A 72,089-nucleotide genomic window follows, 5' to 3' on the forward strand; every position below is an offset into this window, starting at 1 on the left:
AGGAGAGGGGATGAAGCACCCTGCTTCAGTTACCATGCAGGAGAGGGGATGAAGCATCCTGCTTCAGTTACCATGCAGGGAGAGGGGATGAAGCATCCTGCTTCAGTTACCATGCAGGGAGAGGGGATGAAGCACCCTACTTCAGTTACCATGCAGGGAGAGGGGATGAAGCACCCTGCTTCAGTTACCATGCAGGAGAGAAGGGATGAAGCACCCTGCTTCAGTTACCATGCAGGGAGAGGGGATGAAGCACCCTGCTTCAGTTACCATGCAGGGAGAGGGGATGAAGCACCCTGCTTCAGTTACCATGCAGGGAGAGGGGATGAAGCACCCTGCTTCAGTTACCATGCAGGGAGAGGGGATGAAGCACCCTGCTTCAGTTACCATGCAGGGAGAGGGGATGAAGCACCCTGCTTCAGTTACCATGCAGGAAGCAGGGAGGATGAAGCACCCTGCTTCAGTTACCATGCAGGGAGAGGGAGAAGCACCCTGGGGCAGGATGAAGCACCCTGCTTCAGTTACCATGCAGGGAGAGGGATGAAGCACCCTGCTTCAGTTACCATGCAGGAGAGGGGATGAAGCACCCTGCTTCACCATGCAGGGAGAGGGGATGAAGCACCCTGCTTCAGTTACCATGCAGGGAGATGAAGGATGAAGCACCCTGCTTCAGTTACCATGCAGGGAGAGGGGATGAAGCACCCTGCTTCAGTTACCATGCAGGGAGAGGGATGAAGCACCCTGCTTCAGTTACCATGCAGGGAGGGGGGGGTGAAGCACCCTGCTTCAGTTACCATGCAGGGAGAGGGGATGAAGCACCCTACTTCAGTTACCATGCAGGGAGAGGGGATGAAGCACCCTGCTTCAGTTACCATGCAGGGAGAGGGGATGAAGCACCCTGCTTCAGTTACCATGCAGGGAGAGGGGATGAAGCACCCTGCTTCAGTTACCATGCAGGGAGAGGGGATGAAGCACCCTGCTTCAGTTACCATGCAGGGAGAGGGGATGAAGCACCCTGCTTCAGTTACCATGCAGGGAGAGGGGATGAAGCACCCTGCTTCAGTTACCATGCAGGGAGAGGGGATGAAGCACCCTGCTTCAGTTACCATGCAGGGAGAGGAGGTGAAGCACCCTGCTTCAGTTACCATGCAGGGAGAGGGGATGAAGCATCCTGCTTCAGTTACCATGCAGGGAGAGGGGATGAAGCACCCTGCTTCAGTTACCATGCAGGGAGAGGGGATGAAGCATCCTGCTTCAGTTACCATGCAGGGAGAGGGGATGAAGCACCCTGCTTCAGTTACCATGCAGGGAGAGGGGATGAAGCATCCTGCTTCAGTTACCATGCAGGGAGAGGGGATGAAGCACCCTACTTCAGTTACCATGCAGGGAGAGGGGATGAAGCACCCTACTTCAGTTACCAGGCAGGGAGAGGGGATGAAGCACCCTACTTCAGTTACCATGCAGGGAGAGGGGATGAAGCACCCTACTTCAGTTACCATGCAGGGAGAGGGGATGAAGCACCCTACTTCAGTTACCATGCAGGGAGAGGGATGAAGCACCCTGAGTTACCATGCAGGGAGAGGGGATGAAGCACCCTGCTTCAGTTACCATGCAGGGAGAGGGGATGAAGCACCCTGCTTCAGTTACCATGCAGGGAGAGAAGATGAAGCACCCTGCTTCAGTTACCATGCAGGAGAGGGGCATGAAGCATCCTGCTTCAGTTACCATGCAGGGAGAGGGTGAAGCACCCTGCTTCAGTTACCATGCAGGGAGAGGGGATGAAGCACCCTGCTTCAGTTACCATGCAGGGAGAGGGGATGAAGCACCCTGCTTCAGTTACCATGCAGGGAGAGAAGGTGAAGCACCCTGCTTCAGTTACCATGCAGGGAGAGGAGATGAAGCACCCTGCTTCAGTTACCATGCAGGGAGAGGGGATGAAGCACCCTGCTTCAGTTACCATGCAGGGAGAGGGGATGAAGCACCCTGCTTCAGTTACCATGCAGGGAGAGGGGATGAAGCACCCTGCTTCAGTTACCATGCAGGGAGAGGGGATGAAGCACCCTGCTTCAGTTACCATGCAGGGAGAGGGGATGAAGCACCCTGCTTCAGTTACCATGCAGGGAGAGAAGGTGAAGCACCCTGCTTCAGTTACCATGCAGGGAGAGGGGATGAAGCACCCTGCTTCAGTTACCATGCAGGGAGAGGGGATGAAGCACCCTGCTTCAGTTACCATGCAGGGAGAGGGGATGAAGCACCCTGCTTCAGTTACCATGCAGGGAGAGGGGATGAAGCATCCTGCTTCAGTTACCATGCAGGGAGAGGGGATGAAACATCCTGCTTCAGTTACCAAGCAGGGAGAGGGGATGAAGCACCCTGCTTCAGTTACAATGCAGGGAGAGGGGATGAAGCACCCTGCTTCAGTTACCATGCAGGGAGAGAAGGTGAAGCACCCTGCTTCAGTTACCATGCAGGGAGAGAAGGTGAAGCACCCTGCTTCAGTTACCATGCAGGGAGAGGGGATGAAGCACCCTGCTTCAGTTACCATGCAGGAGAGGGGATGAAGCACCCTGCTTCAGTTACCATGCAGGGAGAGGGGATGAAGCATCCTGCTTCAGTTACCATGCACATCCTGCTTCAGTTACCAAGCAGGGAGGGGGATGAAGCACCCTGCTTCAGTTACCATGCAGGGAGAGGGATGAAGCACCCTGCTTCAGTTACCATGCAGGGAGAGAAGGTGAAGCACCCTGCTTCAGTTACCATGCAGGGAGAGGGTGAAGCACCCTGCTTCAGTTACCATGCAGGAGAGGGATGAAGCACCCTGCTTCAGTTACCATGCAGGGAGAGGGGATGAAGCACCCTGCTTCAGTTACCATGCAGGGAGGGGATGAAGCACCCTGCTTCAGTTACCATGCAGGGAGAGGGGATGAAGCACCCTGCTTCAGTTACCATGCAGGAAGAGAAGATGAAGCACCCTGCTTCAGTTACCATGCAGGGAGAGGGGATGAAGCACCCTGCTTCAGTTACCATGCAGGGAGAGGGGATGAAGCACCCTGCTTCAGTTACCATGCAGGGAGAGAAGATGAAGCACCCTGCTTCAGTTACCATGCAGGGAGAGAAGATGAAGCACCCTGCTTCAGTTACCATGCAGGGAGAGAAGGTGAAGCACCCTGCTTCAGTTACCATGCAGGGAGAGAAGGTGAAGCACCCTGCTTCAGTTACCATGCAGGGAGAGGGGATGAAGCACCCTGCTTCAGTTACCATGCAGGGAGAGGGGATGAAGCATCCTGCTTCAGTTACCATGCAGGGAGAGGGGATGAAGCACCCTGCTTCAGTTACCATGCAGGGAGAGGGGATGAAGCACCCTGCTTCAGTTACCATGCAGGGAGAGGGGATGAAGCACCCTGCTTCAGTTACCATGCAGGGAGAGGGGATGAAGCACCCTGCTTCAGTTACCATGCAGGGAGAGGGGATGAAGCACCCTGCTTCAGTTACCATGCAGGGAGAGAAGATGAAGCACCCTGCTTCAGTTACCATGCAGGGAGAGGGGATGAAGCACCCTGCTTCAGTTACCATGCAGGGAGAGAAGGTGAAGCACCCTGCTTCAGTTACCATGCAGGGAGAGGGGATGAAGCACCCTGCTTCAGTTACCATGCAGGGAGAGAAGGTGAAGCACCCTGCTTCAGTTACCATGCAGGGAGAGGGGATGAAGCATCCTGCTTCAGTTACCATGCAGGGAGAGGGGATGAAGCACCCTGCTTCAGTTACCATGCAGGGAGAGGGGATGAAGCATCCTGCTTCAGTTACCATGCAGGGAGAGGGGATGAAGCACCCTGCTTCAGTTACCATGCAGGGAGAGGGGATGAAGCATCCTGCTTCAGTTACCATGCAGGGAGAGGGGATGAAGCACCCTGCTTCAGTTACCATGCAGGGAGAGGGGATGAAGCACCCTACTTCAGTTACCAGGCAGGGAGAGGGGATGAAGCACCCTACTTCAGTTACCAGGCAGGGAGAGGGGATGAAGCACCCTACTTCAGTTACCATGTAGGGAGAGGGGATGAAGCACCCTACTTCAGTTACCATGCAGGGAGAGGGGATGAAGCACCCTGCTTCAGTTACCATGCAGGGAGAGGGGATGAAGCACCCTGCTTCAGTTACCATGCAGGGAGAGGGGATGAAGCACCCTACTTCAGTTACCATGCAGGGAGAGAAGGTGAAGCACCCTGCTTCAGTTACCATGCAGGGAGAGGGGATGAAGCACCCTGCTTCAGTTACCATGCAGGGAGAGGGGATGAAGCACCCTACTTCAGTTACCAGGCAGGGAGAGAAGGTGAAGCACCCTGCTTCAGTTACCAGGCAGGGAGAGAAGGTGAAGCACCCTGCTTCAGTTACCAGGCAGGGAGAGGGGATTAAGCACCCTACTTCAGTTACCAGGCAGGGAGAGAAGGTGAAGCACCCTGCTTCAGTTACCAGGCAGGGAGAGAAGGTGAAGCACCCTGCTTCAGTTACCAGGCAGGGAGAGGGGATGAAGCACCCTACTTCAGTTACCAGGCAGGGAGAGAAGGTGAAGCACCCTGCTTCAGTTACCATGCAGGGAGAGGGGATGAAGCATCCTGCTTCAGTTACCATGCAGGGAGAGGGGATGAAGCACCCTACTTCAGTTACCAGGCAGGGAGAGAAGGTGAAGCACCCTGCTTCAGTTACCAGGCAGGGAGAGAAGGTGAAGCACCCTGCTTCAGTTACCAGGCAGGGAGAGGGGATGAAGCACCCTACTTCAGTTACCAGGCAGAGAGAGAAGGTGAAGCACCCTGCTTCAGTTACCATGCAGGGAGAGGGGATGAAGCACCCTACTTCAGTTACCAGGCAGGGAGAGAAGGTGAAGCACCCTGCTTCAGTTACCATGCAGGGAGAGGGGACGAAGCATCCTGCTTCAGTTACCAGGCAGGGAGAGGGGATGAAGCACCCTGCTTCAGTTACCATGCAGGGAGAGGGGATGAAGCATCCTGCTTCAGTTACCATGCAGGGAGAGGGGATGAAGCATCCTGCTTCAGTTACCAGGCAGGGAGAGGGGATGAAGCACCCTGCTTCAGTTACCATGCAGGGAGAGGGGATGAAGCACCCTACTTCAGTTACCATGCAGGGAGAGGGGACAAAGCATCCTACTTCAGTTACCATGCAGGGAGAGGGGATGAAGCACCCTGCTTCAGTTACCATGCAGGGAGAGGGGACGAAGCATCCTGCTTCAGTTACCATGCAGGGAGAGGGGACGAAGCATCCTACTTCAGTTACCATGCAGGGAGAGGGGATGAAGCACCCTGCTTCAGTTACCATGCAGGGAGAGGGGATGAAGCACCCTGCTTCAGTTACCATGCAGGGAGAGGGGACGAAGCATCCTACTTCAGTTACCATGCAGGGAGAGGGGATGAAGCACCCTGCTTCAGTTACCATGCAGGGAGAGGGGACGAAGCATCCTGCTTCAGTTACCATGCAGGGAGAGGGGATGAAGCACCCTGCTTCAGTTACCATGCAGGGAGAGGGGATGAAGCGCCCTGCTTCAGTTACCATGCAGGGAGAGGGGATGAAGCATCCTGCTTCAGTTACCATGCAGGGAGAGGGGATGAAGCATCCTGCTTCAGTTACCATGCAGGGAGAGGGGATGAAGCACCCTGCTTCAGTTACCATGCAGGGAGAGGGGACGAAGCATCCTGCTTCAGTTACCATGCAGGGAGAGGGGATGAAGCACCCTGCTTCAGTTACCATGCAGGGAGAGGGGATGAAGCATCCTGCTTCAGTTACCATGCAGGGAGAGGGGATGAAGCATCCTGCTTCAGTTACCATGCAGGGAGAGGGGATGAAGCATCCTGCTTCAGTTACCATGCAGGGAGAGGGGATGAAACATCCTGCTTCAGTTACCAGGCAGGGAGAGGGGATGAAGCAGGGCCTTTCTGTGGCTGCTGCGTTCTCTGGGTTCCTATTGTCAGACTGAGACGGAGCAAACCGGTCTGTTCAGCCACACACACTGACACACACACACGTGTACACTTACACACACACACACACACACACACAGACAGACAGACAGACAGACAGACAGACAGACAGACAGACAGACAGACAGACAGACAGACAGACAGACAGACAGACAGACAGACAGACAGTAAGAACAGTGCTCACGATGGTTTGATACAGGCAGAATTATTCCAATCTTAACTAGAGAAGAATTACATTATTGATATCAAAACTTTGATGTAACTTTTATTCATATGATATATGATATTAGGAATATAAGAGAGAACAGAGAGAGAGGGGGGAGGATAGGGTGAGAGAGAGAGAGAGAGAGAGAGAGAGAGAGGGGGAGAGAGAGAGAGGGGAGAGAGAGAGAGAGAGAGAGGGGGGAGAAAGAGAGAGAGAGAGACAGAGAGAGAGGGGGGGGGAGAGAGAGAGGGGGGGATAGGGTGAGAGAGAGACAGAGAGAGAGAGAAAGGAGGAGGGAGAATAGAAGAGAGAGAAAAGAGGAGGGAGAAAGGAGGCCTTTTAGAAAACTTTTACAGAAGTTCATTGTCTTTTTGTGTTTATATCCACACTTGCAGTGACTCACTCACTCCCTCCCTATCTCTATCTACCCTTTCCTTTTCTACCTCCCTCCCTCTCTTCCTTATTATCCTCCACACACTCTTTCAATCTCCTGCACCATTACACTCTGCCTCTCACAATCTCTCTCTTCTCTTTCTGTCCTTTTTTCTCTCAAAAGCACACTTTCTCTTTCTCCATTTCTCCTCTCCTCCCTCTGTCCAATCAACATCCTTCCTTCTGCAGAGAGTCTCATGTTTCAGCTCTTGTATGAGGCTGGAGCCTGGAGGTCTTAGCCATGGCTTCCAGGAAAGTTTACCTCCAGGACAGACTTCCCCCAATTCCCAGCAGAGGTAGAGCAGCGCCCCCCCCCCCCGTGCACATGAGACGGCCTATCAATTTACAGGGGGAGTCAGGTTTACTGTAAAACCCCTCTTCTTCTTTATTTTCCCTGAGAGGGAGGGAGGGAGGGAGGGAGGGAGGGAGGGAGGGAGGGAGGGAGGGAGGGAGGGAGGGGGAGGGAGGGAGGGAGGGAGGGAGTTCATATGGACTATTTCTTGAAAGGAAAAACATTTTTTTAAAGCCCCTAGTTGAAGTCATAATGTTATTGAATACAGCTTCTACCACTGTTTTGGCTAAAACATGTCAGGCATGAATGAGTATGACTCATTGTGCAGTATTGCTCTCAGGTGGCAGTGTCAGTCAGTCTTGATTCTTTTGGTCCCTCGACTCCCCTATACTGTAGAGTTACATCCCAAATGGAAGCCTATTGCCTATATAGTGCACTACTTTTGGAACACAAGAATAGACGTTTTATGACTCATCTGTCGCCAATGTCGTCATGGCAACACCTACGTGTTATGAATGGTGCTTGGGAGTTCAACTTGTTTATTATGAATGAAGGTGGTAATAAAGTCAAATAAATAGAAATGTGTGTCTGTAAAATGTTCCATTAAATGTGTCTTTGCCATCGGAGCATTCAATGTCAGTCTACACCTCTAGGGAATGAAGACCGGACCTGAGTCCCTCTCTCCCACCTGACATGTTCAACTGTGGCTGTCAATGGGTTTTAAAACGGTCTCCTCTGTGTTGTGCTTTGTTAGAGCATTACTGTTTCATAACAAAATAGTAATATAGTCAAAAGAAAATAGTCTATCCATAATATTATAACTTTTACAATATGGATAACAATTTTAAGTTGTTCATTTTTTACAAATGAATTTACATCTAGATGTTCCATAGAAACGGTCTGAAGTCAGTTGCTTTTGGGTTGCGGCTAAAGTCTGGCATGTAACTAGAAGCACGGTTTTGTTTACTTGGTGAGTACATGAAAATTCAACGCTTTCATTATGGTCATAATTCTAATTATCTCTCTTTCAGAGCGTGTAACAAAATTAAAGACCCATTCCTTCGTTTACGGCTATAAATATCAGACTCAGCCTTTAAGATGTGACCTGTCACAGGCCTGGTTGAGTCTCTGGGGTTTTAGGTTAGACATCTATAAAGCACTTTGTGACAACTGTTGATGTGAAAAGAGGTTTAAGCAATACATTTGATTGATTGTTGTGTTGACAGCTTATGAAGCAGGATGCTCGAGGTTGCCAGGGGGCGTTAGGGAGCATAGAGGTGAGCTGAATTTCAGACTATGCTGGCTGGGTGAGGTGTCTGAAACTGTTCATGACTGCTTGTCATAAACACGTAAAGAGTTGCGTTCAGCAACACAACTTAATGGACATGTAGGCTGGGGGTGAATAACAGTTTGGATAGGATTCAACTATTAATGATATGCTTGTGGGAAACTGCTTGTGGGAAACTGCTTGTGGGAAACTGCTTGTGGGAAACTGTGTGATATTCCATTCTTCCAGGTAAAACTAGGTTACTCGGATACTTGCTATTTTCAAAATAGAGCCAAATCCAAAATTAAATCTACACACACTTGATGGGCCCTTTCAATAGTTGTGTGGCCTCATACTCCAGCCTTCTAGCCTGTCCTGTAAGTCTCTCATACTCCAGCCTTCTAGCCTGTCCTGTAAGTCTCTCATACTCCAGCCTTCTAGCCTGTCCTGTAAGTCTCTCATACTCCAGCCTTCTAGCCTGTCCTGTAAGTCTCTCATACTCCAGCCTTCTAGCCTGTCCTGTAAGTCTCTCATACTCCAGCCTTCTAGCCTGTCCTGTAAGTCTCTCATACTCCAGCCTTCTAGCCTGTCCTGTAAGTCTCTCATACTCCAGCCTTCTAGCCTGTCCTGTAAGTCTCTCATACTCCAGCCTTCTAGCCTGTCCTGTAAGTCTCTCATACTCCAGCCTTCTAGCCTGTCCTGTAAGTCTCTCATACTCCAGCCTTCTAGCCTGTCCTGTAAGTCTCTCATACTCCAGCCTTCTAGCCTGTCCTGTAAGTCTCTCATACTCCAGCCTTCTAGCCTGTCCTGTAAGTCTCTCATACTCCAGCCTTCTAGCCTGTCCTGTAAGTCTCTCATACTCCAGCCTTCTAGCCTGTCCTGTAAGTCTCTCATACTCCAGCCTTCTAGCCTGTCCTGTAAGTCTCTCATACTCCAGCCTTCTAGCCTGTCCTGTAAGTCTCTCATACTCCAGCCTTCTAGCCTGTCCTGTAAGTCTCTCATACTCCAGCCTTCTAGCCTGTCCTGTAAGTCTCTCATACTCCAGCCTTCTAGCCTGTCCTGTAAGTCTCTCATACTCCAGCCTTCTAGCCTGTCCTGTAAGTCTCTCATACTCCAGCCTTCTAGCCTGTCCTGTAAGTCTCTCATACTCCAGCCTTCTAGCCTGTCCTGTAAGTCTCTCATACTCCAGCCTTCTAGCCTATCCTGTAAGTCTCTCATACTCCAGCCTTCTAGCCTGTCCTGTAAGTCTCTCATACTCCAGCCTTCTAGCCTCTCCTGTAAGTTTCTCAGACTCCAGCCTTCTAGCCTCTCCTGTAAGTCTCTCATGCAAAGCCAAAAAGACACGTGACTGGCGAATGAAACCACCAGAATGCATTCCCTTTTCCAGAATGGCAGTTTAGTTCCATGGTTTTCTTCATATTTATTTCTCCTTCATCCTCTCCACTGCTTTGCTTTATCTTGGCCAGGTCGCAGTTGTAAATGAGAACTTGTTCTCAACTGGCCTTCCTGGTTAAATAAAGGTGAAATAACATTTTAAAATAAATAAATAAATTGCACACTAATGAGAGGAACACCCCAGGACTTGCAGACTGACTGAATGTCAGCCATTTAAAGATAGGAAGGTGGCCCAGGCTACATTGTTCTTCACTTACATTAGAAACACATGTTTTTCATGGTCTTTGGAGAGAGAATGATAGCAGTTAGGTCTCTGCCCAACACAGAAACACAGGGATCAACACCAATCAAATACACATTTCGTTTTAGCGCTTTCTTAGCAGTAAAATAAAGGTTACTTGGCCCGAGGTTGCTTGGCTACCGTGGCGGGGAAATTCAATTGTGTCCAGTTCCATCCCGACCCCTAACCCCTAACCCCTTGACATTAGCTTAATCTGCTATCTATTGTCCGCAGGTTCCCCCTGGCAACACACTAATGAGAGGAACACACCAGGACTTGCAGACTGACTGAATGTCAGCCATTTAAAGATAGGAAGGTGGCCCAGGCTACATCGTTCTTCACTTACATTAGAAACACAAGATAAACAAAGTATTAAAGGCCCAGTGCAGTCAGAAATGTGATTTTCTTGTGTTAAGCGTGTCTTTTTGCCTTTTGCATGACATTAGAAACAAGACATTAGGAACACCTGCTCTTTCCATGACATAGACTGACCAGGTGAATCCAGGTGAAATCTATGATCCCTTATTGATGTCACTTGTTAAATACATTTCAACCAGTTTAGATGAAGGGGAGGAGACGGGTTAAAGAAGGATTTTTAAGCCGTGAGACATTTGAGACATGGATTGTGTGTATGTGTGCAATTCAGTAGGTGAATGAGCAAGACAAAAGATTTAAGGTCCTTTGAACGGGGTATGGTAGTAGGTGCCAGGCGCACCGGTTTGATTGTGTCAACTGTAGTGCAGCTGGCTTTTTCACGCTCAACAGTTTCCCCTGTGTATCAAGAATGGTCCACCACCCAAAGGACATCCAACCAACTTGACACAACTGTGGGAAGCATTGGAGTCAACATGGGCCGGCATCCCTGTGGAATGCTTTAGACACCTTGTAGAGTCCATGCCCTGATGAATGGAGTCTGTTCTGAGGGCAAAAGGGGGTGCAACTCAATATTAGGAAGGTGTTCTTAATGTTTTGTACACTCAGTGTATATTTACACAGTGGTGTAAAGTACGTAAGTGAAAATACTTTGAAGTACTACTAAAATACTTCTTTGTGGTGTCTGTACTTTACTATTTATATTTTTGACTACTTTTACTTTTACTTCACCACATTCTTTTAGAAAAGATTGTACTTTTTACTCCATACATTTTCCTTGACAGCCAAAAGTACCTGTTACATTTTGAATGCTTAGCAGGACAGGATAAGTCCAATTCACGCACTTATCAACCAAACATCCTTGGTCATCACTACTGCCTCTGTTCTGGGGAAACCGATATGCTAAACCGATATGCTTTGTTTGTAAATGATGCCTGAGTGTTGCAGTGTGCCCCTGGCTCTCTGTAAATAAATAAAAAACTAGAAAATGGTGCCTTTTGGTTTGCTTAATATAATGAATTTTAAATGACACATTTACTTTTGATATATTTTAAATCAAATACTTTTAGACTTTTACTCAAGTAGAATTTTACTGGGTGACTTTTACTTTTGTCATTTTCCATTAAGGTATCTTTACTTTTACTCAAGTTTGACAGTTGGTTACTTTTTCCACTGCTTTATTTACACAATATGAGGTTGGAATAATACTGTGAAATAGTGAAACTGAAGACAATGCCCTTTTAGTGTACGTTTCAGCCCGTTGTGGTGGGATGGACTTTTGGCCTGCCTGGTGACACACCAGACAGTAAATGAGTTAATAGACCAATAAGAAAGAGAGTTCCAAACATCTCTGCCAATAGCAACTAGTTTACAGTTGTCCCCTCCCCACTCAGACCACTCCCAGATTATTGCTTGAGAAATGGCTCTTTGCTAAGAAGCTATTTTTGGTTTCTTTTTGACCATTTGAAAACAAGCACAGGTAAGGTACTTGATTGTTAAAACCAGAAATGATTTGAGATTGAGATGAAATCTGCGTTGAACCTTTAAAGCTGAACCTTTATCAATCCTCAGATGTTTTTTCATGGTCTTTGGAGAGAGAATGATAGCAGTTAGGTCTCTGCCCAACACAGAAACACAGGAGTCAACACCAATCAAATACACATTTCGTTTTAGCGCTTTCTTAGCAGTAAAATAAAGGTTACTTGGTCACCATGGGGGGGAAATTCCATTGTGTCCAGTTCGATCGTAACCCCTGACCCCTTGACCTTAGCTTCATCTGCTATCTATTGTTTGCAGGTTTCCCCTGGCAACTTTCAAAGTCCAAAGAATGACTGTGGCTTTTTAATGTTTTTTTTTTGTCCAACTGTCAGAGTAAGTTAATAGCTGTGTCAGTGTTGTTGTTACTGCTCATGTTGCCCTATTCAGTCAGCGTGTGGGAATGTCACAATTCATTGCATCAAGGTGATGTTACCCTGAAAGTCCTCAGTGCTTGTGCCAAATTCGAACACAGAGATAGGCAAGTGCTTTCCAAGTAGTGGCATGTTTGCTCAAAATCAATTGGTGTCGGTGTTGTTGGAGCTAAGACGCCCACACTGGAGATGCTGCAGGGTCATGGTACTACATTTCTATTCAAGTCTATGTTGATACTGACGTTTGTGTTTGAATCTGTTACCATGACATATTAACCAGAATTCTCTGCTTTGAGGAATCATTTGAAGCAAGTGTAAACAGGATTAGTTATTATTTCATTAAGATTCTCTGATCAAACCTGGTTTAAGTATTGAACTAGGCAAAGAACCCTACGGAAGGGAGTTTACTGCTTTCGAAGAAAGAAAAGAACAATGAGATATCTTATCATTGACCTACATTGTGATGTCTGCCAAGACTACTGGCGCTGCCTGCCATAGCAAATCGATGAATGATGTCATAGGAAATGGACAGATTTGGCTTCAATACTTTATTTATTCAAACACAGCCCGATGTTACAAAATATTAAGTGCCGCATGTCATTCAGAGACAGTCGCTCTTTAACAATGGTCAGTATTAAACTTTCCAAATTGCTTCAGGAAAAAGATTATAAATACAAAATCAATTCTGTACAGTTACAAAAAAATAATACTCAATTTAAACAAAAAACTAAATTGTTGTATTCAAATTGTCTAAAAAAATATACACCTTTCTCACTCTTTCACACACACACACACACACACACAATATTCAAGTTTGTTAGGACAGGACAATTGACTTAAACCCACATTGTGGGAAGAGGCAGAAAATGCACCAAAATACAATTCACAAAAACAAACAAAAAAGAGTCCTCAAATGTGTCCAAATCCTTTAAACTCCTAGACTAGTGTTCATTAGAGCACACAATGGAAAACGTTTTAAAAAACACTTTGCAATGGGAAACAACAATCAGTGTTAGTTCCTCCGCGTTTCAGTACGTTTTGTTCCGTTTGGTGCCTAATGAACACAACTCAGTCTAAAGAGACCCAACTTTGACCTTGGGGTACCATTCTGGCTCTTTTCTCCAAGGGTTTAAACTACCACACACGTGGGGCTAAGCCTTCATTAACTAAAGAAAACAGAGAAAAGATATAACGTCCTCTTTGTTCCCTAGTGTGGGTTTGACAACACACAAACCACCATTGAATCAAAGACTTCATCTAGTTTCAGAAGAAGGGGGATATGACGATTGCCCTCTATTTAATCTTAATGACTGACTAAATCAAAACACACATTAAAAACCAGATGTTGTCGTATATTATTACCCTTACTGGATCATTTCCTTGGAAATATATAATCATTCAATACTACAAAGTCTCTTACATTTTTAAAAAACTAAAAAAACACTATCAAATGTATCTTGATAGAGAAGCTTCAGGATGTGAAATCTAGCTGCCGATTCGCAAGCAAAGCACAATACTGTAGTCAGTCACATATAGAATAGAATAGGGACATATAGAATAGGGATTGGGTGGGTAATATCCGTCACTAAAAAGACCCAGGAAGCATTCCAAATAGCACGTTATTCCCTATGGGCATCTGGTCAAAAAACATTTGGGCCGCGACGACCTGTGTCTTTGGCTATGTGTCCAGAACAGCTTCTAACTAACCTCTACGATGTGATGTGGACACATCCTGCCACAGGACACAGAAGATTACACTACCTGACCGTCCAGAAAGCTTGAGGCTGGAGGCTGCAGGTCCCCAATATAAACAAATGCCTTGGGTATACCCAATAACTACATTACCCATACTCCTACACCTTGTTGAAACACCATATTATGTTAGCACCAGAGACTCGCATGTTTGGTACCTGGGTCGTGTTCAACAGGGCACAACGTTTTGAAATGTTTTGCAACGGACAAAGACAATCTATGTTCTTATTGGACACGTTCAGGTAGTGCCTCCCTGTTTTTTACTCCGAGTTCTATACATTTTCTTCCTTATGAACATGACCCTGGTTTAGCTTCACATACAATGATTCAACCCTGTAAAGCTGGCGAGTTTAAGCTGACAATACAATGTTGCCCCCTAGTGGCCAAAGAGTGGTACTATAAACATTTTGTCTGGAAAAGACATTCCTGAGAGTTAATATAACACCCCCTACCCAAAATGCCCAAGTAGTTTTTTTGCGGGTTCTTTTGCTCATCAGATATGCATACAAAATGTGCTGTGTCTATATTTTTACACAACACACATTACAATTTAAATGTGACGGATACGAACTGTCCGCTGTACAAATACACAAACCAAAAACGTTGGGAGCTTTATAAACTGGACACACACAAACACACACACCAGTGTCAATCCAGGCCCTACTCTGAATTACAAACCACAAAGGTATAAAAATATATGTACAATTGACACAAAGAGACCCATTTTTTTCGGACAAATCATTAACGTGGATTAGATATGGCTAAAGCAAAGAGTTGATGGCTTTCATGGTGTAACATTTCCTCCCTACCCCATACCCCTACAGAGGACACTACTCCTTCATGAATAGGGCCTGGAGTTTACCCTGACCACTTATATCCTATTACAACTGGGGCCTGGAGGTTTTCTTGGTTAGGTCAATTACTATTTGTATTCATTCTATTTATTGATTCTGTTTGTATGGTCACAACTAAGCTATAACTAGATAAACAAGTTTCTCCAGGTCACGCGATGTGGGAAGAACTCCTTGCCCTATTCGTGCAGATAGTCTACCCTCTCCCATCCCTCCTCTCCTTCCCTCTCTTCCTGAATCCCAAATCAACTGCTAGACCCTAAACCATAAGCACCTTCGACAGGGTTGCTTGCCAGTGCCACTTTACACCTATCCAACCCTCTCAGATCTACTCAAGTGATTAGAATGTAGGGCTTGATTTAGGATTCAAAGTCTCTCTACGTCTCTCAGCTTCGCAGCAGGTCTCCCAGGTCGTAGGTGTCGAAGAAGTCGGACACGCCCTCGCTGTCCTCCAGCCCCCATAGGTAGTCGTCGTGGTCGAGGGCCGGTGAGAAGCTGACGAAGGGGGCGTTGGGGTCAGGGGCAAACCCGGGTCCCGAGAGCTGGTCCTCTGTCATCTGGAGCATGCTGGGGGGAAGACCCAGGAGACCTTCTACGTCAAGGAGGGTAGTGCTGCTGCTGGTGGAGGAGTTGGGGACCACCGGTGTTGGTCTGGAGAGTTCAGCTAGGAGAGAGAGAACGAGAGAGAGAAGAGAACGAGAGAGAAAGAGAGGAGAAACAGAGAGAGACCGAGAGAGAAAAAGAGAGAGGAGAGACAGAGAGAGAGAGGAACAGAGAGAGAGATTAGGTCAGTAAACCACATAATGTGGACCTCAGCTTTATCAATCACAAGCCCCCCCAGTTCAGCTTACCCTCCATGGGCTCCTGCTTGACTTCCTGTTTGATGGTGGTGTACTGTGGTGGTGCCATGGCTGGGGAGGTGGTGGCCGTGTGACCCAGGGGGTGATGAGAGCACTCTTTCCTGGGGGTGGTGGTGTTCTTGACGGGGCTGGCATCCTCCAGGCCCTCCTCGGGACAGAGGTACACCTCGATGGGGCCGTTCTTACTCTTCAGGTAGATCTGTTGGGAGCCCTGAGGGTACGGGACAACGGGAAGCTCATGTTAATACAATGTTGTTACTCATTTAATCACAGTAGGAAAGCAACGTAATGTAAAGTGTTGCCTGCAACTGCATTATATACAGTGAGGCCAATGCAACATATGTGAAAATACATTTAGTTAAAGTCATCATAAAAACATTACACAGAGGCTAGGTCATTCACAGACTGAATCCACAAATACAGCTGTGGACGTGCAACAAATAATGCAGTAATGCAGTAATGCAGTAATGCAGTAATGCAGTAATTGCAAAAAATGGGTCCTTCCTCAAGACAAGACGTGGGCCGTAATGTAAGTAGTTGTACGAGAGGAAACCACATGAAACGGTTTGGTAAGACTGTTAGACACATCCCCCTACACCAGCCCCCCCCCCAAAAAAAAGCTTTGATGATATGAATCAGCTGTGTAATGTCAGGGCAAAACATGTACCCAAGTTTGGGAAACGCTGACCCAAACCATACAGCCTTTATTTAGACCAAGTAAATCACTGAAAACAAATGATCTTCTTACAATAACGACCTGGAACTATATATCAATCCAGTATAATGTGTCGGGAACTACGTCAGTCTGATTTGTAATACTTTACTCCTTGTCTTTTTAAAATGTCTTAAACGAAAGCAGAAATAGGCTAGCCGATCCGCTCCGGTGTTAATGACACGTTAACAGCCAGCTCCGTGTATCTATGACCGTTGACCACTTGTCACGCCCTGGTCGTAGTATTTTGTGTTTTTCTTCATGTATTTGGTCAGGCCAGGGTGTGACATGGGTTTTTGTATGTGGTGTGTAGATAGTGGGATTGTAACTTAGTGGGGTGTTCTAGGAGAGTCTATGGCTGTCTGAAGTGGTTCTCAATCAGAGGCAGGTGTTTATCGTTGTCTCTGATTGGGAACCATATTTAGGCAGCCATATTCTTTGGTTGTATTGTGGGTGATTGTCCTGATGTCCTTGTGCTGTGTGAGTTGACACAAGTATAGGCTGTTTTTGTTTTGTAGTGTTTGAATAAACATGGATCGCAATCGACACGCTGCAGTTTGGTCCGACTCCTTTTAATTTTACCTTTATTTAACTAGGCAAGTTATTTTCAATGACTACCTAGGAACAGCGGGTTAACTGCCTAGTCAGGGGCAGAACGACAGATTTGTACCTTGTCAGCTCGGGGATTTGAACTTGCAACCTTTCGGTTACTAGTCCAACGCTCTAACCACTAGGCTACCCTGCCGCCCCTTCACCATATGAAAACCGTGACACCACTCACCCCTGAGGACTCTGGGACCTCCAACTTGGTTTCTGACGGGGCCTTGACAGCGATGACCGTCTGGTCCTGCAGACGGGCTATCGACCTGATGTCCTGGTAGGTAACGTAGCCTAGCCGCTGGTTGTCTCTGTGTTCGGTCAGCTCCTTGATCTGGGCACTACTGGACGTGATCAGGTCATCCAAGGCCTTCTCAGCCCTCTCCAGCTCACCCAGCTCCCGCCGCAGGGCACGTGACTTCTCCCCGCTGCTGGCCGAGCCCTCGAACACACCGCCCACCCTGGCAGGCAACGGACACATATTTTACATGATCAGCCACCTGGAGTTGCTAGATAATGTACGTGTTTGAGATGGCCTACATTGCAGTGGGATATGTTCCTGATTCCGTGCCATGCTTTGCTCAAACTACTGATTGACTCAAACAAGCTGAATAGGATCTGTACGTCAGAGTACAGATTATGGTCAGGTATGATTTGAACCTATTACCATATTGTTAACCCCCCCCCAATTAGACCCAGCGATGAGAAGCTACTTGTTCTAGGGATACTTTGCTAAGTATACTTGTCCACTTCTCCTTAGTGTGCTACTCACAACCACTGGATGTTGTTCTTGGACTTCTTGCGGATCAGCTGCACGCCCTCCAGCACATTGGTGATGTCATAGATGCGTCTCTTCTGCACCTCGAGGACCTCGGTGGCCCAGTTGAGGTCCAGCACGCCGTCAGGTGACTCGCTCAGCAGGCCAACAAACTTCTTGGTCAGCAAACCCAGCGAGGTGTCGTAGCGCGTCCGCTCACCAGGAGACTTGGGCGCTGAGGGTCATAGGTCATAGAAGTGAGACGTGTTGGGGAATGCAGGAGCAGGGCGGTTATGATATGCCTATATATTTTTTTAATCTACGTACAGTATAGGTCAAAAGTTTGGACACCTACTCAATCAAATGTTGTTCTTTATTTTTTACTATTTTCTACATTGTAGAATAGTGAAGACATCAAAACTATGAAATAACAGTTATGGAATCATGTAGTAACCAAAAAAGTGTTAAACAAATCTAAATATATTTGAGATTCTTCAAAGTAGTCACACTTTGCATTGATGGTAACTTGTTTGGTTACTACATTATTCCATATGTGTTATTTCATAGTTTTGATGTTTTCACTATTATTCTACAATGTAGAAAATATTAAAAATAAAGAACATTTGAATGAGTAGATGTGTCCAAACCTTTGACTGGTACTGTAATACACATGTACGATCATATCTGTATATGGGGATGTTGACTGGGAAAGATGGATGGATGGATGGATGGATTGATGGGCTGATGGATTGATGGGCTAATGGATGGATGGGTGGATTGATGGATGGATTGATAGGTGGATGGATTGATGGATTGATAGGTGGATGGATTGATGGGCTAATGGATGGATGGGTGGATTGATGGATGGATTGATGGGCGGATGGATGGATGGATGGATGGGCGGATTGATGGGTGGATTGATGGGCGGATGGATGGGTGGATTGATGGGTGGATTGATGGGCTAATGGATGGATGAGTGGGTTGATGGGTGGGTTGATGGGTGGATTGATGGATGGATTGATGGGCTAATGGATGGATGAGTGGATTGATGGGTGGGTTGATGGGTGGATGGATGGGCGGATGGATGGGTGGATTGATGGGTGGATTGATGGATGGATTGATGGATGGATTGATGGGCTAATGGATGGATGAGTGGATTGGTGGGTGGGTTGATGGGCGGATGGATGGGCGGATGGATGGGCGGATGGATGGGCGGATGGATGGGTGGATTGATGGGTGGATTGATGGATGGATTGATGGGCTAATGGATGGATGAGTGGATTGATGGGTGGGTTGATGGATGGGTGGATGGATGGATGGAATGATGGGCTAATGGATGGATGGGTGGATTGATGGGTGGGTTGATGGATGGGTGGATGGATTGATGGATTGATGGGCGGATGGATTGATGGGCGGATGGATTGATGGGCTAATGGATGGATGGGTGGATTGATGGATGGATTGATGGATTGATAGGTGGATGGATTGATGGGCTAATGGATGGATTGATGGGCGGATGGATGGATTGATGGGCGGATGGATGGATTGATGGGCGGATGGATGGATTGATGGGCGGATGGATGGATTGATGGGCGGATTGATGGACGGATTGATGGATTGATGGGCGGATGGATGGATTGATGGGCGGATGGATGGATTGATGGGCAGATGGATTGATGGGCAGATGGATGGATGGATAGATTGATAGGTGGATGGATTGATGGGCTGATAGGTGGATGGATTGATAGGTGGATGGATTGATGGGCGGATGGATGGATGGATTGATAGGTGGATGGATTGATGGGCGGATGGATGGATGGATTGATAGGTGGATGGATGGGTGGGTGGATTGATGGGCGGATGGATTGATGGATTGATGGGCGGATGGATGGATTGATGGGCGGATGGATGGATGGATTGATAGGTGGATGGATTGATGGGCGGATGGATGGATGGATTGATAGGTGCATGGATTGATGGGCGGATGGATGGATGGATTGATAGGTGGATGGATTGATGGGCTAATGGATTGATGGGCGGATGGATGGATGGATGGATTGATGTTGTGTCGCTTTATGCAAACCATCCCTTATTTGAGAATGAAGAAACATTAAAGTAGGGGGCAGGGCTTATGAAGAAACATTAAAGTAGGGGGCAGGGCTTATGAAGAAATGTTAAAAGTAGGAGGCAGGGCTTATGAAGAAACATTAAAGTAGGAGGCAGTGCTTAAGAAGAAACGTTAAAGTAGGAGGCAGTGCTTAAGAAGAAACGTTAAAGTAGGGGGCAGGGCTTAAGAAGAAACGTTAAAGTAGGGGGTAGGGCTTAAGAAGAAACGTTAAAGTAGGGGGCAGGGCTTAAGAAGAAATGTTAAAGTAGGGGGCAGGGCTTAAGAAGAAACGTTAAAGTAGGGGGCAGGGCTTAAGAAGAAACGTTAAAGTAGGAGGCAGTGCTTATGAAGAAACGTTAAAGTAGGGGGCAGGGCTTAAGAAGAAATGTTAAAGTAGGGGGCAGGGCTTAAGAAGAAACGTTAAAGTAGGGGGCAGGGCTTAAGAAGAAACGTTAAAGTAGGGGGCAGGGCTTAAGAAGAAACGTTAAAGTAGGGGGCAGGGCTTAAGAAGAAATGTTAAAGTAGGAGGCAGGGCTTGAGAAGAAATGTTAAAAGTAGGGGGCAGGGCTTAAGAAGAAACGTTAAAGTAGGGGGCAGGGCTTAAGAAGAAACGTTAAAGTAGGAGGCAGGGCTTGAGAAGAAACGTTAAAGTAGGGGGCAGGGCTTAAGAAGAAACATTAAAGTAGGGGCCATTGCTTCTCATTGATGCAGATACTTACTTTTGGGACTTGGATGACTGGCTGCGGCTGTGCTCCCCTTCCCTTTAGGGGTCCTGAAGTCAGGGAGGTAGAGCGGGTCCTCCAGATCCAGCTTTCTCTTGGCCTATGGGGGGGGGGTATAAAGAAGTGGGACAAAGGGGTTAAAGACAGCTTCAGACAGAGTATGTGTCCCAATAATATCTAATTTCTCCTGCAGTGTACACTCGTTCACTACTTCCCGCACATTTCAAATCCTTGTATGACACAGGCATAGGCTAGAGAGTTTTCTTAACCCAATCATTTCCTTTCAAAGAAAAGTGAACAAGAGCATGGACAAAGACCCTCACATTGTCAGACTTCTAAATGCCCTCACATTGTCAGACTTCTAAATGCCCTCACATTGTCAGACTTCTAAATGCCCTCTCATTGTCAGACTTCTAAAGACCCTCACATTGTCAGACTTCTAAATGCCCTCACATTGTCAGACTTCTAAATGCCCTCACATTGTCAGACTTCTAAAGACCCTCACATTGTCAGACTTCTAAAGACCCTCACATTGTCAGACTTCTAAAGACCCTCACATTGTCAGACTTCTAAAGACCCTCACATTGTCAGACTTCTAAATGCCCTCACATTGTCAGACTTCTAAAGGCCCTCACATTGTCAGACTTCTAAATGCCCTCACATTGTCAGACTTCTAAAGACCCTCACATTGTCAGACTTCTAAAGACCCTCACATTGTCAGACTTCTAAAGACCCTCACATTGTCAGACTTCTAAATGCCCTCACATTGTCAGACTTCTAAAGACCCTCACATTGTCAGACTTCTAAATGCCCTCACATTGTCAGACTTCTAAAGACCCTCACATTGTCAGACTTCTAAATGCGTCCACAGGCTTCCCATACAAAACAGTTCGGAACAGGTTGTGAATATATTATGACAACTTTTCGTTTTTTGGTGGGCTGTCCGGGTCAAACAACACATTTTCTAGAGGGAAACCGAAGTCGGCAGCCGAGGTCTACGCCCCCTCGTCGGAGATTGGTCAACAGTAGGGATTTTTGAATTATGTAAACGCCTGTTGTCATTCAACGACAGACGACTCCTCCTCATGCACATTTTTTCACTTGAGAAATACTGCACCAAACATCCTAGTCAGATGCAAAATTACCTCACTAAGATCTCCTCTGCTAAAATGTCAAAGTTAATGACGGATTTCTTGAAGTAGCTTTTTTAAGGAAGTGTATACTGGCTACGGTGTCTCAAAATGGACAAAAAGTACTATTGCTGCTTTTTCCCCCCTCATTTTTCAAGCGAAGGTCTTTTAAGACAGTATGTAGCACACTTGGTCCAGGAGCCAGCAGAACTAACGCATGCTGACGCCTTCAGGGAGGGTGTGTGTGTGTGTGTGTGTGTGTGTGTGTGTGTGTGTGTGTGTGTGTGTGTGTGTGTGTGTGTGTGTGTGTGTGTGTGTGTGTGTGTGTGTGTGTGTGTGTGACTGCTAGCCAAACACCAGGAAATCCCTGAACTCACCAACCCCATCCCCCCACTTCCTCCTCCTCTCACCCATGACCGCATCACTCCTTCTTTAGCCCTCTTCTTTCTCCAGTAAACACACAGGCAGCCTGACCAATACACACACACACACCTACTAGGAGGTCCACTGCTACCACACACACAGTTATTTTTTTATTTCACCTTTATTTAACCAGGTAGGCCAGTTGAGAACAAGTTCTCATTTACAACTACAACCTGGCCAAGATAAAGCAAAGCAGTGCGACACAAAAATCAACAGAGTTACACATGGAGTAAACAAACGTACAGTCAATAACACAATAGGGAAAAAATGAAAGTCTATATACAGTGTGTGAAAACGGTGTGAGGAGGAAAGGCAATAAATAGGCCATAGGAGCGAATAATTACAATTTAGCAGATTAACACTGGAGTGATAAATAGCAGATGATGATGTGCAAGTAGAAATACTGGTGTGCAAAAGAGCAGAAAAGTAAATTAAAACAATATGGGGATGAGGTAGGTAGATTTGATGGGCTATTTACAGATGGGCTGTGTACAGCAGCAGCGATCGGTTAGCTGCTCAGATAGCTGATGTTTAAAGTTAGTGAGGGAAATATAAGTCTCCAACGTCAGTGATTTTTGCAATTCGTTCCAGTCATGGGTATGGACACACACATACTGCTATGGACACACACACATTGCTATGGACACACACACATTGCTATGGACACACACACACTGCTATGGACACACACACACTGCTATGGACACACACACACTGCTCTGGACACACACACACTGCTCTGGACACACACACATTGCTCTGGACACACACACTGCTATGGACACACACACACTGCTATGGACACACACACACTGCTCTGGACACACACACATTGCTCTGGACACACACACTGCTATGGACACACACACACTGCTATGGACACACACACATTGCTATGGACACACACACATTGCTATGGACACACACACACACTGCTATGGACACACACACACACTGTTATGGACACACACACACTGCTATGGACACACACACACTGCTATGGACACACACTCTGGTATGGACACACACACACACACACACACACACACACACTGCTATGGACACAAATACACACTGCTATGGACACAAATACACACTGCTATGGACACACACACACACACTGCTATGGACACACACACACACTCGGTTATGGACACACACACACACTCGGTTATGGACACACACACACACTCGGTTATGGACACACACACACACACTCGGTTATGGACACACACACACACTCGGTTATGGACACACACACACACACACTCGGTTATGGACACACACACACACACACTCGGTTATGGACACACACACACACTTGGTTATGGACACAAACACACACTCGGTTATGGACACAAACACACACTCGGTTATGGACACAAACACACACTCGGTTATGGACACAAACACACACTCAGTTATGGACACACTCAGTTATGGACACACTCGGTTATGGACACACACCTGGTTATGGACACACACACCTGGTTATGGACACACACACGGTTATGGACACACACACGGTTATGGACACACACTCGGTTATGGACAAACACTTGGTTATGGACACACACACACTTGGTTATGGACACACACACACTTGGTTATGGACACACACACACTTGGTTATGGACACACACACACTTGGTTATGGACACACACTTGGTTATGGACACACACTATGTTATGGACACACACTTGGTTATGGACACACACTCGGTTATGCACACACACTTGGTTATGCACACACACTTGGTTATGCACACACACTCGGTTATGAACACACACACACTCGGTTATGAACACACACGCACTCGGTTATGAACACACACACACTCGGTTATGAACACACACACACTCGGTTATGAACACACACACACTCGGTTATGAACACACACCTGGTTATGGACACACACTCGGTTATGGACACACACTCGGTTATGGACACACACACGGTTATGGACACACACGGTTATGGACACACACTCGGTTATGGACACACACCTGGTTATGGACACACACCTGGTTATGGACACACACCTGGTTATGGACACACACTCGGTTATGGACACACACTCGGTTATGGACACACCTGGTTATGGACACACACTCGGTTATGGACACACACTCGGTTATGCACACACACTCGGTTATGCACACACACTCGGTTATGCACACACACTCGGTTATGAACACACACACACTCGGTTATGAACACACACACACTCGGTTATGAACACACACACTCTCGGTTATGGACACACACCTGGTTATGGACACACACTCGGTTATGGACACACACTCGGTTATGGACACACACCTGGTTATGGACACACCTGGTTATGGACACACTCGGTTATGGACACACACCTGGTTATGGACACACACTCGGTTATGGACACACTCGGTTATGGACACACACACACTCAGTTATGAACACACACCTGGTTATGGACACACACTCGGTTATGGACACACACTCGGTTATGGACACACACTCGGTTATGGACACACACCTGGTTATGGACACACACCTGGTTATGGACACACTCTGTTATGGACACACTCTGTTATGGACACACACTCGGTTATGGACACACTCGGTTATGGACACACTCGGTTATGGACACACTCTGTTATGGACACACTCGGTTATGGACACACACTCGGTTATGGACACACACTCGGTTATGGACACACACCTGGTTATGGACACACTCGGTTATGGACACACACTCGGTTATGGACACACACTCTGTTATGGACACACACTGTTATGGACACACACTCTGTTATGGACACACACTCGGTTATGGACACACTCGGTTATGGACACACACTCGGTTATGGACACACACTCGGTTATGGACACACACTCGGTTATGGACACACACTCGGTTATGGACACACACACGGTTATGGACACACACGGTTATGGACACACACTCGGTTATGGACACACACCTGGTTATGGACACACACCTGGTTATGGACACACACCTGGTTATGGACACACACCTGGTTATGGACACACACTCGGTTATGGACACACACTCGGTTATGGACACACCTGGTTATGGACACACACTCGGTTATGGACACACACTCGGTTATGCACACACACTCGGTTATGCACACACACTCGGTTATGCACACACACTCGGTTATGAACACACACACACTCGGTTATGAACACACACACACTCGGTTATGAACACACACACACTCGGTTATGAACACACACACTCTCGGTTATGGACACACACTCGGTTATGGACACACACTCGGTTATGGACACACACCTGGTTATGGACACACCTGGTTATGGACACACTCGGTTATGGACACACACCTGGTTATGGACACACACTCGGTTATGGACACACTCGGTTATGGACACACACACACTCGGTTATGAACACACACCTGGTTATGGACACACACTCGGTTATGGACACACACTCGGTTATGGACACACACCTGGTTATGGACACACACCTGGTTATGGACACACTCTGTTATGGACACACTCTGTTATGGACACACACTCGGTTATGGACACACACGGTTATGGACACACTCGGTTATGGACACACTCTGTTATGGACACACTCTGTTATGGACACACACTCGGTTATGGACACACACTCGGTTATGGACACACACCTGGTTATGGACACACTCGGTTATGGACACACACTCGGTTATGGACACACACTCTGTTATGGACACACACTCTGTTATGGACACACACTCGGTTATGGACACACACTCGGTTATGGACACACACTCGGTTATGGACACACACTCGGTTATGGACACACACTCGGTTATGGACACACTCGGTTATGGACACACTCGGTTATGGACACACTCGGTTATGGACACACTCGGTTATGGACACACACATACCCAATTTGACAACACATTTGTTAATCACAACTAGACCTGTGCATTGTCCCCAAACTGCATGATGCCCCTCGACCAACACACACCACCTCTTAAAAAAAAGAAAAGAATACTCTACACACTCCTGACTAAACTAGCTAACGAGGCATAGGATTTCATCCAGATGGTCATGCTGTATGTAATTAGTAACTCCCGCTTGGAGGCACATACACACCTCCCCCAAACCCTCTTTATCCCTCTCCCATTTTCTCAATCTCTCCCCACTTCATCTTCTACCCCTCTCACAGATAGGGGCGGCAGGGTAGCCTAATGGTTAGAGCGGTGGACTAGTAACCAGAAGGTTGCAAGTTCAAACCCCCGAGCTGACAAGGTTCTGCCCCTGAAAAGGCAGTTAACCCACTGTTCCTAGGCTGTCATTGAAGTCTTAACTGACTTGCCTGGTTAAACACAACACCATATTGCATCAATGATGTGCTCAATCACCCCCATATTACATTAATGATGTACTCCATCACCCCCAACACACAACACCCCCCATAATGCAGCAATGGTTTGCTCCAACCTCCCCAACACACAACACCCCCATAATGCAGCAACCTCCCCAACACACACTAAAATTAGTTCAGTGGCAGTGGGGGACGCCTGCCCTGGGAGCACCACAGGTACTGGAGGGAGACGGAAAGGGAGGGAGACAGAAAGAGTAGGGGTTTTACCCCCCCCCCAGCTGTGTTCTCTCTCACACACACATGTCTTCAAGCCACAAATCACTATTTGTGATGACCTGGCGCTGCATTAAACCCTGTGTATGACTACCCAGTGACGTCATTACAGTACAACTAGATACACAGAGGTGTAGTTACTCATTTGTAGTTTACTTGAGTTCTCATTTGTAGTTTTCTTAACTAGTAATGTGTAGTTTTTTTAAGTACTCATTTGTAGTTTTAACTTTCAACTATGGTCTTTGTTGCACTGGTTCTCTTTTCTCACCATGTTGTAACCATGGCTACAAACTGACAAGGGAGATTCTGGAAAAGCAGCTACGGTGTTCCCATACTGCAGGCCATACATAGGAGGCTGTAGGTCCAGAGGTTTCCTGTCATTACACAGGGTCGGGAAAAACTCCTGGCCCTAAGTAAACCATACTGTACTGATCCTAGATCAGCACTCCTAGTCCGAGATGCTTTGTGAATTTGGGCCCTGAGAGGAGGCTGGAGAATGTGAACAGCTCGTGGATTTGGACAGAAACATGGCACGGGGGAAGAAAGGTGTCATTGTCGCTCTGTCCTCCACCACATGTCCCATCCGTCTGTTAGTGACATCTGTGGCAGCCGCACACAGCAGGCGGCAGGGAGGCCACAAGAGAACCTGCCTAATCCTTATAGCACACGTGCACACACACACACAAGTTCACTTTGGGAGCACTAACTCCGACCTACTACAGTCTATTTACTGTCCTTGTCACCTTCACCATGACAACCAATAACTGTGTTTTAGTTACAGCAACTTGGTAGTGAAGCAAACATTTGTAGTCTACCAGTGCTACTTATGCTAACAATACATTTGTAGTCTACCAGTGCTACTTATGCTAACAATACATTTGTAGTCTACCAGTGCTACTTATGGTAACAATACATTTGTAGTCTACCAGTGCTACTTATGCTAACAATACATTTGTAGTCTACCAGTGCTACTTATGGTAACAATACATTTGTAGTCTACCAGTGCTACTTATGCTAACAATACATTTGTAGTCTACCAGTGCTACTTATGCTAACAATACATTTGTAGTCTACCAGTGCTACTTATGCTAACAATACATTTGTAGTCTACCAGTGCTACTTATGCTAACAATACATTTGTAGTCTACCAGTGCTACTTATGCTAACAATACATTTGTAGTCTACCAGTGCTACTTATGCTAACAATACATTTGTAGTCTACCAGTGCTACTTATGCTAACAATACATTTGTAATTATATCGGCTAATGTCTGTTTTGTGGACTGGTTTGTTCCTTTCCAAATGGTTCAACCTGCATTAAGGTATGACTTCTCATTTTGACCGATCTAGAGGAAGGAAATGGATAAAGAGGCCCTGAGGGGGAATTGAGGAAAGATGGCAACTATCACGCTAATATATATGCCATTTAGCTGACGCTTTTATCCAAAGCGACTTACAGTCGTCATGTGTGCATACATTCTAAGTATGGGTGGTCCCGGGAATCGAACCCACTACCCTGGCGTTACAAGCGCCATGCTCTACCAACTGAGCCACAGAAGGACCACCACGCTAAAGGGCCAGTGCAGTCAAAAACTAGATTTTCCTGTGTTTTATACATATTTTCACACTATGAGGTTGGAATAATACTGTCAAATTGTGAAAATTATGATAATGCCCTTTTAGTGTAATAGCTGTTGGGAAAAAACACATACAATTTCATCCTGTTTTGTTGGGATGGAGTTTTGGCCTGCTTTATGGGTAAATTAGTTCATAGACCAATAAGAAAGTGAGTTCCAAACATCTCTGCCAATAACAGCTAGTTTTCAGTTTTCCCCTCTCCACTCAGACCACTCCCAGACAGCCCTATCAAAATTCTTGTTTGAGAAATGGCTCTTTGCTAAGAAGCCATTTTTGTAAATTTGACAATTTGTTATTAAAAACAATCACAGTAAGGTACTTAATATTCATATTAAGATCATAATGGCTGCATTGGACCTCACAGATTAAAATGTGACAACTTTCACATCTAGTCTAAATGTAGTTGTCAAATACAGAAACTACAAACGTGATTACATGACGTGTGGTGGTTAAAATGGCAGCTCTGTGGCCCTCCTCCTTTAACATTTTACCTCAGTTTTGCCCAGCAACTTTGCGAAGTCACAGCTGAGGCCTGTGAGTTTGTGTTTGTAGTGAGGTTTTGGATGGAGAGTCAGTGCTTTGCAAACAGTTTGACGAGAGAAAATACAAGGCCTTATGTGTCCGCTAACTTATTACCACGGGGGGGAAGAAGAAAAAAATCACTCAACCACCAAATATTAACAACACACAGTCAAGTACAGAGAGCTACAGAACCGAATGAGACACACACACTAACAGTAGCTAAAAGAATGTAGAGCTCAAACACAGTGAGTTCACAGCAAACTACGCAATTGTCAACACATTAGCAAGCCATTGCTGGGGCATTTAAATACACAGAGTCCCTCCTTCACAATCCCTTCTTTATCTACATGACACACACAGTAAGTTATAGTGTTTCAACCCACATTCATTATTGCCCTACAGCGACTAGGCTACACCCTAAATATGCACAAGTTCAGCTCTCTTTCCACCCACCCATGACCCAACCCTCCCCTTCAACTCCCGCCATTTTACCAGATATGACTGGAAGTTTTTCAGAGACATTTCACAAAATATGGGCCACATGAAGCAAAGGCTTTCAATAGTCTTGCTAGCTAGGCTAGCTACAGTCGCTCTCTTCAAACACCAGGGTTGTATTCATTTGTCAACAAACAGAAGGAAACTGACTACTATCACTATTGCTGCTACTACTACTACACCTACTACTACTACGATCACCATCACTACTACTACTACTATCACCATCACTACTACTACTACTATCACCATCACTACTACTACTACTACTATCACCATCACTACTACTACTACTACTATCACCATCACTACTACTACTACTATCACCATCACTACTACTACTACTATCACCATCACTACTACTACTACTATCACCATCACTACTACTACTACTACTATCACCATCACTACTACTACTACTATCACCATCACTACTACTACTACTATCACCATCACTACTACTACTACTACGATCACCATCACTACTACTACTACTACGATCACCATCACTACTACTACTACTACGATCACCATCACTACTACTACTACTATCACCATCACTACTACTACTACTACTATCACCATCACTACTACTACTACTACTATCACCATCACTACTACTACTATCACCATCACTACTACTACTACTACTATCACCATCACTACTACTACTACTATCATCATCACTACTACTATCACCATCACTACTACTACTACTATCACCATCACTACTACTACTACTACTACTATCACCATCACTACTACTACCACCATCACTACTACTATCACCATCACTACTACTACTATCACCATCACTACTACTACTACTATCACCATCACTACTACTACCACCATCACTACAACTACTATCACCATTACTACTACTACTATCACCATCATTACTATGACTACTACTACTACAACTATCTACTACTATCCTCATCACTGCTACTACTACTATCACCATTAGTACTATCTACTACTATCACCATCACTACTACTACTACCACCATCATTACTACTATCACCACTACTACAACTACTACTATCACCATCACTACAACTACTACTATCACCATCACTACTACTATCACCATCACTACTCCTATCCCCATCACTACTCCTATCCCCATCACTACTCCTATCACCATCACTACTACTATCACCATCACTACTACTATCACCATCACTACTCCTACTACTACCACCATCATTACTACTATCACCACTACTACAACTACTACTATCACCATCACTACAACTACTACTATCACCATCACTACTCCTATCCCCATCACTACTCCTACTACTACCACCATCATTACTACTATCACCACTACTACAACTACTACTATCACCATCACTACAACTACTACTATCACCATCACTACTACTATCACCATCACTACTACTATCACCATCACTACTACTATCCCCATCACTACTCCTATCCCCATCACTACTCCTATCCCCATCACTACTCCTATCCCCATCACTACTCCTATCACCATCACTACTCCTATCACCATCACTACTACTATCCCCAATCACCATCACTACTACTATCACCATCACTACTCCTACTACTACCACCATCATTACTACTATCACCACTACTACAACTACTACTATCACCATCACTACAACTACTACTATCACCATCACTACTCCTATCCCCATCACTACTCCTACTACTACCACCATCATTACTACTATCACCACTACTACAACTACTACTACCACCATCATTACTACTATCACCACTACTACAACTACTACTATCACCATCACTACAACTACTACTATCACCATCACTACAACTACTACTATCACCATCACTACAACTACTACTATCACCATCACTACTACTACTACCACCATCACTACTACTACTACCACCATCACTACTACTACCACCATCACTACTACTACCACCATCACTACTACTATCACCATCACTACTACTATCACCATCACTACTACTATCACCATCACTACTACTATCACCATCACTACTACTATCACCATCACTACTACTATCACCATCACTACTACTATCACCATCACTACTCCTATCCCCATCACTACTCCTATCACCATCACTACTACTATCACCATCACTACTACTATCACCATCACTACTACTATCACCATCACTACTCCTATCACCATCACTACTCCTATCACCATCACTACTCCTATCACCATCACTACTCCTATCACCATCACTACTCCTATCACCATCACTACTCCTATCACCATCACTACTCCTATCACCATCACTACTCCTATCACCATCACTACTCCTATCCCCATCACCACTCCTATCCCCATCACTACTACTATCACCATCACCACTACTACTACTACTACTACTACTATCACAATCACTACTACTACTACTACTGTCAACATCACCACTACTGCAAAACAATATTTTTGGTTTCCATTGTGAAGCTTTTGCTACGCGTTTCCCTAATGAATATGACCCAGTTCAATTACGTAGAGCCAGTCTTCCCAGGTAGGGACAAGTCTCAATATGTCTGACAAAAAAAAGAACAAAAAGATTCATTCAAAACCTAGCATATTCCTATCTACACAACACTACAGCCATGGGACTGGGAGTCGGAGGCACAACAACAATGAAAAGGTTGAAATGCATTGCTGATGACATTGTCACGGTGCTGATGGGAAAAGGGAGATGAGGAGGGACAGGGGGGTCCAGTCGGGGTGGACTTTGAAATGCTAAACAAACCCTATTGAGGGTGAGCATGCGAGCTCGTGGATTCGGGGTGGGGCCTAGGGAAGGCCGAAAAGAGAAAGGGGGGGAAGAGAGAGCCTTTGGCTGGAGTGTAAACAAGGTACAAAGTGCGCAATCTCACACCCCCCGGGACACCCTGAGCCCTAGCCCCGGAATAGGGGCTCACCATGGCGGGGTCCCAGAGATGGTGAGGGCGTAGGCAATGACGACATGAGGTAGTGACGTGTGTGTGTGGGGGGGGGTCAGGGGTTAGCTAGCATGTCACGGAAACCTACGTACCTAGGCCTGCATTGTGGAGAACACCATCACACATTACAAATAACACACAGTTTAATTCATTATCATAATAACACATTTCAGAGACATGGTGAAAATATTATCTTCTAGAACCCCTAAAGGGGGTACAATGACTAGCCTAAGCCTCAATCCATATATAAACGCATATGTCTACTCAAACCTCCATCATGATGTGTTACATCCCCACCTATTGTGAACTTCAATCTTTGTCAACCTGTAACCCTTGACCTTCCTGTCCTGTTTTTTTTTTTCAACTGAGGAGTAAAACTTCTGTCAAACATTTCCAAGTAAGTAGTAGTATCTCCTTCACAGGAAACGCAGTGACAACGTCGCAGCTCGCTCCTCACAAATCACTCAAACATCCTAGCAACCCCTATAAATATTACACTCTGGGGACATATCGTCTCAGGTTATCTATAATAGTACGCCACGTGACCACACCTGCGTCCTAAAAGTAGTGCACTTCAAACTTGGCAGATGCAAGTGCAAATGGGTTGCATCCCAAATGGCACCATATACCATGTCCCTCTATACCCCCTATCCTTCTATCCTCCTGCCCTGCTACTCGTAAACACTTTGGGCAGCGCTGCTGTGAACAAGACATTTCCTTCTCCCTGTCCTCTCAACAATATGCCAAATATATTCTCCTTGGCTGGGAGTAGGAGTAGAATTGGGTGGGAGTAGAATTAAACCTCAAACATGGGTCACACACAGACACGTCATGCTGCATACTTCAAACTTGGCAGAGGCAAGTGCAAATGGTTTGTATCCCAAATGGCACCCTATATACCATGTAATCCTACTCCCACCCAAGGAGAATATATTTGGCGTGTGTTTACAAGTAGCAGGGCAGGAGGAAGTTCTCCTCCAACACTTCATCTGACACTCGGTGAGCACCAGACATTGAAAATATATATTTTCAAAGGTTTTAGCTCATAGGCCTATGACTCTGCAGTTTCCAGGGCAAATATAACCTCTCTGAACACTGCTTTCCAGACAATATCAGGGACTTATTTGCCTGCCAAAGGCCTATTTGCCTGGACACATACACATCCTGAATGCTGTGTGTGTTAATCAGCAACATGTCATTATCTCTCTCAAGACTACTACGACTACCCATTACTACTACTACTACTACTACTACCACCATTACTACTACTACTACCCATTACTACTACTACTACTACTACTACTACTACTACCACCATTACTACTACTACTACCCATTACTACTACTACTACTACTACCACCATTACTACTACTACATTTACATTTAAGTAATTTAGCAGACTACTACTACTACTACTACTACTACCATCACCATTACTACTACTACTACTACCATCACCATTACTACTACTACTACTACCATCACCATCACCATTACTACTACTACTACTACTACTACCACCATTACTACTACTACTACTATTACTACTACTACTACTACTACTACCATTACTACTACTGCTGCTACTGCTTGCTACTACTGCTGCTGCTGCTGCTGCTGCTGCTGCCATTACTGCTGCTGCTGCTGCTGCCATTACTGCTGCTGCTGCTGCTGCTGCTGCTGCCATTACTACTACTACTACTGCTACTACTACTACTGCCATTACTACTACTACTACCATTACTACTACTACTACCATTACTACTACTACTACCATTACTACTACTACTACCATTACTACTACTACCATTACTACTACTACCATTACTACTACTACTACTACTACCACCATTACTACTACTACTACCACCATTACTACTACTACTACCACCATTACTACTACTACCATCACCATTACTACTACTACCATCACCATTACTACTACTACCATCACCATTACTATTACTACTACTACCATCACCATTACTATTACTACCATCACCATTACTATTACTACTACTACCCATTACTACTACTACGACTACCCATTACTACTACTACGACTACCCATTACTACTACTACGACTACCCATTACTACTACTACGACTACCCATTACTACTACTACGACTACCCATTACTACTACTACGACTACCCATTACTACTACTACGACTACCCATTACTACTACTACGACTACCCATTACTACTACGACTACTACCTACTACTACTACTACTACTACTACTACTACTACTACTACTACTACCACTACTACTACCACCATTACTACCATCACCATTACTACTACTACTACTATTACTACTACTACCATCACCATTACTACTACTACTACTATTACTACTACTACCATCACCATTACTACTACTACTACTACTACTACCACCATTACTACCACTACCATCACCATTACTACTACTACTACTACCACCATTACTACCACTACCATCACCATTACTACTACTACTACTACCACCATTACTACCACTACCATCACCATTACTACTACTACCCATTACTACTACTAATATTACTACTACTACCCATTACTACTACTACCACCATTACTACTACTACCACCATTACTACTACTACTACCATCACCATTACTACTACTACTACTATTACTACCATCACCATTACTACTACTATTACTACCATTACTACTACTACCACCATTACTACTACTACCATCACCATTACTACTACTACTACTACCACCATTACTACTACTACCACCATTACTACTACTACTACTACTACCACCATTACTACTACTACTACTACCACCATTACTACTACTACCATCACCATTACTACTACTCCCACACCATTACTACTACCACCATTAATACTACCACCATTACTACTACTACCATCACCACTACTACTACTACTATTACTACTACTACCATCACCATTACTACTACTATTACTACTACTACCATCACCATTACTACTACTATTACTACTACTACCATCACCATTACTACTACTATCACTACTACTACCATCACCATTACTACTACTATTACTACTACTACTACTACTACTACTACTACTACTACTACTACTACTACCACCATTACTACTACTACTACTACTACCACCATTACTACTACTACTACTACTACCACCATTACTACTACTACTACTACTACCACCATTACTACTACTACTACTACTACCACCATTACTACTACTACTACTACTACCACCATTACTACTACTACTACTACTACCACCATTACTACTACTACTACTACTACCACCATTACTACTACTACTACTACTACCACCATTACTACTACTACTACCACCATTACTACTACTACTACCACCATTACTACTACTACTACCACCATTACTACTACTACTACCACCATTACTACTACTACCACCACCATTACTACTACTACCACCACCATTACTACTACTACTACTACTACCACCACCATTACTACTACTACTACCACCACCATTACTACTACTACTACTACCACCACCATTACTACTACTACTACTACCACCACCATTACTACTACTACTACTACCACCACCATTACTACTACTACTACTACTACTACCACCATTACTACTACTACTACTACTACTACCACCATTACTACTACTACTACTACTACTACCACCATTACTACTACTACTACTACTACTACCACCATTACTACTACTACTACTACTACTACCACCATTACTACTACTACTACTACTACTACCACCATTACTACTACTACTACTACTACTACCACCATTACTACTACTACTACTACTACTACCACCACTACTACTACTACTACTACTACTACCACCATTACTACTACTACTACTACTACTACCACCATTACTACTACTACTACTACTACTACCACCATTACTACTACTACTACTACTACTACCACCATTACTACTACTACTACTACTACCACCATTACTACTACTACTACTACTACCACCATTACTACTACTACTACTACTACCACCATTACTACTACTACTACTACTACTACCACCATTACTACTACTACTACTACTACCACCATTACTACTACTACTACCACTACCACCATTACTACTACTACTACTACCACCACCATTACTACTACTACTACTACCATCACCATTACTACTACTACTACTACCATCACCATTACTACTACTACTACTACCATCACCATTACTACTACTACTACTACCATCACCATTACTACTACTACTACTACCATCACCATTACTACTACTACTACTACCATCACCATTACTACTACTACTACTACCATCACCATTACTACTACTACTACTACTACTACTACTACTACTACTATGTGTGTGCGTGGATGTGTTTCACTATTCTTGTGGGGACCAGAATGTGAGTGTGTGTGTGTGACTTCAGGGCTTCCTCTCTTGAACATAAAAAATGATGTCAACTCCCAAGAAAAGTAAATGGTTGTCCAGCTGTGAGGTAAGGTAGGCAGGAGCAATTCAGACAAGGTGACGTTATGGTTTGGTTAGTCAAGGTGAGGTTATGGCTTGGTTAGTGACAGCTGGGGGCTATGGCTAAACAAGGTGTTAAGCTAGATAGCATTTTGGGCAAATTACTGGTATTGCTTGGATGGGCATTAGTAAATATGTTCCCCGTCCAGGTGGAGCATTTTCTTAATTTATTTAACAATAAATTTACATTTAGAATGAGACATCTCCCTCTCCAAATAGGGGTGAAATTAGCAACAGGCATTGTTGAATTCAGTGATACCCTCAGCACTGGCAAACCCCCCACTGATGCCCCCGCCCCAAACACTCTCAACACCCCCAACCCTCTGTGTTTAATACAGCTGGGCTGCGGGAGAAATGTCACCGACTCCAGCTCGTTTCTCAAGCTGGGCAACAAAATGACAACTCCTTTCAATGACACGAAGTGCACACTGCTTCAGTGACGTTGTCTGATCCTTGTCCAAAACGTTTTAAATGTCAAGCACTGCACAACTCCTATAAATATATGCATGCCATTGGAACTTGGAAATATTGTGCCCATATAATATGACACATTGTTAGTAACGTTAATTATCAAGTGGATGGCGAACTGTTATGTCGATTGGTGGTAGTTGCATCATCCTTTGTTTATGAAGTCTTACCGGGAGACGGCCGGAGGATGATCTGATGGGTTTAGCTTCGGGTCCATGGGGGGTTGCATACAGGCAGTTCGCCCTTTGTTCGGCCGCTGTCGTGTTGCATATTTGGGTAAAGTATCCAGCCGGTACCGAGTTCATCGGTGGACTGGGTAACCCGGTGCTGAAGAACTCGGTCTTCACTCCGGACAAAACTTTATTCTGCGAACACGACAGTCCCCCTACAGCACCTCGACTAGACGCAGGAGAAACGCCTTTGGGCATCCGCATCATTTTAGTAAATTAAAAAATAACGACTGTTTAAAATAAATATGTTTAGCCAGCAAAGCACGACGATTCCAGTAATCTGTATTCAGGACAGTGAATGAGAGGAGTTGAGGTCTTTCCGATACGAACTGGAAACGTTATTTCTCAATTTGTAGCTAGCTTGATTAAAAGTCCCAAAAAGTTCATAAAAAGGTTATTTACTTAATAATGTTCAAAATTCACAAGTGAAATATGCACCAGAGGTATCCTTTGCTTGAATATTTTCAATGAAACGAATCTTTGCAACCGATATTATCCTTTGTCCAGTAGAGGAAACGTAAACTTTGCCTAATTATGTTGATAGTAAATAAATAAACAACAAGTAGTCCCGATATTTGCAAGTATAGTATGAGCAAACTTTTATGTTTACGTCTCGAGATACTGATTCCTCCAGAAAAGACCAAGTTTAGAAGGATTCTTCAGATTTTCAGGAGGGGAGATATTGCTACTATCGGTTTCACTGTCCAGCTAAAAAGCTTAATTTTATATAAAAGGGACTTGGAGCTCGAAAGAACTGCTTTTTTAGCGCCAAATTACGTCCCGCGAAATTTGGATCTCCCGCGGTTAGAGCTCGTCTTTGATTGGTCCAGAGCACATTGCGATTGTTACATTCCGTATATATTATGTACATCTAGCATAAAACAGTTGGCGCGGGGCGTGCCCAGCCTTAAAGGAACAGCGTGTCCCTTTGTGGTAATTTTGAAGGCAAAGTTACCAATTTCGAAACTTAAATTTGAACAATAACATGTTTTTATAACACTTACTGATAAGCACCACTATAGGTAGGGTAGAGCACAATCCTTTAGGCCTAGTTAACCATCGTGCTTAGACCCCCACTACTCTCATATCTCATTGTCAGAAACTAATTAGAATCAAACCAGCTTTTTAAACAGGGTATTTCAAATCCTCAATCCAACAATCACAAAGTGAAGTTGAATGCGAATCTGATGTGCAAAATAAGTTTAATCGGATGACATACGCAGCTCACAAAGAGAGACATAACCATTCCTAGAACACCCCCCCCCCCATCCCTCATTGACCTGCACAATCTTCCAAATATGACACAAATGCCCCTGTACATTTCACATGAAGTCCTATTGGTAGGCTGGTTCTAGATCTGGTGGTGCTGTTTCACCAACACCTTACGTAGAATGTATGCACACATGACTGTAAGTCGCTTTGGATAAAAGCGTCAGCTAAATGGCATTTATTATTATTATTATTATTATCTATTGTCATGACAACAGCAATAGTATTTTGCCATAGAGCACTAGGATTAGGTCCGGTGCCTTCCATCTACTGTACAGTCAAGATGGCCACAATAAAACAATACAGTGAGCAAAATGAGCCCTGAGCTCTGGCCTTGGAGATGTGGTGATGTGTATGTTTAGCTTATTACGTATACATTCGTCTTAGGTCTCTCTTTATGTAGTGTTGTGTTGTCTCTCTTGTCGTGATGTGTCTTCTATCCTATATTTTTATTTAATGTATTTTTAATCCCAGGCCCCCATACCCGAAGGAGGCCTTTTTTTCCTTTTGGTAGGCCATCATTGTAAATAAGAATTTGTTCTTTTAACTGACTTGCCTATTTAAATAAAGGTTAAAAAAAATAAAAAATAACATTCAGCTTGCTGCAGTTGGCAGACACCCTGCAGTGGCTTTCCCATGCATGTGGCGAGACTAGAAGCCATAGGCTATATGATCAACTGGAGCAGAACCACCATTATTCAAGATAAGAAGACAAAAACAACAATTGTCCTTTTCCTACCAGCCACCGACTGCTGATAACATCTTTATTGAGGAAAAATGTACTTTAATACGACTATGATGCGGTTGTCTCATCTAGCTGTCTTACTGTAATATGAATACACTAACTGTAAGTCGTTCTGGATAAGAGTGTCTGCTAAATTACTATAATATAATGTAAATGTAACAATTATATTATACACATCTGTAGGTCTTGGTGTATGTGTTGTATTGAAATGTTACCCAGGGAGAGGTGTGTGTGTGTGTGTGTGTCAGCAAACATGGTTGTTTGCTCAGTGAAGGTCTGTTTTAATCTGTTTCTGTGGTTGCACCTATTTGCTTTTGCCCTATCCCGCTTGCTAGATTGAATCCCAGAGCTGACGAGGTAAATATCTGTCGTTCTGCTCCTGAACAAGGCAGTTAACCCACAGTATGTTTATCTCATTCTCTAGCAGTATGTACGTCTGACAACACTCATATGTAGAGACACTGGAGGTCTTGAAGTTATGGAAATCTATGGCATTTACTGACATATCATGCAAATATCCCCATATTGTGGGAAGATGAGGCATTTTATCTACACAGCAATAGCTCAAAGCCCTGCAACAATAAAGAGTGATACTATTTACAGAACTGTGTGTCTTACGCAAATTCAACAACTGTCCTTGTAAACAAACAGGAATAAACGAGTAAGATATGAGAGATTCATAGGACAGGACAATTTTTCTAAGATGGTATAAACTATACATAATGAATGTATTTGTTCCCTGGGAGATTTGTATTTTGTAAGAAACATTTGTAACCCTTTAAACTTTGTTTAGTTTTGGTTGCTGCTTAGTTTGTGACACATTTGTTACCTGTTAACATACATGTGTTACCTGTTACACATTTTTCAGTCACATTTGGTTGCTGCTTAGTTTTTAAAATCAAATGTATATAGGCTGTTTCTTCTCATTTAACAGATCACAAATGTGTGTTAACAGGTTACAAATGTATGTCAACAGATTACAAATGTGTGTTAACAGGTTACAAATGTATGTCAACAGATTACAAATGTGTGTTAACAGGTTACAAATGTATGTCAACAGATTACAAATGTGTGTTAACAGGATACAAATGTATGTCAACAGATTACAAATGTGTGTTAACGAGGAATAAGGTACGGACCTCCAAGAGGAGAAAGGAAACGAAGAGGTCAAAAAGGAGAAGAGCTGATTCTCTGGGTGAACGACAAGGTTAAAGACCGATACCAGAAGAAGACTGAGCGCATCTATTACAATGAGGAGCACAAAGAAGACAGACTGGTGTACAAGGAGGCTTATGAGATAACCCGAGTGGAGAACGAGAGACAGAAGCTGGAGAAACGCTAGGCAGATTAGCAAATTTAGGCATGACATACCAGCAACAACCACTGACCAAATTGTGAAAGACAAGCATTGTAATTGTGAATTCTGTAAAGTGACTATGGAAGAGGTGAAAGAATGATTGTTGTCCATTTATTTGAAATAAGATAAATAGTTACTTTTGCCTTGTTCACGTTCATAACCTGTTTTTGCTAACATTGCACTACTTGTATTATGTCATTTCTAAACACTGTTTAGCATGGCAAATATCTGTTAAGGAGTGGAACGATACCAGGCTAATCCTGACTGTGATGCATACGGTAAAGTACTGTATTTTTTTGTGCCTAAATGCTGTAATATCATAATGAATATGTTTTATAGCTAGAAAATAGTCCTGTACTAATACAATGGGGCATATAGCTAGATTTAAATTAGCCTACTCTAATCTGACATTTACAGGAGCACACTCTGTTGCTTGTAATTCACTGTAAATGTACAATGAAATACTCCCTGAAATCTAAATGTAATAAAAATAGTACATTTTTGCATAAAATATGTTTTTCAAATTCATCACAAAGAACGTTGGCGTGACCTTGGACAACCCCCTGTTGTTCTCTGCAAACATCAAAGCAGTGACTCCCTCCTGCAGGTTCATGCTCTACAATATCAGTAGAGTACGACTCTACATCACACAGGAAGGGGTCCTGATCCAGACCTGAAGCTAGGACAGCAGAGTCTCTGCACATCTTTTGAAAATGTGTAAGAGGTGCGTGACTGGCTGCAGGGAAGTCAGGCGCAGGAGAGCAGAACTGGGTCATAACCGGAGCAGTTTAATAAGCAAAACCAACGGCACCCAGAACAACAAAATCTGGGTACAAAATAACCCGTCGCGAACCAGTCAGATGCACAAACACTTTACAACAAACAATTTCACACTCAGACATGTGGGGGGAACAGAGGGGTAAATACACGACAAGTAAGGAGGGAATGTAAACCAGTTGTGTGGGAAGACAAAACAAATGGAAAATGAAAGATGGATCGGCGATGGCTAGAAGACCGGTGATGTCGAACGCCGCCCGAACAAGGAGAGGAACCGACTTCGGTGGAAGTCGTGACAAAATGTCTGAAACGCTACCTCTTTGAAGAGTATCTTAAATAACTCTCACTCCGCGTCTGACACCCTCCCCCCCCCAAAAAAAACTAACAAACAGTTGTCTATATACACTTTTGTTTTTCCACCACTAGCACAGACTCTGCCGATAAATACTTTGTTAAGGGAAAGTGTACTTTATAAGATTGTGATGTATTGTGTTGATGTGATGTGTTGTCTCACCTAGCAATCTTAAGATGAATGCACTAATTAATTGTAAGTCGAGAATCTGTTCAATTACTCAAATGTAAATGTATAAATGCAAAGAGGAAATTAACAACAAATTAGCAACAGTTAATATCATAATTAACATAATTATCAACAGCTAACAGTTATGTAAACAAATAAGAAATTATAGTGTGGAGAAAAAGTGAGAGAGCAAGAAATGATTCAGGTGAACCCTAATGAAAAAGTGAACAAAAGTATGAACAAAGTTAACATTAGAGAGACAGAGTGAGAGAGTCATTCACTGAGTTGTCAGCTACACAAAATTACCAAAAGTATGTGGACACCTGCTGTTGAAACATCTCATTCCAAAATCATGTGCATGGAGTTGGTCCACCCTTTGCTGCTTTAATAGCCTCCACTCTTCAGTGTGGGTTGCTGTGATGTCACAGTGAACTGTTCAGTTAAAGATGGCTGGATGTTGTCTGTCTGTGACAGCGGTCAGTGTACACTGTCACAACAGTCTCCGTCACTAACCGGTGGTAACATGACCATCTCCGTATTGACTGGAAGGATCCAATGCTCCAGCAGCAACCACGTCAGCACACAGACCATCTCTCAACCCATGGAGGACTGTAAGTACCATTTAGCCTCCACTTTCACTGTGTACCTCTATCACTGTTTAATAACCTAATAATAATATCATGTGAATTCAAGTTAGGTCAAAGTTTTGACATCATTATTGTGATTCTTCTCTAGTTAAGATTGGAATAATTCTGCCTGAAACTATCATTGTATGAACACTGTTCTTTGTGTGTGTGTGTGTGTGTGTGTGTGTGTGTGTGTGTGTGAACTCAGGTACTGGTAATGTGAAAGCCTCAGTGTTACCAGTTGGCACCATTGTGGGTTGTGTTACTGGTATATTACTCCTAGTTGCTGAGTTACTTGGTGTTGGGTACATCAAACATACCAGAAGACAGAAAATCCCTAAAGAACAAAGTCCACTAGAAGAGGTCCCTGCTCTGTCATTCATTAATCTATGCATTAAACAAGACAATAGTTTTAAATAACAATCATTTAAATGTTGTAATGTTTCATATCCAAACAGGTCATTGTTCCAAGAGTTTACAACTCAGTGAAGACCTCACCAGGGAGAGAAGAACCTCAGCATCTCCTTACCAGAACCACACCCCTCTCCTGTCCAGAACCACAGCACTCTCCTGACCAGAACCACAGCACTCTCCTGTCCAGAACCACATCACTCTCCTGTCCAGAACCACAGCACTCTCCTGTCCAGAACCACAGCACTATCCTGTCCAGAACCACATCACTCTCCAGAGATACAGACAGTCTACTTCACTGAGAGGAACCAGCACCAGCAGAACATCTCCAAGTTGAAACAGGAAGTGCTTCTCCAGACATTAGACCAAAATAACAGAAAATAACTGCCTCTGCACTGCATCATCTCATTGAGTCACTGAGTTACATCAGTTCTTGACCTTGTACAGAAACCACGGGACATTGCACCACCTAGTGGACATCAATAATACCAGCAGAGTAAACCTCATGGCTTCATTCATCAACATGTCTAGATTCATCAACATGTTGGGAAGTTGTTTTAGACCAAGATATTTATATGTTCTAGTATGTGTTATTACAATACCACAAAGCCCACGTTTTTCCAGATTTGTCCAATCCTAAATGAACCCCTGGCTCAGGTTTACACCACATTGATTGTAGGATCAGATAGGTGTACCAGTCAGCAGTAACATGGTATTAGTTCCACCTACCCATCAATGTTGTGTATATGAGAGGGCAGACTTGACCTCATTAGGCCACCGTAGATGGATTCTTTAACACATTTTATCTGTCAAGACATCAAAGTCATACGTCTTTTTTAAAGAATTTGTTCCTAACTGACCTGCCAAGTTAAATAAAGGTTCAATAAAACAAATAGATATATCAGTCATCTTTTTAACTGGGACACAAGTATTTATAATCTCTGTACCAATAACCTGATACTTTTTACTCTGCCTTGTCCTTCGTCTGAGTTTGGAAGACACTGGTAGCTACACTACATGACCAAAAGTATGTGGACACTGTTCAAATATCTCATTCCAAAATCATGTGCATTAACATGGAGTTGGTCCTCCCTTTGCTGCTTTAACAGCCTTCTCTCGTCTGGGAAGACTTTCCACTAGATGTTGGAACATTGCTGCAGGGACTTGCTCCCATTCAGCCACAAGAGCATTAGTGAGGTCAGGCACTGTTGAGCGATTAGGCCTGGCTCGCAGTCGATTAGGTCTGGCTCGCAGGTGTTCGATGGGATTGAGGTCAAGGTTCTCTGCAGGCCAGTCAAGTTCTTCCACACCTATCTCGACAAACCATTTCTGTATGGACCTCGCTTTGTTGATGGGGGCATTTTCATGCTGAAACAGGAAAGGGCCTTCCCCAGACTATTGCCATAAAGTTGGAAACACAGAATTGTCTAGAATGTAATTGTATGATGTAGCATTACGATTTCCCTTCACTGGAACTAAGGGGCCCAGACTGAACCATTCAAAACAGCCCCAGACAATCATTCCTCCTCCACCAAACTTTACAGTTGGCACTATGCATTGGGGCAGGTAGCGTTCACTTTGCAACCGCCAAACCTAGATTCGTCTGTCAGACTGCCAGATGGTGAAGCGTGAATCCTCACTCCAGGGAACGCTTTTCCAGAGTCCAATGGAGGCGAGCTTTACACCACCGACCCTTGGCATTGCTCATGGTGATTTTAGGCTTGGGTGCGGCTGCTCGGCCATGGAAACCTATTTCATGAAGGTCCCAACCAACAGTTCTTGTGTTTACGTTTCTTCCAGAGACAGTTTGGAACTTGGTAGGGTGTGTTGCAAATTTTACTGCTTCTGTGGACAGTTGTCTTTTATACAGGTAACAAGCTGAGATTTGGAGCACTCCCTTTAAGAGTGTGCTCCTAATCTCAGCTCATTATCTGAATAAAAGACACCTGGGAGCCAGAAATCTTTCTTATTGAGAAGGGGTCAAATACTTATTTCCCTCATTAAAATGCAAATCAATTTATAACAATTTTGACATGTGTTTTTCTGGATTTTTGTTGTTATTCTGTTGTTGTTATTTACTCCTGAGGTGCTGACCTGTTGCACCCTCTACAACCATGGGATTATTATTATTTGACCCTGCTGGTCATCTATGAACATTTGAATATCTTGGTCATGTTCTGTTATAATCTCCACCCGGCACAGCCAGAAGAGGACTGGCCACCCCTCAAAGCCTGGTTCCTCTCTAGGTTTCTTCCTAGATTCTGGCTTTCCTAGGAAGTTTTTCCTAGCCATCATGCTTCTACACCTGCATTGCTTGCTGTTTGGGGTTTTAGGCTGGGTTTCTGTACAGCACTTTGTGACGTCAGCTGATGTAAGAAGAGCTTTATAAATACATTTGATTGATTGATTGATCTAGTGGTTAAATCAGACATTTAAAGATTTATATTGATTCATTTTTTTCATATTCCTAGTCAACAGGTACATTGAAACAGCAAGGTGTGTTTACATCATTCACACTTCTTACAGGTTCCTTCAAGGCTGCACATTCAACAGGACATCAGGTCAACAGGACATCAGGTCATCAGGTCAACAGGACATCAGGACATCAGGTCAACAGGTCATCAGGTCAACAGGACATCAGGTCAACAGGACATCAGATCAACAGGTCATCAGGTCAACAGGACATCAGGTCAACAGGTCATCAGGTCAACAGGACATCAGGTCAACAGGACATCAGGTCAACAGGACATCAGGTCAACAGGTCATCAGGTCATCAGGTCAACAGGACATCAGGTCAACAGGTCATCAGGTCAACAGGACATCAGGTCATCAGGTCAACAGGTCATCAAAAGGAGAAAAATCAAGATGGCCAAGATACAAAAAAGCAAAAGTGCAGGTTGATACCTCATGAGGTATAACTGCCGTACCCCATCACACCCCAAAATATAAGCTGCTTTACTTCATTGTAGTAAACAATGTAATTGCAAAGAAAAACTGGTTAAATGTCTTATGGCTTGAATCCCGTTAACGGGATCGATATGACAACAGCCAGTGAAAGTGCAGGGCGCCAAATTCAAAACAACAGAAATACCATAATTAAAATTCCTCAAACATACAAGTATTTTACACCATTTTAAAGATAGATTTGCTGTAAATCCAGCCACGGTGTCGGATTTCAAAAAGGCTTTACGATGAAAGCACACCAAACGATTATGTTAGGTCAGCACCTAGTCACAGAAAACACAGCCATTTTTTTCCAGCCAACGAGAGGAGTCACAAAAAGTGGTCCTTCTGTAGCTCAGTTGGTAGAGCATGGCGCTTGTAACGCCAGGGTAGTGGGTTCGATCCCCGGGACCACCCATACGTAGAATGTAAGTCGCTTTGGATAAAAGCGTCTGCTAAATGGCATATATTATTATTATATATTAAAATTAATCGCTAACCTTTGATGATCTTCATCAGATGACACTCATAGGACTTCATGTTACACTATACATGTATGTTTTGTTCGATAAAGTTCATATTTATATCAAAACAATTTCAGTATACATTGGCGTTTTATGTTCAGTAGTTCCAAAACATCCGGTGATTTTGCTGAGAGCCACGTCAATTTCCAGAAATACTCATCACAAATGTTGATGAAAATACAAGTGTTATGCATGAAACTTTAGATAAACTTCTCCTTAATGCAACCGCTGTGTCAAATTTCGAAAAAGCTTTACTGAAAAAGCACACCATGCAATAATTTGAGTACAGCACTCAGATAACAAAACAAGCCATACAGATATCCGCCATGTTGTGGAGTCAATAGAAGTCAGAAATAACATTATAAATATTCACTTACCTTTGACGATCTTCATCAGAATGCACTCCCAGTATTTGATTTGTTCGATATTTATGTCCAAATACCTCCTTTTTGATCGCACGTTTATCCCAGTAATCCAAATTCATGAGGTGCGAGCAGATGAAAAGTAAAAAAGTTCCGTTACAGTTCTTAGAAACATGTCAAACGAAGTATGGAATCATTCTTTAGGATGTTTTTATCATAAATCTTCAATAATGTTCCAACCGGAGAATTCCTTTGTCTGTAGAAATGCAATGGAACGCAAGCTACCTCTCACGTGAACGTGCGTGGTCAACTCATGCCACTCTGGCAGACCTCGGCAGGTTTTTGCCGCCGTTCTGTTATACTCACAGACATCATTCAAACAGTTTTAGAAACTTCTGAGTGTTTTCTATCCAATCTACTAATAATATGCATATATTAGCTTCTGGGACTGAGTAGCAGGTAGTTTACTCTGGGCACCTTATTCATCCGAGCTACTCAATACTGCCCCCAGCCATAAGAAGTTTTAAACATGGTTAAAACTATCATTTTGATATCATGGATGGTCAGTCCTTGCATCCATAGCTCAGCCTATACATTTGAGAGTGGTTACATTTCTCCAGCCCTGTCCCTCAACTGTTTACGATACAATTAATGTGTCAAAGAATCCATCTACGGTGGCCTGACTAGGTCAAGTCTACCCTCTCATATTCACAACATTGATGGGTAGGTGGAACTAATACCATGTTACTGCTGACTGGTACACCTATCTGATCCTACAATCAATGTGGTGTAAACCTGAGCCAGGGGTTCATTTAGGATTGGACAAATCTGGAAAAATCTGGGCTTTGTGGTATAGTAATAACACATACTAGCACATATACAGATTTTGGTATAAAACAACTTCACAACATGTTGATGAATGAAGCCATGTGGTTTACTCTGCTGCTATTGTTTATGTCCACTAGGTGGTACAATGTCCCATGGATTATGTACAAGGTCTAGAACTGATGTAACTCAGTGATTGTATGATGTGACCTTCCACAGACCCCTCGGTCAAATTTGATTAATCTGTTGATGTTAATAATATTATTATTTTTCGAACCGGCAACGGACCCCAGTTTGGGAGACCCACCTTTCTGTTCTTCTCTCATGTCTGGTGATGCACTTCCTGTTTCAACTTGGAGGTGTTCTGCTGGTGCTGGTTCTTCTCAGTGAAGTAGACAGTCTGTATCTCTGGAGAGTGATGTGGTTCTTAATACATTTGCATACATTTCTAAAAACCTGTTCTCACTTTGTCATTATGAGGTATTGTTTGTCGATTATTGACGAAAAAAATAATTTCATCCATTTTAGAATAAGGCTGTAACGTAACAAAATGTAGAATAAGTAAAAAAAACAAAAACAATTATCAACACAGCAGGAAGTTTTCTCCTCATCAAAGAGCTCAACATACTTACATTACACACACATGTGCACTGCTGTGGAATGATCGGTGGGCCTGATAATGTTTAAACCACAGAGCCTGGATAGATCAGAGATAATACACTCTGGACACATGAGTTCCCTGCTGGGTAAACATGTTATCTAGCAGAGCTATCAGAGCCTACATTCAAATAAAACACAAGTTGCATTAAACTGAGACATAGCGATATGATGTTGCCACGACCAGCAGAATGAACCACAGAATTTGTAGATAAGCGCAGAGCAAGTTCATGTGTAGGGTGTGCTTCACATCAAAACATGCAGAGTTTAGTCTCATGCTTCAATGATCTTAGTTGTTGTTGAAGTCGACCCGACACGGCTCTCCCTTTAAGCAAATATACACTGCAGATAATACTAAATTAAATGTTTTTTTTATTTTTTATCCTATGATATTACAGTCTGTCATATAAGATGCTGGTCAATTGGGTGTTGCTGTCCTGGTTTCTGCACATTTCTGTAGTGTTTGTACCTCAGAAGGGCCCAGTGGATCATCAACGATGACCTGCTAAAGATGAGACATTACAACATTCAAATCATCATTTAATAAAGCTAACAATCCTAACTAATACATTCATTTCACAGGAAGTACCTGAGTTGAGTCATCTTCTTTTGAGGATATCCATCTCTTGATCTTGTTAATGGCCATTATGGTGACTGCCAATCCAACACAGACAATCACTGATCGAACAATATTGGCCGCAATGGTCCTGACTGATAATGCTGAAGCTTTGGCGTCCTTCTCACCAATACCTGAGATCAGTGGTGGAAAAAGTCCCAATTGTCACACATTAATAAAACTAAAGATACCTTAATAGAAAATGACAAAAGTAAAAGTGAAAGTCACCCAGAAAAATACTACTTGTGTTGAAGTTTAAAAGTGTTTGTTTTTAAATATACTTAACTATCATGGTAAATGTAATTGCTAAAATATACTTATTAAGTATCAAAAGTAAAAGTACTTTCAACATTTAAGCAAACCAGCCAGGGGTATCACTCCAACACTCAGACATAATTTACAAATGAAGCATGTGTGTTTAGTGAGTCCACCAGATCAGAGGCAGTAAGGATGATCAGGGATGTTCTCTGTTTAGTGAGTTCTCCAGATCATAGGCAGTAGGGATGATCAGGGATGTTCTCTGTTTAGTGAGTCCACCAGATCATAGGCAGTAAGGATGATCAGGGATGTTCTCTTCATAAGTGTGTGAATGGACCATTTTCCTGTCCTGCTCTGCTTTCAAAATGTAACCAGTAGTTTTGGGTGTCAGGAAAATGTATGGAGTAAATAGTACATCATTTTTTTTAGGACTGTAGTGAAGTAAAAGTCAAAATTATCAAACATATAAATAGTAAAGTATAGTACATACATTTTTTTAGGACTGTAGTGAAGTAAAAGTAAAAATTATCAAACATATAGTAAAGTATAGTACAGATACCCCAAAAAAACGACTTAAGTAGTACTTTAAAGTATTTTTACTTAAGTACTTTACACCACTGCCAAGGGACACACAATCTGGGTTACCTTCTCAGAGTCAAAAAGACAAGACATCACCAATACAATACTACACCAATATATTTGGTCTAATGTGATTATCATTGTTTAAAATAATCAACATTACTCTACGGCAGGTAAATGTAATTTATAAAGAAAAATGTAACCTTTATTTTACTAGTCAAGTCAGTTTTTAATTTTCACCTAAAATGACATACCCAAATCGAACTGCCTGTAGCTCAGGACCTGAAGCAGGGACATGCATATTCTTGATAAAATTTGAAAGGAAACACTTTGAAGTTTGTGGAAATGTGAAACTAATGTAGGAGAATATAACACATTAGATATGGTAAAATATATAATAATACAATTTAATACAATTTATAATACTTTTTTTTTAAAACTAATTTTATATTTTATTTTTTGTTCCTTCTTTGAAATGCAAGAGAACGGCCGTTATATCACTTAGGTGTCTAGTCGCAGTTTTGATGTTGGCCACTAGATAGCAGCATTGTATGTGCAATGAACCATTGCATTACTGTTCAAAGTGTTGTATCAAGTCTGCCCAAATGTGTCCAATTGGTCAAGTGTTACATTTTCAAGTAATAACAAATATACATTTACACACTCCCAGGAATGTCATAAATGAAGGATAATTAGTTTCCCTACAGACACTAACCTTCACACATCTAGATGGGCGGGTTCAAACTGTAGAACCCAGTTCCTACATTTGATTATAAAAATGTATCAAACAAAACTATGGTACATTTTATCTGGCACCCTCAGGATGACAAATCAGAGCAAGATTACTAAATGTAAGTACATTATTTGCCTCCAGAGGTGAATGTATCAAACCAGTTGCCGTGATAAAAGTGTTTTGTTGTTGTGCCTTCTCTTCAAACAATAGCCTGGTATGTAGCTACTGTAAATGAACAGTGCAGTTAAATTAACAATAATTTAACCTTTCTGCCCATATAAGACATGTCTATGTCCTGGGAAATGTTCTCTTGTTACTTACAACGTCATGCTAATCACGTTAGCTCAAGTGTCCAGCGGGGACACACCGATACCATAGAGGTTAAGAACAAATTCTTATTTACAATGACGGCCTAACCCCCGGCCAAACCCGGACGATGCTGGGCCAATAGTGCGCCACCCTATGGAACTCCCAATCACGGCCGGATGTGATACACATGTATCATATCGTTCAAACAAAAGTCCTTGCAGCCAAGATTACAATAAATAATTCCAAGTAGATGTTTGTGGTTCTAATTCCAAAAAATATATCCACAGGGAAAAGCACACAAAGGATATCAGAGTTATATGCTTAGGATTTTCATTTATTTAGTTTATCAACATCCAACGTTTTGACTAGGATTTTTTGTTGTTGTTGAAAGTAGTAATTAAGTTATTCATCAAAAAAATACCTAGTCAAGACATTGGGTGTTTATGACCTGGCTCTAAAATAAATTAAAATACTAAGCATATAACTTTGACATCCTGTGGATATATTTTTACAATGTATGATATCGCATCATTTAGTATTAAACAATGACAGAGGTATTACAGAACAACTGTACAATATCAACATGAGGTTCAGCTTCAAACCTCACGGGTAGATCCTTAAATGAACGCTAGAATGGTACTTACAGTCCTCCATGGGTTGATAGATGGTCTGTGTGCTGACGTGGTTGCTGCTGGAGCATTGGATAGTCCCGTTCCCATTGGAGATGATGATGATGTTGACCTCACACAGAGACATTAACTGTTGTGACAGTGTACACTGTCCCCAGCCACAGACAGACAACATCCAGCCATCTTTAACTGAACAGTTCACTGTGACATCACAGAGTCCCACACTTGTGTTGAAGAGAGATGTGACATCCATGACTGGTTTGGGAACATGATCTATAAGAACCAATGGAGTTGGGAAAGAGATACCTACATTGATGAGTGGTCTAGAGACTACAGTTGTATTAAAGAAACAAAAAGAAAACTACCAGCACAAAACTCACCCAGCACCTTTAGTCTGTAGGTGGTAGCTGAATATGTCCAGTCTCTCTGGTTAATTGCACTTATTATGTACATTCTACTGTCTGTGTTCAACAGATTCTTTATACACAGAGAATGGTTCACAGAGTTATAATCCACCTTTTCCTTGTATTTAGGAGAGATCTCTTTATCATCAACTATTATATCACTGTCCGTCTTCCATTTAAGTCCCTTGAGAATCTCAGGTTCTGCAACAGCCAGACATATTGAACCCCCCTTCAACCCATACTGGTCCACTGAAGGTTCCCCTCTGATTCCTAAAGAGAAAGGAACAGGTTCACATTTAAACCAAACTTTCAATGTTTTAAAGTACAGTATCTCATCCATGGTTTGTGTTCAGATCACACATGTTGAAAGTATCTCAAAGTATCTCATCTATGCCAATCTATGGCTTGTGTTACAGAAGGATGAATAATTAGACCTACAACAGGATCCCCAGTAGCTACCTCCAAGTCCAAGAGGTATACCTCCTTTAACTCTAGAATTCATTACATGTCAAACTTATGAAGAGTTTAGATACCTGTGATGATTTCCAGCCAACAGATGTGTAGCAGAAACAGAGTTTTCATTTCAAAATATTGATGGATTAAGTTTGACTTCCTGTCTATGTCGAAACGATGAGACCGTGTGGTGGTAAACTACAAGTAGTATGCCTTTCAGGAAGTAAATAGGTGCTCTCTCAGTCAAAGTAGGACATAGACCGTGGCTTACTAAACTCCCCTTCCCGCTCAAAGCATTTTCTATAGAAGAGCTTGTGGTTTCTCAGAAACAAGGTGGTTTGTGCTGTGGAGGTTTGGTGGAAGGAAGACCTTAGTGATGTGTTATCTGCAGATACACTGTACTGAGCATTGTTCAATATGTTAACATCTGAAATAGTGTAGTTAGTTAGAATTATGTTGAATAATTAAATGTATTTATCAATATGACTCCATTATTCTGTTACTAAATGTAATAGGCCCTATGTGTCTCTGCCGGAACATCACACACACATTATGTCATCTAATTATCACATTCTGTCATCTAATTATCACATTCTGTCATCTAATTATCACATTCTGTCATCTAATTATCACATTCTGTCATCTAATTATCACATTCTGTCATCTAATTATCACATCCTGTCATCTAATTAACACATTCTGTAATCTAATTATCACATTCGTACATTTCAGTTTGAAGACAGGAGAGGATAAGCAGCCAGCTCAACAGACAGATTCGACCCCAGTCACTCTAAAAGGGAATTCCATTCCACATACAACACAGCAACACATGTCAAACTGTTCATCTCTTCATGACCTATTGATATAATCCATGCATGACAATGAAAAACTCCTACAATTACATTCACAATATCAGGCCCAGTTTGAATCATTTTCAACCTTGAGGGCGGCGAGAAATTGGAGTCGTCTCAGTGTGAGGGGTGGAGTCTCCGCCAATGTAATAATGGGAGGGTGAAAGTTTGTATGAATGAGCTGTTTGGCAGCTTGGGAAAGCACTATGCCCATGTTCCCATAGAAACTGTTTCACCATTAGTATCAGATGTGTACGGTGCTGGTTACCTCCCTCTCTCTCCCTCGTTCTTCCGTTTATACATTATCCCAGAAACCCTAGACCCACTCCAATTTGCATACCGCCCTAACAGATCCACAGATATTGCAATCTCTATTGAACTCTACACTGCCCTTTCCCTCCAGAACAGAAGAAACACCTATGTGAGAATGCTGTTCATTGACTACAGCTCAGCGTTCAACACCATGGTGCCCTTCAAAGCTCATCACTAAGCTAAGGATCCTGGGACTAAACACCTCCCTCTGCAACTGGATCCTGGACTTCCTGATGGGCTGCCCCCAGGTGGTGAGGATAGGTAACAACACATCTGCCATGCTGATCCTCAACACGGGGCCCCTCATGGGTACGTGCTCAGGCCCCTCCTGTACTCCCTGTTCATTCATGACTGCACGGCCAGGCACGACTCCAACACCATCATTAATTCTTCTGGTGAAACTGGAGGGCACGCAATTAAAGTAAATAATCATACAAATTATGGATATTAAACATTTATGTACATACAAGAGTCTTATATCAGTTGAAAGTGTAAATTCTTGTTAATCTAACTGCACTGTCCGATTTACAGTAGCCATTACAGCGAAAGCATGCCATGTGATTGTTTGAGGACGGCGCCCCACATCAAAATATTTTTCCACCGGCACAGGTTTCATAAATTCACAAATAGCGATTAAATATTAACTTAATTTAAACCAATTTCCTCTGATTTGTCATCCAAAGGGTCCCAGCTATAACATGTAGTGTCGATTTGTTAGATAAAATCCTACTTTATATCCCAAAAAGTCTGTTAGATGGCACCATTGATTTGAGTAATCCACTTGTTCAACATGCAGAAAAAGCAATGCAAAAATCTACCGCTAACTTTGTTAAAACAAGTCAAAATATGTTTCTATTGACTCCTCAGATTCCCTAAAATGTAATCAAACTATAATATTTCATACAGAAAGAAGTATGTTCAATAGGAAATCGATATTAGCAGGTGCGTCTTGTCTTCATCGCGCTCACATACACAAATTTCCAATAGTGGGTCCTAGTAGTAAAACTCATTATTCTTACTCGTTTTGGAAGAAACAAGCCTGAAACCTTGAACATAGAGTGCTGACACCCTGTGGAAGCCATAGGTATTGCATATTGGGAGCTAGATTTTATTATTTACCTATACTTTCCATTGTAAGAGCATGGGCTCTCAAAAAATAAAATCTGTTTGGTTTTTCTTTGGATTTTCTCCAACCATATTTATTGTGTTGTAGTCTCATACATGATTTTACCATTTCTACAAATTCAAAGTGTTTTATTTCCAATGGTACCAATGATATGCATATCCTGGCTTCAGGGCCTGAGCAAAAGGCAGTTTACTATCGGCATGTCAGTCAGGCGGAAATTGAGAAAAAAGGCCCCTAGCCTGAAAAAGTTTGCCGATGACACAACAGTGGTAGGCCTGATCACCGACAACAACGACACAGCCTATAGGGAGGAGGTCGGAGACCTGGCCGGGTGGTGCCAGGACAACAACCTCTCCCTCAACGTGATCAAGACAAAGGAAATGATTGTGGACCACAGGAAAAGGAGGACTGAGCATGCCCCCATTCTCCTTGACGGGGCTGTAGTGGAGCAAGTTGAGAGCTTCAAGTTCCTTGATGTTCACATCACCAACAATCTATCATGGTCCAAGCACACCAAGACAGTCGTGAAGATGGCACGACAAAACGTATTGCCCCTCAGGAGACTGAAAAGATTTGGCATGGATGGGTCCTCATATCCTCATCTATGCATAGTCCCTTTAATAACATATCACCTCAATTACCACGACTAACCGGTGCCCCCGCACATTGACTCTGTACCGGTACCCCATGTATATAGCCTCCACATTGACTCTGTACCAGTACCCCCTGTATATAGCCTCCACATTGACTCTGTACCGGTACCCCCTGTATATAGCCTCCACATTGACTCTGTACCGGTACCCCCTGTATATAGCCTCCACATTGACTCTGTACCGGTACTCCCTGTATATAGCCTCCACATTGACTCTGTACCGGTACCCCCTGTATATAGCCTCCACATTGACTCTGTACCGGTACTCCTGTATATAGCCTCCACATTGACTCTGTACCGGTACCCCCTGTATATAGCCTCCACATTGACTCTGTACCGGTACCCCCTATATATAGCCTCCACATTGACTCTGTACCGGTACCCCCCTGTATATAGCCTCCACATTGACTCTGTACCGGTACCCCCTGTATATAGCCTCCACATTGACTCTGTACCGGTACCCCCTGTATATAGCCTCCACATTGACTCAGTACCGGTACCCCCTGTATATAGCCTCCACATTGACTCTGTACCGGTACCCCCTGTATATAGCCTCCACATTGACTCTGTACCGGTACCCCCTGTATATAGCCTCCACATTGACTCTGTACCGGTACCCCCTGTATATAGCCTCCACATTGACTCTGTGCCAAACCCCCTGTATATAGCCTCCACATTGACTCTGTACCGGTACCCCCTGTATATAGCCTCCACATTGACTCTGTACCGGAACCCCCCTGTATATAGCCTCCACATTGACTCTGTACCGGTACCCCCTGTATATAGCCTCCACATTGACTCTGTACCGGTACCCCCTGTATATAGCCTCCACATTGACTCTGTACCGGTACCCCCCTGTATATGGCCTCCACATTGACTCTGTACCGGTACCCCCTGTATATAGCCTCCACATTGACTCTGTACCGGTACCCCCTGCATATAGCCTCCACATTGACTCTGTACCGGTACCCCCTGTATATAGCCTCCACATTGACTCTGTACCGGTACCCCCTGTATATAGCCTCCACATTGACTCTGTACTGGTACCCCCTGTATATAGCCTCCACATTGACTCCGTACCGGTACCCCCTGTATATAGCCTCCACATTGACTCTGTACAGGTACCCCCTGTATATAGCCTCCACATTGACCCTGTACCGGTACCCCCTGCATATAGCCTCCACATTGACTCTGTACCGGTACCCCCTGTATATAGCCTCCACATTGACTCTGTACCGGTACCCCCTGTATATAGCCTCCACATTGACTCTGTACTGGTACCCCCTGTATATAGCCTCCACATTGACTCTGTACAGGTACCCCCTGTATATAGCCTCCACATTGACTCCGTACCGGTACCCCCTGTATATAGCCTCCACATTGACTCTGTACTGGTACCCCCTGTATATAGCCTCCACATTGACTCTGTACCGGTACCCCCTGTATATAGCCTCCACATTGACTCTGTACCGGTACCCCCCTGTATATAGCCTCCACATTGACTCTGTACCGGTACCCCCCTGTATATGGCCTCCACATTGACTCTGTACCAGTACCCCCTGTATATAGCCTCCACATTGACTCTGTACCGGTACCCCCCTGTATATGGCCTCACTATTGTTATTTTACTGCTGCTCTTGTCACGCCTGATCACGCTCTTCCCCCCAGCACTCGAGAGCGCCAAGCTGCCCATCATTGCGCCAAGCTCCCCATCATTGCACCACCATCATTACGCAAACCTGCCTTCCCCCATGTCACACGCATCAGAGATCATTGGACTCACCTGGACTCAATCACCTCTGTCTTTACCTCCCCTATATCTGTCTGGTTCCCCGCTCTGTTCCCTGCTTCAGCATTAATTGTCATTTGTCATTGTTTACCCGCGTGCTGACGCTGTTCCTGTTTTGGGACCTGTCTTTGTCATTTTTTTTTATTTTAAATCATTTTTTACCCCCCAATTTTCGTGGTGTCCAATTGTTTAGTAGCTACTATCTTGTCTCATCGCTACAACTCCCGTACGGGCTCGGGAGAGACGAAGGTTGAAAACTGGCAACTCCTAAATAACATTCACTATAAAAGGTACTTTCTCTTTCATTCATTTATAAATACATTATAACTGCAAAAAAAAGGAATTAAAATGTTATTGTAATATTCAATGTTTTATCTCTAAGCAGATCATTGTCAAAGTGCTTACAACTCCAGAACCATATTGTCCACCTGAGACACTTCCTGTCTTTGTAACTGAGAGGAAACCAGCAGATCGTTGTGTTGTGATTTATTGTGTCGAATTATTGTGTTATATTTTGTTGTGTTGTTTTTGTTGTTGTTGTTGTATTGTGTTATATTCTGTTGTGTTGTTTTGTGTTATATTTTGTTGTGTTGTTTTGTGTTATATTTTGTTGTGTTGTTTTGTGTTATATTTTGTTGTGTTGTATTTTGTTGTGTTGTATTCTGTTGTGTTGTTTTGTGTTATATTTTGTTGTGTTGTTTTGTGTTATATTTTGTTGTGTTGTATTTTGTTGTGTTGTATTCTGTTGTGTTGTTTTGTGTTATATTTTGTTGTGTTGTATTGTATTTTGTTGTTGTTGTTTTGTGTTATATTTTGTTGTGTTATATTTTGTTGTGTTGTTTTGTGTTATATTTTGTTGTGTTGTTTTGTGTTATATTTTGTTGTGTTGTTTTGTGTTATATTTTGTTGTGTTGTATTGTGTTATATTTTGTTGTGTTGTATTGTGTTATATTTTGTTGTGTTGTTTTGTGTTATATTTTGTTGTGTTGTTTTGAGTTATATTTTGTTGTGTTATATTTTGTTGTGTTGTTTTGTGTTATATTTTGTTGTGTTGTATTGTGTTATATTTTGTTGTTGTTGTATTGAGTTATATTTTGTTGTGTTGTATTGTGTTATATTTTGTTGTGTTGTATTTTGTTATATTTTGTTGTTGTTGTATTGAGTTATATTTTGTTGTGTTGTATTGAGTTATATTTTGTTGTGTTGTATTTTGTTATATTTTGTTGTTGTTGTATTGAGTTATATTTTGTTGTTGTTGTATTGAGTTATATTTTGTTGTGTTGTATTGAGTTATATTTTGTTGTGTTGTATTTTGTTGTGTTGTTGTTGTTGTTCTGTTGTTGTTGCTGTTGTTGAATTGTATTTTGTTATGTTGTGTTGTTTTGTATTTTGTTGTGTTATATTGGTGTTGTATTGTGTTGTTGTTGTATTGTTGTGTTGTTGTGTTGTATTTTGTTGTGTTATATTTTGTTGTGTTATATTTTGTTGTGTTATATTTTGTTGTGTTGTGTTTTGTATGATCGATGGCTGTTTCCTCTTGGCCAGGATTCCCTTGAAAAAGAGAGTCTTATCTCAATGGGAGTCACCTGAATAAATACTTGAAAATGCTAATGTTATTGACAACTGCCTTCTGTTTGTTTAGCCTACTTAAAACAACGCTGTAATCACGTCGAGTAGGCTTGTGCTTCTAGGTCTACTGCAATGGTGCAGTTTGTTATAAGACTTAATTGATTCACTTGAAAGAAATAGCAGTTGAATTACCAGAAATCAAATACCTTTTATCAGTTCAGACAATCGAAACATCAGCTGTGTAGTTTTGAGGAGAACACACCCAGGCTTCCATGAGATCATGTCAAATCTAGATAAGTATTAGGGTTAAAGTTCAGATACTGAACCAAAAACTCAACACTAGTCCAAACATTAACCCTCCCCAGGTATCACACTGACTGATGCAATACATTCTCTTCCACTGAATTTCTCTCAGTGAAAATAGATCATTCACTTGGCAATAAAGTAATTCCAATTAATTTACTGTCTATTTCTTTTAATTTCTTTTATTCATGTATTTCTTTATTCTGCATACGGTAGCTTTGACTTCTCCATTTGTGGGGTAAAATTTTAGAAGCAATTTATTTTACACTCAATTCCTGAAAAAGATTGAATATGGCTATTAGTGGCGCTTTCGTAAATATAGAGGAAGGGTGACTCTGTTACCCAAATCGAGTTACCCTCTACTGCGTGTACTGTGGTGCTCCTGGTCCTCAGACCTCTTCATGCTAGTATAACAACAATACAATGAATGTCGATATATCATTTTGTGGATCCTTAAATTTGTTACGTTTTTTTGCATATCCCTACTTCCCCTGAGACACTCTCAGAGAGTTGGGTCATGGCTAGGGTAGTGACAACATCATCTATCATTTCTAATTACCAGGTCTGTCTTGAGGACAAAATATTTGAAGAGTAAAAATTACACGAAGAAGAACAAAAACAAAGAAGAAGAAGAAAATCCCCAAATCCCAGACTTCAGCTTTAGTTCAACAATATCCTGAAAAAAAGGAACAACTTACTCTATTAAAAGGAAACTTGACAGACATCTATTTTATTGTCTTTGGCAAACTCAGGAGTTACAGACGACCAACTCTAGTGCATACCAGAAGTGTGCTTACAGAATCATTCCAGGCAGGGCATACGAGATATGAAGATGCTCTGACTTCAATCACTGCCCTCACTCCAGGACTGCATAAATCACTGAAGATGGAGACTTATATTTCCCTCACTAACTTTAAACAACAGCTATCTGAGCAGCTAACCGATCGCTGCTGCTGTACATAGTCCATCTGTAAATAGCCCATCAAATCTACCTACCTCATCCCCATATTGTTTTTATTTACTTTTCTGCTCTTTTGCACACCAGTATTCCTACTTGCACATCGTCATCTGCACATCTATCATTCCAAATGTTAATTTGCTAAATGTTAATTACTTCGCTACTGTGGCCTATTTATGGCCTTACCTCCTCACGCTGTTTTCATACACTATATATATTTTTTTCTATTGTGTTATTGACTGTACGTTTGTTTATTCCATGTGTAACTCTGTGTTGTTGTTTTTGGCACACTGCTTTGCTTTATCTTGGCCAGGTCACAGTTGTAAATGAGAACTTGTTCTCAACTAGTTTACCTGGTTAAATAAAGGTTAAATTAAAAAAATAGAGCCTGGACTTTGGGCCTGGACCTTGTAGTCTCCCTGTTTAAATCCCCCTTCAGAGACTGGTGACCTGCCTGTCTACTCCACAGGCCAGGACTGAGTAAGGCCTGTTTCCTCTCTCTACACAGCCTGACCCACCTCCTGGACAAACTAGTGGCGCCTCTCCTGGTCTTCTAGTCTCTTCAAGTGACAATAAAACACTCTAGATGGCATATAGTCCTTTGCCTCTTCACAGACTAACACACTAACATGCTTGACCATTACTTTGTTGAGTGATGTCAGGTTGTTTTCCATCAAGGCAAATGACCAACTATCCTGGAACAGGTGTGAAAACACATCATTGGTGATAAACTGAGGGACGAGACCATCCAGTGCATCCTCTCTTTCAAGGCCATCTTTTTTACCTGGCCTCCTGCTGCATGAAGGTACCTGGCCTCCTGCTGCAGAATGTACATGGCCTCCTGCTGATGAAGGTGTCTGTCCTCCTGCTTCATGAAGGTATCTGGCCTCCTGCTGTAGAATGTACTTGTCCTCCTGCTGCAGAATGTACTTGGCCTCCTGCTGTAGAATGTACCTGTCCTCCGGGTGAAGAAGGTACCTGTCCTCCTGCTGCAGAATGACTTGGCCTCCTTCTGCAGAATGCACCTGGCCTCCTGCTGCAGAATGTACCTGTCCTCCTGCTGAAGAAGGTATCTGTCCTCCTGCTGAAGAAGTTACCTGTCATCCTGCTGCAGAATGTACCTGTCCTCCTGCTGAAGAAGTTACCTGGCCTCCTGCTGAAGAAGTTACCTGTCCTCCTGCTGAAGAAGTTACCTGTCCTCCTGCTGCAGAATGTACCTGTCCTCCAGCTGAAGAAGTTACCTGTCCTCCTGCTGCAGAATGTACCTGTCCTCCTGCTGGAGAATGTACCTGTCCTCCTGCTGAAGAAGTTACCTGTCCTCCTGCTGCAGAATGTACCTGTCCTCCTGCTGCAGAATGTACCTGTCCTCCTGCTGAAGAAGTTACCTGTCCTCCTGCTGAAGACATTACCTGTCCTCCTGCTGAAGAAGTTACCTGTCCTCCTGCTGAAGAAGTTACCTGTCCTCCTGCTGCAGAATGTACCTGTCCTCCTGCTGCAGAAGTTACCTGTCCTCCTGCTGCAGAATGTACCTGTCCTCATGCTGCAGAATGTACCTGTCCTCATGCTGCAGAAGTTACCTGTCCTCCTGCTGCAGAAGTTACCTGTCCTCCTGCTGCATAATGTACCTGTCCTCATGCTGCAGAATGTACCTGTCCTCATGCTACAGAATGTACCTGTCTCTGGCCTGCAGAGATAAGTGGATAATACTGTAACCTCTAACCCAGTGGGTACTACTATAACCGCTAACCCAGTGGATACTACTGTAACCTCTAACCCAGTGGATAATACTGTAACCTCTAACCCAGTGGATACTACTGTAACCGCTAACCCAGTGGATACTACTATAACCGCTAACCCAGTGGATACTACTGTAACCTCTAACCCAGTGGATACTACTGTAACAGCTAACCCAGTGGTAACTACTGTAACCTCTAACCCAGTGGTTACTACTGTAACCTCTAACCCAGTGGATACTACTGTAACCTCTAACCCAGTGGATACTACTGTAACCTCTAACCCAGTGGATAATACTGTAACCTCTAACCCAGTGGATACTACTATAACCTCTAACCCAGTGGATAATACTGTAACCTCTAACCCAGTGGATACTACTGTAACCTCTAACCCAGTGGATACTACTATAACCGCTAACCCAGTGGATACTACTGTAACCTCTAACCCAGTGGATAATACTGTAACCTCTAACCCAGTGGATACTACTATAACCGCTAACCCAGTGGATACTACTGTAACCTCTAACCCAGCGGATACTACTATAACCGCTAACCCAGTGGATACTACTGTAACAGCTAACCCAGTGGATACTACTGTAACCACTAACCCAGTGGATACTACTGTAACAGCTAACCCAGTGGATACTACTGTAACCACTAACCCAGTGGATACTACTGTAACCTCTAACCCAGTGGATACTACTGTAACCTCTAACCCAGTGGATACTACTGTAACCTCTAACCCAGTGGATACTACTGTAACCTCTAACCCAGTGGATACTACTGTAACCGCTAACCCAGTAGATACTACTGTAACAGCTAACCCAGTGGATACTACTATAACCGCTAACCCAGTGGATACTACTGTAAACTCTAACCCAGTGGGTACTACTGTAACCTCTAACCCAGTGGATACTACTGTAACCTCTAACCCAGTGGATACTACTGTAACCTCTAACCCAGTGGATACTACTGTAACCTCTAACCCAGTGGATAATACTGTAACCTCTAACCCAGTGGATACTACTGTAACCTCTAACCCAGTGGATAATACTGTAACCTCTAACCCAGTGGATACTACTGTAACCTCTAACCCAGTGGATACTACTGTAACCTCTAACCCAGTGGATACTACTGTAACCGCTAACCCAGTGGATACTACTGTAACCTCTAACCCAGTGGATAATACTGTAACAGCTAACCCAGTGGTTACTACTGTAACCTCTAACCCAGTGGATACTACTATAACCGCTAACCCAGTGGATACTACTGTAACCTCTAACCCAGTGGATACTACTGTAACCTCTAACCCAGTGGATACTACTGTAACCTCTAACCCAGTGGATACTACTGTAACCTCTAACCCAGTAGATACTACTGTAACCGCTAACCCAGTGGTTACTACTGTAACCTCTAACCCAGTGGATACTACTGTAACAGCTAACCCAGTGGTTACTACTGTAACCTCTAACCCAGTGGATACTACTGTAACAGCTAACCCAGTGGATACTACTGTAACCTCTAACCCAGTGGATACTACTGTAACCTCTAACCCAGTGGATACTACTGTAACCTCTAACCCAGTGGATACTACTGTAACAGCTGACCCAGTGGTTACTACTGTAACAGCTAACCCAGTGGATACTACTGTAACCTCTAACCCAGTAGATACTACTGTAACAGCTAACCCAGTGGATACTACTGTAACAGCTAACCCAGTGGATACTACTGTAACAGCTAACCCAGTGGATACTACTGTAACAGCTAACCCAGTGGATACTACTGTAACCTCTAACCCAGTGGATACTACTATAACCGCTAACCCAGTGGATACTACTGTAACCTCTAACCCAGTGGATACTACTGTAACCTCTAACCCAGTGGATACTACTATAACCTCTAACCCAGTGGGTACTACTATAACCTCTAACCCAGTGGATAATACTGTAACCTCTAACCCAGTGGATACTACTATAACCGCTAACCCAGTGGATACTACTGTAACAGCTAACCCAGTGAATACTACTGTAACCTCTAACCCAGTGGATACTACTGTAACCTCTAACCCAGTGGATACTACTGTAACAGCTAACCCAGTGGATACTACTGTAACCTCTAACCCAGTGGATACTACTGTAACCTCTAACCCAGTGGATACTACTGTAACAGCTGACCCAGTGGATACTACTGTAACCTCTAACCCAGTGGATACTACTGTAACCTCTAACCCAGTGGATACTACTGTAACCTCTAACCCAGTGGGTACTACTGTAACCTCTAACCCAGTGGATACTACTGTAACCGCTAACCCAGTAGATACTACTGTAACCGCTAACCCAGAAGATACTACTGTAACCTCTAACCCAGTGGATACTACTGTAACCTCTAACCCAGTGGATACTACTGTAACAGCTGACCCAGTGGATACTACTGTAACCTCTAACCCAGTGGATACTACTGTAACCTCTAACCCAGTGGATACTACTGTAACCTCTAACCCAGTGGGTACTACTGTAACCTCTAACCCAGTGGATACTACTGTAACCGCTAACCCAGTAGATACTACTGTAACCGCTAACCCAGAAGATACTACTGTAACCTCTAACCCAGTGGATACTACTGTAACCTCTAACCCAGTGGATACTACTGTAACCTCTAACCCAGTAGATACTACTGTAACCTCTAACCCAGTAGATACTACTGTAACCTCTAACCCAGTGGATACTACTGTAACCTCTAACCCAGTGGATACTACTGTAACCGCTAACCCAGAAGATACTACTGTAACCTCTAACCCAGTGGATACTACTGTAACCTCTAACCCAGTGGATACTACTGTAACAGCTAACCCAGTGGATACTACTGTAACCTCTAACCCAGTGGATACTACTGTAACCGCTAACCCAGTAGATACTACTGTAACCGCTAACCCAGTGGATACTACTGTAACCTCTAACCCAGTGGATACTACTGTAACCGCTAACCCAGTGGTTACAAACTCCAATTACTGGAGGGCCGTGTGTCTGCTGATTTTAGTTATTTCCTTTAAATTTGTGTCCAATAAAGACCAAGACAACCAGGTGAGGGGAGCTCCTAACTAATCAATGACCCTGAAGTGATCAATAAGTACAAGGTGGGAGCGAGAACTCCCAGAAATACTGCCCTCTTGGAATTGAGTTTGGGACCTCTGCACAAACCTTTGGGTGGTTCCTGCTAGATATAGCAAGACATATCCATCCCTTGTTCCCTGATTATTATAAACTAAATCACCAATTTGAAATGTACTTTAATCAATGTACTCTACTAAAATAGTCTTGCAATAACATGCATTGTGCATGGTCTTTGAAAAGTGCAGTAATGTGACGTCAACCACTAGGTGTCAGTACCTATTCACAACTGAAGTCAACTACTTTAAGAGGGGCCCAGTGCTTTCAGATCAGTGGTCCATTTTATTTTTTTTATTTTTTTCATCAGTTCATCAGTTCAATTGTACACTTTTGCCACAAAATGTAAATAGTTCAAATATAATTTTTATGATATTATGTATATTCCATTATTTTGTTTTATAATGAGATAACTGCCAAACAATGGTGGGTTGGTTACTTCCCTACCTCTAGGTATAAAGAGGTTCAAAGGTCAAGAAGGAGTTAATTTGCTGGCAGGAATTTATTTTGACAGGTCCTCTCTCAGGTTCTATAGTATCCGAACAGAATTAGGTCAACACCCGCTAACTGTCAAAATCCAGAAAAAACCTGTTCAATTCTACAACCACCTAATAGGAAGCGATTCCCAAACCTTCCATAACAAAGCCATCATCTACAGAGAGATGAACCTGGAGAAGAGTCTCCTTAGCAAGCTGGTCCTGGGGCTCTGTTCACAAACACAAACCCCACAGAGCCACAGGACAACAACACAATTCGACACAACCAACTCATGAGAAAACAAAAAGATCATTAGATAATTACTGGACACATTGGAAAGAATTAATAAAAAACTGTGCAAACTAGAATGCTATTTGGAAAGTCAGTTAAGAACAAATTCTTGTTTACAATGACGGCCTAGGAACAGTGGGTTAACTGCTCTGTTCAGGGGCAGCTAAGGGATTCAATCTAGCAACCTTTCAGTTCCTGGCCCAATGCTCTAACAACTTGGCTACCTGCCGCCACTGTCTCAAGAGAAGACAGGCTATGTGCACACTGCCCACAAAATGAGGTGGAAACTGAGCTGCACTTCCTAACCTTCTGCCCATTGTATGACCATATTATAGAGACATATTTCCCTCAGATTACACAGATCCACAAATAATTTGAAAACAAATTCAGTTTTGATAAACTCCCATATCTACTGGGTGAAATACCACAGTGTGCCATCACAGCAGTAATATGTGTGACCTGTTGCCACAAGAAAATGGCAACCAGTGAAGAACAAACACCATTGTAAATACAACCCATATTTCTTTATTTTCCCTTTTTTTAAACTTTAAATATTTGCACATTGTTACAACATATATATAGACATAATATGTTTGGCTTTTTGCAACTTCTGTGAGTGTAATGTTTCCTGTGAAAATGTTTTGTTTATTATCTAGTTCACTTGCTTTGGCAATGTTAACATGTGTTCCCATGCCAATAAAGCCCCTTGAATTGAAAACCACTAGGTGGCAGCATTGTCCATTTTTTGGGGGAACAAGTTCGGTGCATCAAGAGTGCATGGTGTCTGGATGCCGTGTTTCCGTACCATACTGTATATATAGATTGCTAGATTGACTACCTAGAAGTAATAATTTACCTATATCACAAATAAATAAAAAAACATGGGATATATTAGTCTCCAGAAATGCCAAGCATTTAAGATCTGACATCGAGATTCATTGTGACAAAGCTATTGACTGTGGCGGGATGGGTGAATATGATTAGGCTACAAACACAGCTATAGGCAGTCTAACCTGTTGTGATGTATTAAGTTGGGCTGATTAGATATAATAAGAGTATATTATATCATACAAGTAGTGTAATTTGTAACTAGGTGTCAACTCCTCCGAAAAGAATCATTATTACCACAGAGATTGCTGCTTATGTTACGGCTCACGGAAAAAACTGAAAGAGAGATACAGGAAACAGCCCGTCACCTCAATCTTCTATTGAATACAGGTACATCCTGTCATATCAAGGTATGTAATTCAATCATAAGAGATCTTCAAGCAAATCATCCACCATACTTAGCTATATAAATATTATGCATCTCGACCGTCACCCTATTCCCTATATCGAGCACTACTATGGCCACATGTAGTGCACTATAACGGGAATAGGTTGCCATTTGGGATGCACAATCCCTAAAGTTAAACTAACAAAGAAAGAAAAGCTACAGTACTTCACAGAACGTTCACAACATTTCGTCATTTTATTACATAAGAACGTACATATAACCCAGACTTTGATTTTAAAAAAGAAAAAAGTTTATAAAACTCAGCAATTATTTGACATTGTCCGTAGAAATAAACAATCCCTACAAACATTTACAATCAACTCTATTACAGAGTTGTGATTATATCCAAGGACCCCCGCACAAGACCAAACTCATTTAACCCATCTCCTTCAGAGTTCACAGTGATCAAATTAGATCTTTACACAATTTGACCAAGTTCTGAAAGCCTTCAAATTATAAGATAACAGAGGATATGAAGAGAGAATTAAGTGATAGAGTATAAGGACTGGCTAGGAGAAGAGGGAAGGGAGGACGGATTGGGAGAGGGGGTTGGGTTGTAACAAAATATTGGAAAGTCAATCCAAAAGGTTTGGTTTGGAATGTAACACAAAAAGATAAATCCACTAAGATTGATGTATCGATACATTCAGAGGGATACAAAACCACAACTGAGAGGAACAAGTAGAGAGAGAGAGAGACAGGGAGAGGGACAGAGACAGAAACAGAGTCAATTCAAATCTTTTTCTGCTTTGGTGTGTTGTTTATGTCACTTCTGGTGACAAGAGGACAGAAAACAAGAGGATGATCCATCCATCCATCGGAGAACTAAAGAGTCCTCTTCTCTCCCACTCTAAATACCTGTCCCAGACCTTCTTTCTTGCCCTCTTGCCCAGATCTGAGAACTAAAGAGTCCTCTTCTCTCCCACTCTAAATACCTGTCCCAGACCTTCTTTCTTGCCCTCTTGTCCTCTTGCCCAGATCTGAGAACTAAAGAGTCCTCTTCTCTCCCACTCTAAATACCCGTCCCAGACCTTCTTTCTTGCCCTCTTGTCCTCTTGCCCAGATCTGAGAACTAAAGAGTCCTCTTCTCTCCCACTCTAAATACCTGTCCCAGACCTTCTTTCTTGCCCTCTTGTCCTCTTGCCCAGATCTGAGAACTAAAGAGTCCTCTTCTCTCCCACTCTAAATACCCGTCCCAGACCTTCTTTCTGGCCCTCTTGTCCTCTTGCCCAGGGGGAAGTGGAGATGTGTTTATCTGCACCTGCACACAGAGAGAAAGGGAAGAAAAAGTTAAGTCGGGACAGTGCTCTCTCTCACACTCCCTCCCTCCGCCTTAGAGGTGGAGCAGACTGGCGCCTAGTGTGGAGCTTTCACTAACCACCACACATTCACCAACCCCAGGCTGATAGCAATGAATCCACCACACATTCACCAACCCCAGGCTGATAGCAATGAATCCACCACACATTCACCAACCCCAGGCTGATAGCAATGAATCCACCACACATTCACCAACCCCAGGCTGATAGCAATGAATCCACCACACATTCACCAACCCCAGGCTGATAGCAATGAATCCACCACACATTCACCAACCCCAGGCTGATAGCAATGAATCCACCACACATACACTGGCTTGGCTAATTGGCAACCATGGTGAGTGGGAGATAAGAGAGGAAAGGGGACTAGACTATTTCCCTGCATATCAATGTCCCCTTCATTGCTGTTTATTGCTATGAATCATCTTAGAAAGTAAGGCTACATCATATATTTTTTTAAGAGGTATGCAGTTCATTGCCATTGCCAGCCACGTCACAGCAAGTCGGGAATTATATTGGATACATGTAATGCAATAGTAATAACACAAGCATAGATGACTATAGATTGGCTACATACCATTTATGGACGTTATAGGCCTATTCCTCCTCTTTAACGGCACAACCGTCCATCTTCTTGGGAGAAATTGCGTGCAAGGTCTGCATTCTTCATGGGGGGGGGAATAAATATTATTACCACTAACAGCGAAATTATTAGCCTCACTGACAGCAGGACATAAACAAGGACACGTGCAGTAGATGTACTTATGGTTACATGTATTGCAACGACATAACAGTCGAGGCCTGCACTGATATTTGGTTATATTTTGATCGTGCATCATGTAACAGCAAATATTAAATGCTTTCCAACATCACATTGTTCATATGTTTACACGGCAAAAATAAAAACCTACGTTTTCCTTTACATGCGCGTCAATTTGATACAACGGAAACTATGAGACAATGCAACAAATCCTACATAACGGGGGCGGGAACCGTCCTCACCTTTAGTGACAGCACCAAATCAGGCGTGGTTGTCGCTGAAGACTCGTCTTCCAACGCGATTTGTAGGTCGAATATGTAGTCGATAACGTGTTGCAGAATTTCCACTTGGCTGACGGACTTGTTCTGTGGGATGCTCGGTACCAGCTCCTTCAGTTTGGAGTAGCAGTCATTCATATCGCACAGCGCGCCCACGGATTCCTCCATAGATGGCTTATTCCGGGTGATGGAGAGACTCTGATCCGAAATGCAGCGGACAGCTTCGTAGCAGCTCCTGACAGATCTCATAGGACTGATGGCTTTCATGTTTTTAAAGTAGCCTACAATTAGTTAATTCAATGTGAAATAAAGTGAGACGCTAAGGCAACAACCAGCTACAGTACTTCGGTGTGTGTGTGAGGATGGCTTTATACACCCTTGTTAGTCAGTCGCCGCCCATTCTCACAAATAAATACACCCTCGTGCTGTGATTAGCCAGTGTAGAGACTTCCTGGTTGTTCTGAGAAGCTCGGGGTTTATGATTGGCTGTTCAAACGTCACCTACCGGAGCGAAGTAGGGGTGGGGGCAGATGGAATGAGAAATTCAAGCAATGATGCTAGTCAATCCGATGGGCAATTACCCACCTCATTTCAGATATTAGGCTACAATCAAGAAAACGTAATTTTGGTGAGCACTGAATACATAAACTATCCAAAAAGAAACATTCAACTTGGTTAATAGACCTAAATATGTCTGTTTTGCTCACTGACATAGACTCTCTGGATCTTCTTCCTTTATCAAATTGAAGCCACACGTTACCGTTACGCGTTTCACGCCAATGTGTTCCTCTCATGACGTTGCAGACATTTTGGCGTCAGGAATAATTTTTCTACCTCTTTTGGCATCACATGATTTTAAGACTTGTCAAGCGGCAGGCAGGCAGACAGAGAAGATAAGCTTGAAAATCCTATAATTATAAGCCTTATAAAAAGTGATGGTTTTCACATTTCTTCACCTAAAAGATGTAGGCTAGGAGGATAGGGATACAACAGTCATTTTCATTAGCAATAGATTCAAGAAGCCTAGATAAGTTAAGAGTTGAATGCCTTACATGAGTTCGTTAAAGTGCAAACTCCCTCCTTTGTGAATAACAGTTTTGAATTTGTTATTATTAGCTAATCATATTATTATCATAAGAAATAAGAAACTCTGTTGTATATGCCCAGCTGGACTTTGTCTATACCACTATCAATTCATCTTCTTTTATATTTTTAATGTCAAATAAAATAAAGATAAAAAAACGAAATCCAAACAAATATGAAATCTGCAGTTAACCATGACAGAGGAGAACAACATTCGGGCTATGTTATTGTGAATAAAATGTGTGATGAACCCTAACTCAAAATAAGTTGTATATTCTTCTCTTTCTTTTTAACCCCTGCATTTTTTAGTCAAACCGTAGTCAAACTGTTCCTATTTGGTCTTATTTTCCTTTTTCTCACAATCGTGTTTTGTGGAGGAATGTACCCTCGCCCAGCTGTGTGTCCTATTCCAACCCAGCTGTGTTGATCTAACGCGCCCGTCCCAGACAGCCTGGCGCCAGTCTCTCGACGTCATCCATTCACCCGCTCCAACGCGCCGCTCTGGCAAAAGGCCCACCCTGACCAGAACTTCCTCACCGAGATATTTTACTGGGCCCGTCACTCAAAGTACTGGGTCTGCCCACTTCTCTCTGTTGCTGCAGCCCACTGAGCTTTGTTCCGAACTCCAATGCATGATAATAAGAATATGCTGACTCTTTAAAAATAACCAATTTGGTTCCTCTCCTCTGAAGGCGCAACCATATCTTTGTTAATGTCAATACTAGCATTAGATAACACTGGGGCCATTGGGTTGGTTTACACATCATCTGATTAAAGAGGGAGTAAATATTTGTCATCAATTGGGAAAACCAAGGACGTAGTAATCCTTCACTTAAAAGACACAAACATATAAAAACAAGATTTAGGAGTGAGTTTTAATCCTCGCTATTTTTATATTTTGAACAAATAGAAGTATAGCCTAATTATTTTATGTTCGATAAAGATACATTCGTGCGTAAATATGCGCCAGTGGAATTGGCCCAATGGCCCGCCCCTTTTCAGCGGTTGCACAGATGTTCATGTCAGCGTGTAGGCTGCTACCCCCCACTTGTTGACCCCTAATGACTACAAGTCATTCAACGACCTCACTCAAGAGCAAACTACTAATTTTATACCGTGTGACCAGAGTTCGGTCCATTGCTATTTTAAAAATACATTTTGTGAACGTTACTGGTTGTCCAAACAAGACTTCTACCTCAGATATCTGTCTTAAATATGTCAAGGGGAGGAGGGTGGACAAATATTGTCCTAAAATCGCTGGCATGGTGAGAAAATGACTATTTATACATGTGTTCTGTATAAAGCAACATTATATTATTATATATGCGTAAAAATAAAACACTACAATTAGAAGAATATGTTGGCAAACAAAGTTAGTCTACATGAAACGATAAGTTTACAAAAGTGAAATACAGTTATATTGCTGCACGATTATAAACATTTTTTTCTGCGCGTTGGTAGGCTACAATGTTACACTTCTGGATGTAAAAAAAAATGGCATAAGCAGCGGGTGCCCTCACCAGCCTGGACTTTTTATTGCCTATCTGCAGATTCCTGGGCTCTGAATCCGTGTGACACTGGTGCGTCTGGGCAGGGATCAGGTGCCCTCGCGCCACGCTGTCGGAAAGGCCCCAACACAA

General features: G+C 43.2%; 3 protein-coding genes and 3 long non-coding RNA genes across 7 annotated transcripts; 1 reads left to right on the forward strand and 5 right to left on the reverse strand.

Annotated features, from left to right (window-relative positions):
- Positions 1 to 12,676: 12,676 nt before the first annotated feature.
- LOC127913569 (transcription factor E2F2-like) lies at positions 12,677 to 38,249 on the reverse strand. Its single transcript, XM_052485861.1, has 6 exons — positions 37,452 to 38,249; positions 20,493 to 20,595; positions 17,682 to 17,901; positions 17,094 to 17,370; positions 15,592 to 15,811; positions 12,677 to 15,404 (listed from the first exon to the last, which is right to left on the reverse strand). Exons 1-6 carry the CDS (start codon positions 37,716 to 37,718, stop codon positions 15,127 to 15,129), a joined length of 1,365 nt encoding a protein of 454 aa, XP_052341821.1. The 5' UTR covers positions 37,719 to 38,249; the 3' UTR covers positions 12,677 to 15,126.
- On the reverse strand, positions 23,923 to 24,569 carry LOC127913570 (uncharacterized). The gene is made up of 3 exons (XR_008086054.1): positions 24,532 to 24,569; positions 24,056 to 24,091; positions 23,923 to 23,949 (listed from the first exon to the last, which is right to left on the reverse strand). It is a non-coding gene; the product is annotated as an uncharacterized LOC127913570 (long non-coding RNA).
- A 4,314-nt stretch (positions 38,250 to 42,563) lies between the features above and the next one.
- On the forward strand, positions 42,564 to 44,109 carry LOC118362267 (uncharacterized). The gene is made up of 3 exons (XR_004821166.2): positions 42,564 to 42,790; positions 43,014 to 43,168; positions 43,264 to 44,109. It is a non-coding gene; the product is annotated as an uncharacterized LOC118362267 (long non-coding RNA).
- Positions 44,110 to 48,882: 4,773 nt separating this feature from the next.
- LOC118362015 (CD48 antigen-like) lies at positions 48,883 to 52,721 on the reverse strand. 2 transcript variants are annotated; one of them, XM_035742228.1, is made up of 5 exons: positions 52,589 to 52,721; positions 52,032 to 52,325; positions 51,667 to 51,924; positions 49,117 to 49,277; positions 48,883 to 49,029 (listed from the first exon to the last, which is right to left on the reverse strand). In XM_035742228.1, the coding sequence occupies exons 1-5, from the start codon at positions 52,635 to 52,637 to the stop codon at positions 48,946 to 48,948; spliced, it is 846 nt and encodes a 281-aa protein (XP_035598121.1). In that variant the 5' UTR covers positions 52,638 to 52,721; the 3' UTR covers positions 48,883 to 48,945. The 2 variants fall into 2 exon arrangements, with proteins under 2 accessions (XP_035598121.1, XP_035598120.1); XM_035742227.1 differs by having other exon boundaries at positions 48,883 to 49,032.
- Positions 52,722 to 67,181: 14,460 nt separating this feature from the next.
- On the reverse strand, positions 67,182 to 68,270 carry LOC127913571 (uncharacterized). Its single transcript, XR_008086055.1, has 2 exons — positions 68,041 to 68,270; positions 67,182 to 67,878 (listed from the first exon to the last, which is right to left on the reverse strand). It is a non-coding gene; the product is annotated as an uncharacterized LOC127913571 (long non-coding RNA).
- Positions 68,271 to 69,300: 1,030 nt separating this feature from the next.
- On the reverse strand, positions 69,301 to 69,633 carry LOC118362268 (DNA-binding protein inhibitor ID-3-A-like). The gene has a single exon (XM_035742470.2). It carries the CDS (start codon positions 69,631 to 69,633, stop codon positions 69,301 to 69,303), a length of 333 nt encoding a protein of 110 aa, XP_035598363.2.
- Positions 69,634 to 72,089: the final 2,456 nt, after the last annotated feature.

This window comes from Oncorhynchus keta, chromosome 29, assembly GCF_023373465.1.
Source record: "Oncorhynchus keta strain PuntledgeMale-10-30-2019 chromosome 29, Oket_V2, whole genome shotgun sequence".
Lineage (NCBI taxonomy): Eukaryota > Metazoa > Chordata > Actinopteri > Salmoniformes > Salmonidae > Oncorhynchus > Oncorhynchus keta.

What these genes read in the sequence shown, in the direction of transcription:
- LOC127913569 (XM_052485861.1), bottom strand. Translation starts at nt 37,718, where the DNA reads ATGATGCGGATGCCCAAAGGCGTTTCTCCTGCGTCTAGTCGAGGTGCT. An exon ending in AGGTCCCAGAGTCCTCAGGG is followed by an intron (nt 15,812 to 17,093) that starts GTGAGTGGTGTC and finishes CCGTACCCTCAG; the next exon opens with GGCTCCCAACAGATCTACCT. An exon ending in CAAGCAGGAGCCCATGGAGG is followed by an intron (nt 15,405 to 15,591) that starts GTAAGCTGAACT and finishes TCTCTCTCCTAG; the next exon opens with CTGAACTCTCCAGACCAACA.
- LOC118362015 (XM_035742227.1), bottom strand. Translation starts at nt 52,637, where the DNA reads ATGAAAACTCTGTTTCTGCTACACATCTGTTGGCTGGAAATCATCACA. An exon ending in TTGGCTGGAAATCATCACAG is followed by an intron (nt 52,326 to 52,588) that starts GTATCTAAACTC and finishes CTTTCTCTTTAG; the next exon opens with GAATCAGAGGGGAACCTTCA. An exon ending in CTACAGACTAAAGGTGCTGG is followed by an intron (nt 51,925 to 52,031) that starts GTGAGTTTTGTG and finishes TGGTTCTTATAG; the next exon opens with ATCATGTTCCCAAACCAGTC.
- LOC118362268 (XM_035742470.2), bottom strand. Translation starts at nt 69,633, where the DNA reads ATGAAAGCCATCAGTCCTATGAGATCTGTCAGGAGCTGCTACGAAGCT.